At 33.5% G+C, this 72,089-nt stretch overlaps 1 protein-coding gene and 1 non-coding gene across 2 annotated transcripts; both read right to left on the bottom strand.

Moving 5' to 3' along the window:
• Positions 1 to 42,069: 42,069 nt before the first annotated feature.
• TRNAG-UCC (transfer RNA glycine (anticodon UCC)) lies at positions 42,070 to 42,141 on the bottom strand. The gene has a single exon. It is a non-coding gene; the product is annotated as a tRNA-Gly (tRNA).
• Positions 42,142 to 45,117: 2,976 nt separating this feature from the next.
• On the bottom strand, positions 45,118 to 48,792 carry LOC149551796 (peroxidase 29-like). Its single transcript, XM_089789742.1, has 4 exons — positions 48,568 to 48,792; positions 48,259 to 48,447; positions 47,869 to 48,034; positions 45,118 to 45,515 (listed from the first exon to the last, which is right to left on the bottom strand). The coding sequence occupies exons 1-4, from the start codon at positions 48,790 to 48,792 to the stop codon at positions 45,118 to 45,120; spliced, it is 978 nt and encodes a 325-aa protein (XP_089645868.1).
• Positions 48,793 to 72,089: the final 23,297 nt, after the last annotated feature.

Below are 72,089 nucleotides of genomic sequence, written 5' to 3' on the forward strand. Positions count from 1 at the left end.
TTTATCTGGACTTTTGATCCTTCTTGTTTTGTTGTCTTTTGTTGGTTTCTAGTCCCTGTAAAACTAGATTGACTTGCTTTTTGGTCCCTGTAAAACTAGCCTCTAAATTTTACTGTGATATTCTAGGTTGTTGGTCCCTATAAAACCAACTCTTGATTTTGATTCTTTTTTTTTTGGGGTTTCGGGTCCCCTTCAAACCTGCTTTTACCTAATCAAAACACCAAATAAATTACTGTCACTTGGTTAGCAAAGAGATAATTAGATTTTAAGATATTAATGTGATTAGCCTTTATTAACTTAGTTGCACACACATAAAGGAAATAACATGAACACAAGAGACACCAAGCTTTAATGTGGAAACCTAATTTGGGAAAACCACCAATTGCAACTAGTTATTGTTTTTCACTCTTTTGAAGTGAGGCCTATTAGGAAGAAACCCTGTTAAGTGTTACAAAACACACTGTTAGGTGTGACCTTGTTAGAGGATTTAATTCACCCTAGTAGGAGTGGCCTTGTTAGAGGTTTTTAGACACTTCAATCTAGAAATGCCACCTTATTAGATGATTTTCTGAATAACTATTAGGCCAACTCTATTAGGAGATGCGATTCACTACTGTAATTGTTAAAGAGTAATAATGACTTGACCTGATTGCTGATGCAACTAACTTTTCTGATTTAGATCTCATTTCTAGCTTGATTACTTGATCCTCCTTGATCAGAATGTTCTTTGTAGCTTGGTCCACTCGAATGTTCTGCCCTTTATAGATATCCTTCAAATTCGCTTCCTTGGTTCATCTTCTTCAATTCCACATTTCAATCCTCAACTTGACCTTTTATATATATGATTGACCTTGTCAAGTTGGCTTGAATACTCTTTTAATCAAGCAATTTTCATCCCTTAAGTCGGCTTGTATTAAGCAATAAATTTATCAAACTTAATATGTTGACAGTCGACTAATACATAATTGAGTACTTAGTGAACATAGAGGATCCCTTCTTTAATAGACCCAACTTAGTTTGAATAGGAGTTCTAATGTTAACCGCTCCAACTTGGTCAATACTAACTTTTCTTCATTAAATAATTGAGCTCAGTCAATACTATCTCTAAACTTGGTTATAACTAAATGCTTGACATATACATGAAACTTCCTTCAAACCCTGAGTGAGCTCAGCTATCAATGAATTCTTGGTAAAGGCTTGACATTTTGTGTAACATCAAAGATAATGTACAATTGAATAATTATTTTCAACAATATGTGTGTGTGTGTGTGTGTGTGTGTGTGTGTGTGTGTGTGTGTGTGTGTGTGTGTGTGTGTGTGTGTAAATAGTTCAATGAAACCCAACTATCCAAAAAGAAAAACATTACCAATTTACTCATAAGGGAAACTAAGGTACCATATGAATAGATATAAGGCATCTAAAATGTCTTTCTCGATCAAAGGAATACATCATAGTGCAAGGACACTTGTTGTCAAATATAATTTTTTAAGTAATCATTTGAAATAAAATAGTTTTACCATATCACACCAAACATCGGTTCAAAGTGATTAAATTCCTCAATTTACAATTCTTAGCAGTAAAAGTACATCCACTCTTATATACATAAAACTCATGCTTATAAAAAAAACCTCCCAAGGAGTCTTGTTACTATAACTCCTTTCATGAGACATAGTTAAACAAGTGCATAACCTAGGACATCAACATTATTACTTTTCCTTTGATACTACATCATGAAGTCAAATTCTTCCCCCACATCCCAATTCATGTATCTATTGATACTTGCATTGATGAAATATCACAATCAAAGCCACACTTGATTCTTAGTTAGTTAGTGGCAATAAAGTATCTTACAAATTCAATAATTATTTTTGAAGACACGGTTTTCCACATAGAAACAATAAAAAATACATCAATAACATGGATTTAGTTTTGATTACCATTGTCATTTTAACATCAAAATTTCTCATGATATCAACTAAGCATTTCTACCTGTAGTGCCTACCCTCGTTCACATCTTTTCTAGACATTGTTGTTATTATCAGACTTTAATAGACTAGTTTTATGTTGATGGATTAGTGGTATTGTTTTGACACTATCAAACATTATGTTATGGATTCAGTGGTTATATGATGAGATCAATTAGATTTTACATTTCATGCATACATGATGATCATTATACTATTTTCAGTTATTATTGATGATTAGATGGTTGGTTTATTATCTTATGTGTTTTATTATGGATACTTACCCCATACTTGCATGTGTATGGTGTGCATATTTTCTTATTGTATGGCGTCTCTGATGTGGTTAAGGAAGGGAGTCGTAGTCACCTGCTTAGTCGGGATCTACACGATGCACCACTTCCTGTCATTGTTTGTTTAGCTTAGCATTATATATATTGTATGTACATGCATGATTTTTCTGCAGGTTGCAGGTACTGGGTATCGACTTCCCTGAATTGCCAGGATGAGTGTACCCTATTATACTATCTCAATGATAAGAGGAGGGAGATAAATTCTCAAGTCCAAATCTCAAACCTTTAAACCAATTGTCCTAGTGAGGTAGGACAAGTATCTAGATATTTTACCCACCGAATGTGTCGGATGACATGATTCGTGATTTTTAACCCTTTAGACTGATTTTGAGTGCTCTATGATGGGTTTTCATATTTTATCTTGGAGGTCTATGGTGAATTGTCTATTAATTAAGTCTTAATAAATAGATTTAATTAATAAATTAATTATTTGAGAAAATTAATATAAAATATCATGTTATTTGATATTTTGATTGTAATTAATTAAATGTGAATTAATTGAGAAAAATGAATTAAATAAAAGAAAATTAGAAAATTAAAATTAATAATAATAATATAATAATAAAGTAATAAATAAATAATAATAATAAAAGTTACAAAAATTAAAACGAAAGTTATAAATATTTAAATGGAAATTATATAAAAAGTGAATTGGAGTTATAAGCTTGCATGGGAATTAATGCATTTTTCTATTTCTCATGTGTCAACAACACGGAGGTTAGTGCATCAATTAAGCACATGGTGTCTACAACCCTATGGCTCATCAAAGAGGTTGGAAAAGACCCATGCTTAGTTGGTGACACCTTCTAGCTGTTTCTAGAAGCATTCTAGATGTTTCCTAAAAGCTCTTTATATTCAGGCATTCCTAGAAGCTTAGTGATAGCGTTTGGAGTGCAATTGGAGCATTGGAGGATTCGAGAATTCTGAAGAAGGGAGCTTTCTCTCCGAGTTTTCTGAGGAAGAGCAATTTAGCATCAGAATCCAGGTAGATTCTTGTGTTTTTACTTATGCTATTTCTGCATCATGCATTTCCTGTCTTTTTCGTGTCTTCCATATGTCTTCTGAAGAATTTCATAATTTACTGTGCAATCTCAATATGGGTAGATTAATTTATTTGACAGTTTTTATATGCATGGATCTAAAAAAAAAAAAAAAACATGGGGCTAGGGTTGAAATTTATAGTCAAACCCATTAGATTAATTATTGGAAATTTTTGGAGATTAAAGGTCTATGGAGGAATTTTGAAAATTGAAGTTTGTATTCATATATTGTCAATTTGTTTATACATACATACATACATACATACATACATACATACATACATACATACATACATACATACATACATACATATATATATATATATATATATATATATATATATATATATGCAATTATATATATATGTATATACGCTCATATGCTGTGATATTTTAATTCTGTATATATTTATATATATATACATATATATATACATATACCTTTATATATATATATACATACATATGTATATAATATATATATATATATATATATATATATATATATATATGTTTGTTAAAAAAAACCAGATAACATACCCGTGGGCAGAAATGTTTTAATAAACTTTTTTCACAAATGAAAATCGCATAGTGATTGTTAAAAGAATAAACATTTTTAAGCATTGAGTCGGGGGGGGGGGACGAGACCCGCACCCCACTGCGGACGCAGCGTACCCCATTGCAGGTACTGCGACGGTAGTGGTACGCAATATCACTGACGCCGCAGGCCCTACAATCGCAGGGTCCTGTGTACTGGTGGTTATATTAATAATGTGTGTGTTGTTTTTTTAAAAACGTTTACCATATTCAATTTGGCATTAATTGAATTTGATTAAATCAATTTTGTTAAATGATAAATAATTTATATATTCATATATGTATTTATATGTATATATTTTAATCTATATATATATATATATATATATAATATGTAAATATAATTATATGTTTTATAATTATGAATTTGTTAATTGGTATATATCAAGGGCTCATGATTAAAATTAATTTTTTTATTAAAATGGATTCGGAAGAGGAACGTTTGGATTGAAATTATAATTAAAGAATGGATTTGTATTCATATATAAATGTTCCTTCAAATTCTTTCTCTTAACTTGGAAACATAAATTGAGATCTCTACATTTAAATTCAAGTTGTAAACTTAGCAAAACCAAAACGTGTGTTTACATTGTGTATTCTTAATGCTACTATTTTGGGTTTTGGGTTGACTAGTGTTGACCAGTATATGACATCTACCAGAGGGTTGGGGGTTATGTGATTGTGGTGACATGATGATGTTTTTAATCTCGATCTTTATAAACCCAACCATGGTTATGTGATGGAATGCTCTATGTATTGGTTGTGATTACTGATTGTTATAGTTGAGATTCTTATGTATGAGACACTTGACTTAACCATTATTTTGGTCATCGATCAGTTATCCTTGGTTATTTTACTAGTCGCCATGATGGGACTGTAATGTAGATTTACTTTGATGATGTCATGATGTGACATGTTTGACTCAACCATTTTTGGAGTCTTCGATCAGTATGATTGAGATATATATATATATATATATATATATATATATATATATATATATATATATATATATATATATATATATATATATATTTTGGTTATTGAGAACCATTGGATACTTTGATTATCAATGATACTTCAGTTGCCAATAGAGAGTTGTTGTGTTCATGATTTTCTATGGATGTTAGCTCATGGAGATTTGATGCTTGTATGCATATTTGATGATTTTATAGATTATCTTTTGTGATTTTGAGATTTATGAGTCCATGAGCATTAGGGTAGGATATTTGCATGTAGTGACAGGAAGTGGCTTGCAATGGGGGCTGGGGCTCTAAGAGGCTGCCAGGGTAACTCATTGTAAGTTGGATTAATAATTGATAACATTCACACCTAATACTAACTGAATGAACTTAAAAAGATAAGTGTTTTTTTCTCACCCATGCCTTGAGTGCTTGTACAGGCTAGGATGGGATTAGTGAGATGCATGGTTGCGACCTTGCATTCTGTAGTATGCCTCGTCAGTATGAGAGGATACTAGTGGCCGCATGAAATCAGTATGGACCCGTGGAGTTTAGCTAACTGCTAGGATAACTTGTACGTGATAATTGCGATGACACTTTCCCACTTGCATAGTAGGTTCCTACATGTCATTGTGTGCCTCTAGGATTAGATGTCAGATTTTGTGTTTGGAACCTTTGAGTTAGTATACTTTTAGGATTCCTGGACTTATAGAGATATGTGCTATGTGATTTTGATAGCTTGTTTGGGACTTGAGATTATCTCCTCAACACGGTGGGAGTGGACCACTTAGGTACCACGCGGTCGGGTGGTAGTGTATTTTCCACTCTTATCATTTTGAGATTCATTGAGACATCATGACTGATGCATCCTTCATGATGGTGGATATGTATCCTTTTTCATTGATGATTAGCATATGTTAGATGATGTTATCTTATGCTTTTATTTGCATGTTAGATTACTTTCTACATATGATGTTGTATTTATTAGGAGTGACATTACTACTATGTAATACCGATGATCTCTTCGGTGATTTGGAATGTTACGCACGGAGGGATGGCTAGGATCCACGATGGTCTAATGATGCTATTGACGGTTGGGAGGAACCGTACACTTAGTTTATTATGTTTGATTTTTATGATGGATGTATATGTTCTCTATGATGTTGTATCATGTGATTATCTCTACTTTGATGTATCATGGATTAGAATGGGATGATGTACCTTATTCTATGTATGTATATTCTTATTAGCTTGTCATACCTTGTGACATGTACAGTGGATGAATGAGCATTTGAAACTGTAATGTATAAACATTGGACTTATCATTATTATTTCATTAGGATGTTGAACTAGATGGATTCATGTATGTAATTCAACGTTAAGGGATCTGTAAAGAATGTAATTTGTTATGTATGTTATGTTTACTTTCAGATGGACATTGTTATTGCTTCCGTTATTGTGCATAAGTTATATGTGATGTTTACTATCATGAAAAAAAAATGCTACTAAACTTAGTGAAATTCTAGGTTAATTCTTTGGATCCCTTGGCGGGGCTAGGATCCACGATGGTCTAATGATGCTATTGACGGTTGGGAGGAACCGTGCACTTAGTTTATTATGTTTGATCTTTATGATGGATGTATATATTCTCTATGATGTTGTATCATGTGATTATCTCTACTTTGATGTATCATGGATTAGAATGGGATGTTGTACCTTATTCTATGTATGTATATTCTTTTGAGCTTGTCATACCCTGTGACATGTACAGTGGATGAATGAGCATTTGAAATATAATGTATAAACATTGGACTTATCATTATTATTTCATGAGGATGTTGTACTAGATGGATTCATGTATGTAATTCAATGTTAAGGGATCTGTAAAGAATGTAATCTGTTATGTATGTTATGTTTACTATCAGATGGACATTACTATTGCTTCTGTTATTGTGCATAAGTTATATGTGATGTTTACTATCATGAAAAAAAAATGCTACTAAACTTAGTGAAATTCTAGGTTAATTCTTTGGATCCCTTGGCAGGGCATTAGATTAAAATAAATATTGTCACATTCCAAATTTAAACTTTTAACTTTTATTTTCAAATTTAATTATTTTATTTAATTAATTTTCCAATTAATAAAATAAAATAAATATTAAAATATCATATTAAATTTTCATTTAATTAAACCATTAATTAAATCTTTTTAATTAGGCTTAATTAATATAAAATATACTAAAGACTCACAAGAATAAAATATGAAAATCCATCATAGCCAAAATACATACAAAATCAAACCAAGGGTTTATATCACGAATTATGTCATTTGACACATTCGGAGGGTACTCAACTCAGATACTTGTCCTAATTTTCCAATTAGAACAAATGGCTTAAAGGGTTGGGATTTGGACTTGAGAATTTATATTTTAGTCACATGAAATCTAGAATCTTTTAATAATTTTAAAATATTTTCCACTTTTAAATTTCATTTTCCAAAACTTAATTGCTAAAATATTTGTTATTTTAATAATAATATATTTGGAGTTCATTTAGTAATCCAATGGTTTTTATGCATTCACTTGTCTGATGTTGGAGGAGCATAATGAATTCAAATAAGAAGAGGTATTTGTGTTAGTAAATAACCAATAGGGTAAATTTTCTCCCATCATGATATAAGACTATGATTTGTGCAACCATTGTTTTTGAAATACTAATTGAAATATGACCCAACATTAATTAACTCCTATTATAATGGATTCAAGGAGAATGTAGAAAGTAGTAAGATATTTCTAGATAAATCACATGCCTACATATAACGTCATAACCAACACTATTCAGACCTTCATAGATTTTAGAATTCTAGAATGTAAAAAGATTTTCTAAATTGACTATAGAGCATTAACAATAAGAGTACTAAAAAATTATCCATGATATTTTCATGTATTGGTACCATACACGAGATCACAAGAATTAAATTGAATTACTTCCAGGGAATTAACATTCATAAACTTCTTGATTATATATTAAATCAACTAACACAAAAACCAAATCCTATCACTGAAACCGCAAGTTGGACATTTCACTGAGGGAAGTCTAGAAGGATTTCCTTTCAAAGATCCTACTTTGATAGCCATGTTAAAGTCTTCCTTAGCTATCACTAGATAAGCAGGGAAATTTATACAATAGGAGATGAAGTCGACTGCAATGTGAAAAGTTATGGTCTTTTATGGTATGTGTGCTTGAAGTGTTGTTGCATGTGTGGTTTTGGCCCATGGGAAGGCTATGGTACCAACTGAATTGCCCATTATTATACTAAAAGGAACCTATGCTCAAGTTTCTCCCTTGTCTAGGTTAGCTTGGAAGCATTCAATAAATGCTAGTGTCAAGGTTAGTAATGCAGATTAATGTGCGCCAATTGCTATGATTCTCTTCAATCATTCTAATCAGGACATTCAAGTTAATACCGGTGATAGGATTTCTCAGTTAATTATTGAGGAGATTCTAACCCTAGAGGTTGTAGGGGTGGAAAATAGTTCTTAGAGTGCTTACACACAAACATGTAGCCTAAATTAGGTGCACTAATGCTCATTATTGACCAAGCTGTCAAACATAACGTAGGCTATGCATTTAGCTAAAATTTATGGATACATCCAATTGAAAGAAAGATAAGTCTATCAATAATTAGTCAGATTTTGATTCACATTGCAAAGTGCTCTATGGTGAAGACATAAAAATAAGTAATTGTGCAAAACAAGAAGGGAACCTGATGTTTAGCAATGGTTGCCAGTGCTTAACTTTCCCCCAATCTTCCTGTAGTTTCATAGCTCTACTTCTTATTTTTCCCCCTTTGCTAGTTGTGCGTTAGATTCCTATTTTTAAAAAATAATCCGTAGAATGTGTAACAGACACAATTTTTTTTAATTTACAAAAAGGTAAAAACAAATTTAATTAAAGTCCAAGTGGCATTCCACTACTGAATTATTCGGTAACTGATGGAGTGGGTTGTGACATCCTCCTCTCCTTAGAAAATGCATTTCCCTCGATGCATGGTTAACATTTGTGAACATAAACATAGAGAAAATAAGAAATTCATTTGAAATTAATGATATTTCAACTTCATTGCTCAAGATAATTCATGTACAATTCAATAAGATTTTTTTTCATCTACTTTAATCAGGTACACAACCACAACTTGAAGGGATGTAGTTAAAATAAGTAAACACACCCTAACATACACAATGCATCAATTAATCAATTCAAGGATATTTTCTATATGAGTGTGTGAATGTCATTACCATTCTATAGTTTTACAAGGTTAGACTACCTTTCTCTAAAAGTATTCCCCCTTTCTTGTGATGTGTCATTCCCTCTATTCATTCATAGGAACAATACCAAATATCAATCCATCATTCCATCATAAATCAAATCATTTATCCAATGAAATAGAAAATCAAATACTTCTTTATTTCAATGATTCTCAAAATTAAGTAACATATTACCTTAAAATCACATGATATCACACACATACTGATGTAATAGGATTGTTTCCACTGGCCCCTACCTTAACTAAGGGCCTCCTAGGATTCTCTCCTAGCTTATTAGGGTTCTCTCTTGTCACCCTATCCTTAGAGGATTTCTTATTTATAACCTACACCTTCCTATCCAATTACACCAATCAATTTTGTACTTGCATTCTCCCTTAAGTCACTTCAACAAGCCTTCTAATCTCCAATTTTCACCAAAATTGACCTTCCCATCTTCTACCAGGAGTGAGGGATTCATAATAAAGGTTTTGGACCTCACCTATACACTTGGTCACAAGATCCATGATCTTCTTCATCAATTTCACCAAACTAGACCAAACTAGACTAGAAAAGTCCTAATAGAATTAGGTCTCCAAATTTCGTTGTAGGGCTACCATTCGATATTTTTTTGAACAAGGTGGAAAACTAATCTTAGTTATGGATACCCTTTTGGAAGTACTAAGATATTTTGTGGGTTTTAGACTCCCAACTTGTTCGTACAACCCCTTGTTGTTTTTTATGCCTAAAAACAAGGGTTTCTAATCTTATCAAACAACATTCACTAGGGCCTATTGAAAACCTTAGTAAAATTGGTCATGGAAACTTGTTCTTCCACATCCTCACACATCCCTCCTCCTTTCCTAACTATCAGATTGAACTAATTGATGCATTCAACTTGCTCACACTCACTTGTTAGCTCTGTGATAACCTAGGCATGCACCAAAGGCTTGCCTAGGGCATCACATTAAAAATAGCTGCCATGATTTTCTAGGATTCACCACTGATATGCACATTATAAAGGGCTCCTCTTTCATGTCCCTAAAAACCATGATGATTCCATCGTGAGGATTCATGGAGGATCCATTGTCCCAAAAACTACCAATGCAAGAACAATAAACAAATTATGTACAAATGATTTCCTAACTACACACAAATGAAATCTAAAAAAATTGACATCTAAAATGAAAAGAAATGTCATAACATGAGAGCCAATAGTGGCACATTGTGATGGTTAAGTTGTTGTGTTTTTATCCTTGCCATCAAGGTTCAAATCTAATGGGGATGAGGTCCCCCGTTTGTGGCCTCACTGGTTCATAGCTCCAAGCCAAAGCGTTTACCCCTCTTTAAAATAAAAATGTCATAACATGAGAAATAATAATCCAATAAAAATGTGACTCTATCAATCCATTAGTCTATGAAAGTGACCAAGAAACTCAAAACTGTCAAAATTTGGATTGTATTTCATGGATTCACTTGTAAAATTCAGCTTTTTTACAACTCCCAACCCTTGGAATGGTTTCATTTCATGGTTTTATAAGTTCCTAAAGAGGTTTTAGATAGTTAGAATAACCATCAACCTCTTTCTTCCATTATGCACTTTTCCTGTCAAAAAGTTGTCAAGCAACTTTTCAAAATTGCTGACAACCATTACAACTTTTCCCAATTTTGAGCAACTTTGATTTACTTCATTTGGGAACTTCCAAACCTATCCATTATGATCTATTAATGATTTATAGGCATTATTTATCCTTCAATTCATCAATTTGCATGATTTTAGCCATTTTGAACTATTTGACAACTTTTTCACAATTTACATCTTTTTGACATCTTCTCCCAACTTTTGCCAAATGACTTAGGCATAGCCTCTAACCTATGCACAAGGATGAAAAACCATCATAGAGGAAAAGATACCTTAAAACTCTCTCTCTCTCTCTCTCTCTCTCTCTCTCTCTCTCTCTCTCTCTCTCTCTCTCTCTCAGGTTTATAGGGTATAAGATCCACAACCCTGGGTTAGCTCCCTAACATCAAAACACAAGCAACCTAAAACAAGAAAACTCAAACCACCTAGAGTGGATTGAACCTAGTCAAGTCCACCTAGGAACAAACCCAAACATGACCTTATAAGGTCAAAATCTACCTAATGAATTGGCTAGGGTCAATACAAGCCAAAAAGAGTTAGGACTTGGAGTTAGCCTAGGTGCTCCTACACCACATACTTGTGCTTACTTACCATACCTTGGAATCACACGAATTTGACCCCACTAGTAGGTACTTCATATCCACTTCCGATCAAACTCATACATATATACTCACGGTACCTTTAGCTTATTCACAATATCATTAGCTCAAGAAGGTAGGTTTTCAATTATAAACATCAAGAGTCAATATTTTCCTTTAAACTCATATTTAATCACACCTTGATCATGAGTAACCAAAAATAATCAACCATACCTACCATCTAACATATGGTGCTTGCTAAATGAGTGAGTGTCCACAAAAATAGGTTAGTGTTCACAAAACATAATCAAGTAATGCAATCACATTACATCTAATTCATCATTATTTCATTCAACATGAAATATATATAACAAAATTTGCATATAATATCATCAATTTACTCATTAATGTTTAATCATCATTATGCATACACTGCTTTTAGAAGTTGAAATTTAAATGAATTTACATTATTAAGCACCATTTAGCTCAAAATTATTGGCATAGATCTTACCACTATAATAAGAAGATGAATGATAGAAAGCCATATAGTCAAATGTATAAAGCAACATTGACTGAACATTCTACATAAATAAAATCAAAGTCTAAATGCACATGTCAACCAAAGGTCTATGGTGAATACCTAATGACCAAGTCTATGTCGAACAACATATCAACTAGGAATCCTAACATAAAATATTTAGATAGGCAAATTATCAATCAATATTCATTGACTAGGTTGACTGAGTCAAATGTGTCGACGACTTTCTATAAAGTAGGATTTTTACAAGGTGAATAATGACATATACATAACACCAACACAAACTATTCTTGCAATTAGGTAAAAGAAGGATCTATACATGCCCCTTTTTCATCCTCACCAGAAGACTGTATTTTCATACACTTGCTAGATAGGCCAATATTTAAGTTAAGTCTAAGTCAAAATTTGACTACACATAATCAAATCAACAAGTAAATCAAATATCTTTCAATTAATTATGCCACTTCCTTATCATTTTTCAACCTACATGTCAAAATCATAGAAGCATAATAATTACATTTCATAAGCCAATTATTGACCAAAATGTCAAACACAACATGTCATCACATCACTATACAATAAAGCAATATACTCAAAAAGTTGACCTACACGTCAAACTTCATTCCATCATATGTTTACATCAAGTATAATCTAGAGTTTCATACCTCAATGAGTATTATATAAAATGTCAACCTCAATATTCGACATGGATCAATAAGTACAATATTATCTCTCATACGATCTGTACAATTTAAGGATTCATCTAGGTATGCACACCTATAAGGATTAGTATATCCACACTTTTCTCATTTATGTGATGTAGGCCCTCAAGTCCATCTCATCACCACAATATTTCAAGGAAATAGAAAATGTTATATCTTAACATTAATATGCACTCATAGTTTCCTTTATGAAAGTGTACTTAACTAACATATAAGCACAAATGGTGATGTATGACCTTCTCGCCATTCAATCATCATATAAAATATGGTTGAGGTTCTTTTCTACCCAACCATGAAGCCTTATACTTCCTTGGGATCCCACCTAAAATGTAGAATTTCCAGCCCTGAAACATATTACTTTTCACATATGTCTAAGTAGCCTAATCATAGGATGTGGCAGGGAAACATAATACACTAGCATATCTACACATATGTCATGAGATAAGTAACAACATATCTAATCATATGCAGTAAAATCTAGTGGCCTCAAGATCAGAGAAATCTTGAAATCAAGATTCACAATTCTCAAAATCAAAGTCCAAAAAAGGAGGCACAAAAATCAATAAAGTTAAAAGTGAACAAGATTCCACCGAGAAAAATAGGTGGTTAGGTGGTCACAAGGAATACGTAAATTTCTAAAGCTATCCCTTCATCACTTTAAAGTTCATAAAAACTAAAGGACCACATAATCAAATGAAAACCAATTCACATAAAACATGGTGTCTCTCCCTGGTCACCAAGATGGAGTAGATTTTACACAACACCTTGTGTCCAAAGAGTGTTAAGAACATGACCAAACTTCAAGATATATGCATCAATTGAATTAAATCTTGTTAATTATGTCTTTTCTTTTGAAATTTCATGCATTCCTAAATGAAAAATGCACAAGTAATACCTCTACCAAAAAAATTTCTTACTCTTCCTTCATATCTTGCTAGATTATTCCAAGAATCTCATGAATCTAGCAACAAAATGCGTGCATCATATGTCATTTATACTATAAAAGACATTTTCATTGCTATCAAAAGCCATGTCTTGAATTTTTGGAAACTCATAACCTAGTGCAAAAGTCAACCATTATTTGACCATCTCAACGAATAATAAAAATTAACATCCTTCTTGCATCACACATGTAATAAATAAGTACAAAGTATAATCCAATAGTGTGAATATTATATAACCACATAATTTTAGTCAAAATATAATCATAATTGTTAGAGTAATAATTTTTTCTTATTAATTAAATCATATTGATTTAATTATTAAGTCACTTATTATCTCTAGTTTACTTAAGCTAAACTTTGGGCATATAATAATTAATTCTTTTAAATTAATTATTATCATGTAACCTAGGGTTGTTACCTGTTAGGGTTTTGATCTCCTTTTATGAGGATTGATCTCTTTGTAATCTATTAATCCATTTTTTATAATAGCAATTTCTCTTTTTCCACATCAAGAATGTCTCATCTATGGATCTAGCAATTCTAGCCTCCATTGCTTTTTGATAATCTCTTATGTGATAGGTATTTGCATGTAGGTGATTCTTAGGAGCTATGGGGTTGACCTTTCATCAACTTCAACATGTGGTATCAGAGCTCCAGATCTTCATGCCCCTGTTCTATTTGTGAGAGATTTGGCATAGGTTTTCATTTCTTATATGATTTCAAGGCCCCTCCTGTGTGCTTTGTTCATAAATGATTTAATGGAGATTTTCCATGATTTGTATGTCATTTCTTAAGGAGGCCCAACACGTTCCCCTATCACCACATGGCTCCTCCTTGCCTCATTTTAACTAGTGGTGAACATGGATTTATGACACATGCATGGGTGTTTGGCCAATTTTTTCTGGCAAATGAGGAGAGTTTGGCCACCAGATTGTATTTCTAGCAGCGACCCCTCCATTTTTCCAATAAGGTGATTTTTTGCCCATTTATTTCTAGGCTACTAATTTTTGTTTTCCAATAAGATGATTTTTTTTGGCAATAGGATCAATTTTCTTGCATTTTTTTTTGCCTCAATGGCCATTTAACTGTCAAATTTATGCTTGCCACTTGCTAACATTAGCACCATGTTAGCTTGCATCAACATTCTTGTCACCCTTCATGCTTTGTTTGGATCTACCTTCAGTTTGTGGCTTATATCTCAGGCATATAGACTTCATTGTTTGCAAACAAGATATCACCGAAAAGTTGGTTCTGAGCCTGCCACAGTGGTACAAGTAATTTTTAGTTTTGATATTTTTTTTTGGCTTTTTCTACTTTCAAAGTCAGGGGTACAATTTTGTACTTTTGGAGACATATCTTGAGCATTTGATCTTCAATTTGGGAATTCTTTATATCATTGGAAAGCTCTTTTAGAGCTCTTTCTAGTAATGTTGATTGTTTTTTCCAGATTTCGCTCCAAAAACATTCTATTCAATCTTTTTCATTTTTACATTCTAGTGGATATCTTGTTTGTTTTAGGTTTGAGGATTAATTTTGTTGCTATAGATGATTTTTCCTGGGTTGAACTATCTTTCGTGTCAACCTTATGTCTCTTTTGGTCTATTTAGACATTATTTGTATGCATACTTGCAAACACATTGAGATAAAGTATCATAATGCATATGTATTTTTGTTTCAATTGTTTTTTCTTGTTTTGCCTTCTAATTTAAGTAGTGTCATCTGAGGACACTAGTACAAATTATTGTATTCTTAGGATTCACCATATATTGTACCTTATTGTACATATAGTACTCTAATTAAAGTGTCATGGGGGGTTGATGTTTTTCTTTTGTTTTCCATCTTCCTTTGTCCAGCGAGTTTCTCTTCTATGATATTAGCCTCATTGCATGTCTGAGATTGATCACCTTAGTACACATATATGTATTCTTTTGTACATCTTGATCATGGTTCCTTTACATGCAGTTCTTTTGGTTCACTTTTCTAGTTTCTTGTCACCTCACCCTTGTTTGCATTTTGGGGGGGGGGGGGGGGTGGGGGGTTTCACACTTTTTTGGTTTGATGGAGTGAACTATGTATTCAATATTTGTTCCTATGTACTAGTTAGATTTAGTGGCTAGGTATCTATGCATTTTAGTGAGATGGATCATTTACCATATTGACACTCTTATTTTCATTCTTACTTTGGCCGCAACCTTCCATGTTCAATTGATCAACTCTTCAAGCTTTGGTATTTCATGTCATTTGTATCTTCGAGTTCAATTGTTTTCCTTTGTGTGCCTCCTAATTCGATCCAAATTAGAGTCTTCTCTACCTGGTTAGGTTCTATTTCAGTGGAGGTTCTTAAGATCAACAGTTACTTTTGACAGAGCTTTGCAACTTCAACATACTTCAGTGGTGTTCTTCATGATCATCTTTTGTTCATATCTTAAAGGATATTCCCTAGTTTAGAGGCTTCTTCAATCCTTAACTAGTTATTTTCAACATTATTTCCATCTCTTTTTAGAGAAGAGTTTTTCCCATGTGGTTTTCTCTATTTTCTCCTCTATGTAGAGATTTGGTTGTGCTTGGGTACCTCATTAGGCTTTTTTGCCAAGATCCAAATTTACTTCTAGTAGTAGTTTCTAAGTTTTTAGCTACTCCCTAAGTTCATTTTAGGGGGGGGGGGGGGGGGGGGGATGTTAGAGTAATATTTTTTTTTCTTATTAATTAAATCATATTGATTTAATTATTAAGTCATTTATTATCTATAGTTTAATTCTTTTATTAATTATTATCATGCAACCTAGGGTTGTTTCTTGTTAGGATTTTGATATCCTTTTATAAGGATTGATCTCTTTTTAATTCATACATTCACTTTTGATAATAATAATTTCTCTTTTTGCCAATCAAGAATGTCTCATCTGTGGATCTGGAAATTTCAACCTTAATAGCTTTTTGTTTCTCTCTTTAGTGACAATGCAAAATTACCTATCATTCTAAAAAATTTACATTTTGACAATCTTTAAAAAAATGCAATGTTGACAATGCAAAATCATGACATACATAAGAAGCATCATATCCTTCTCTGTCATACGTAATCATAACTAGGAGACATAACATGGAACCCATATCATCAACTCATGCAACATAAATTAAGTTAGTAGACTTAAAATTATGTGCCTAGCATAATGAACTCAAGGCCTGGTGTGGAACCAAGAGCTCTGATACCATATATAACAACCACCCCTGCAAAACCAATGCCACATCAACAATCTCCATAAAATGCAAAAAGTGTACAACAGTCAAAGTCATTTGAATTTTGACCAGACAATATTAAGTTTTAATTATCATTAAAATTAAATAAATACATACACCAGATACTAGATACCAGATACAGGATACTAGATACTAGAATATCGAGATGGTTGAACAGGGCGACCAAGCTAATATGAGCTCCAAAACCTGCTCAAGAAACATAAGGGAAATAATATTGTAGGAGCATTTTACCACCCTACCATGAAGCTATTAAGATTTCCTAGAATCCTTCCTGATATGAAAGATAGCTAGCCTAACAATGAGATAGTGTAAACATGAAAAACTACAAGTAGTAATGGAATGTGTGGTAAAATTAATTATGTTTTGAAACCATTCACTAATATCATGGGTAGCTAAATCAATGTATGAGAGAGAATCATAAACATCCCTTGATCAGCATGTACAGATCTTATTTTTTCCACATTCAAATTTCCTCTATGCACTACCAACATATAGGCATACAATTAAACATGCTTGCTAAAAAATGTAACTCTTAATGCATGCTTTTAGTCTATACCATTAAGTATACTATCATTTCTAACATATCATTTAAAATATAATTTCTTTTTAAATCAAGCAATAGCAAAATTGAATAAAGAAGTTAAGCAACATCTTAACTATATATATATATATATATATATATATATATATATGAAACTCAACTATCCAAAAAGAAAAACACTACCAATTTACTCATAGGTGGAATTAAGGTACCATATCAATAGATGTAAGGCATCTGAAATGTCTTTCTCGATCAAGGGAATACATCACAGTGCAAGGACACATGATGTCAAATATCATTTTGTAAGTAATCATTTGAAATAAAATAGTTTTATCATATTACAATAAACATCGGTTCAAAGAGATTAAATTCCTCAATTTACAATTCTCAGTAGTAAAAGTACATTCATTCTTTTATATAAATAAAACTCGTGCTTATTAACAAAACCTCCCAAATAGTCTATCGTTACTAGAACTCCTTTCATGAGACATAGTTAAACAAGTGCATAACCTAAGACATCAACATTATTGTACTTTTTCTTTGATGCCAATTCATATATCTACTCGTACTTGCATCGATGAAATATCACAACCAAACCAACACTAGATTCTAAGTTAGTCAGTAGTGATAAAGTATTTTACAACTTCAATAATTATTTTTGAAGACACAGTTTGCCACATAAAAACAATAAAAAATGCATGTATATAAAAATACATCAACCACATAGATTTAGTTCTGATTAGCATTATCATTTTAACATCAGAATTTCTCATGATATCAAGTGAGCATTTCTACCACCGGATAGTAATAATATTGTCATAAGGTGATTATCAGTCTTTTCATTTTCATGGTACTGTTCTGTAGAAGAATAATCATGTTGACAATAATTTGGCAGTAGTAATCCAATGGTTTTTATGCATTCACCTATTTGATGTTGGTGGAGCAAAATGAATTCAAATAAGGAGAGGTATTTGCATTACTAAATAACCAATAGGATAAATTTTCTCCCATTATGATCTAAGACTACAATTTGTGGAACTGTTGGTTTTAAAATACTAATTGAAATATGATCCAACATTAATGAAATCCTATTATAATGGATTCAAAGAGGATGTAGAAAGTAGTAATACATTTCTGGATAAATCTCATGCCTACATATAACTTCATTAACATTCAGAAATATCTTGATTATATATTAAGTCAAATAACACAAAAACCAAAGCCTATCATTGAAACCGCAGGTTGGACATTTCACTGAGTGAAGTCTAGAAGGAGTTCCTTTCAAAGATCCTAATTCGATAGCCATGTTAAAGTCTTCCATAGTTATCACTAGATAAGTATTGGAATTCAGACAATAGGAGATAAAGTCGATTGCAATGTGAAAAGTTATGGTCTTTTATGGTATGTAATATTGATTTCCAACATGTAGATCATACCAGTCTGCAATGTTACTCCTTCCAGAATTATACCTTACTTCCTCCATCATGCCTGAGTACTATGATTGGATGTCCTATTTTTGTTATGAATGTTTCCCTCTTTGCAATCTTTTCTCCTCCTGTTTTTGAACTTGAGCGTGTCAATGGCTTTTGAAATGTCAAGAGTTGCATTCAGTATGTGGCCTAACGCCTGGAAGGCACTCAATGCTTTGGGTGTATCAAATTCTCTTTGCCCATTTCACGCTCAATTCGATGGGCCTCGTTGCAGCCTGTATGGCTCTAGATGATGTTGTATCTGAGAACATGTATCGTTATAATGAGAACATGTCATTTGTTAGCACTATGAAAGCAATGCATAGAACAAAGATATCATTTGTATACAAAATGAAGAAAACCAAAGTGAAGTTATTTAAGAAAAGATGGCAGAAAGATATATACATCTTTAGCTTGTATATGAATTTTCTAATTAGAAATATTGGAAGATGAGAAAGACTTATTGTCATTATAGCCAACAATACATAGATTTTCATGGCAGGTGTACAGATAGAGGTTATTAGAGAATGTCTATTTTCACAATGCTTGTCATCAATATTTTTTTTTATCTACGAATTGCAATTTATAGTTTTGTTCCAAAAAATTCGACTCTCTATGTTGTAATTTATTTTGGTTATATTTTTCCAAAATTTTATCCACTTTTCTTGTGATCTATTGATATTATGCAAAAAATTGCTCTTTCCTATTGGTGTTTCTTCTAGATTCCACTAAAAATAATTAGCAAGTAGTAAATAAAATAGTTCAAAAGCATTTTATTTTGAAACTCTTTTGTTACATTTTTATGTTCACAACAACTTCTAATTAGATTTGGCTAGACCCTTGCACTGATTGGTACAAGTGCTAGTATATATATTGTAAGAAGATGGATGGGAAGGGCATTTCCTCTTTTTGGAGTCACTTGACTACAAAAGTGGGGGAAATGATATTTTTTGCATATTAATTGTAGTAGAGGAGTCTTAAAGGGGGATTTCTTTTCAGTTAGCCTCTTTATTTAGAGGCATGGGGTAGATTAGTTTGAATATATATAGATATAAGTTTTGTTACTTGGGAATGATCTATAGATCATCTTATTTTAATGTCAGACTTCATTCTCTTCTTCTTGTTATGGGCATTTAGTGGTCATTTGTGAAGGTGTTGTTGAAAGGAAAAACCTATTTATTAACAACAACAACAGTGATGCCTAATGAAAAGGGCGCCATTTTCAGCAATCCTCTCACACATGTGGTTCAACACATGGAGAGAGAGAGAGTCCAGAGTATATATGTGCAGTCAAAGCATGTTCACACACATTTACAATGAGCTTAGGAAGTTTGTTAGATATCAAAGACACAATTTGAGTATGTGTACACTTATTGATGTGGGCCTTTGAGAACCTTACATGTACGAGGCTCATCATATGCCTTGTAGACATGCAAGATTAGTCACTAAGAGTATTTGCATATCTACTAGGTTATTTTTGGCAGTCTAGTGATGTTTTATACTAGGGGATCAGACTAGACCAACTACCAGATGCAAAGGTTGTTTGGAGGCCTTACTATCCAATGGTAGCGTGGCTAGAGTGAACAATACAATTGATATGGATGCAAAGATGAAGGCTACTAGAGGGTAAGCACGACTACATAGTGATGCCATACTATTATGGTAGAGTGATGTGATACTTTGGTCTTTAACAATGTCCTCCAACACAAATACCTCAATATTTACATGGGAAGAGATACATGGAGAGGTTTGGGACCATACCTTGACTAACTCTTGATTATATAGAACTGATAGATACAAAGAGTCCTAATGATGTAGAGGTCCCTCCTATATTTGAAGATGTAAGAGTGTTGGAGGAATACTTGCAATACACAACTGTATAGGGCCTAAGACCTTTGTTCCTAGATGACTACCCTATTGGAGATCTAGGTCCTTATTCAAGAACTTAGCATAAAGATGAGGAGGAGGAGAAGGAGGAGGAGTTGGAGGAGGATGAGGAGGAGGAACTACTAGCTGGCGGAGATGTTATGGAGATGGGTTGGGGAAGACATGTTGACGGTGGGTGGGATAATGGATGAGGGTCCACCATCACCAGTAGTATCTAGGTCTCTATGATCCCAAGAAACATGGGCTTATGTAGAGATGCCCCCACCTTGGACAAGGAAGACACAATGAGGAGAGTCTAGCTGACTAGCATCCACAACATCTCTTCAAGACATAGACCTTGGGTTCCATGAAGGAGATCCAGACATGAGAAAAATTCAAATAGATTTAATATATGAAAGATTGACAAAATGTTGATCTGCAACTAGCATCAAGGAACATAGATTCTTTGTGAGAGATGACTAGAGAGACATGATCATAGAATCAAGGATTCCTTCCACATCATAAGTTATCTATGAGGAGATGCAATATTTTGGGAGACAAAGATATCTTCATAGCTATAGAAATGGAGCCAACCAAGGATAGAGAGGGAGGAGAAACTAGAGTGTGAACTACAAGAGTTGATCAGAGAGGAGCTCCTCTAGGAGTCATACCCACATTATGAATTCACATCGAGAAATAAAACCATCTCACCATAGATCAAAGAGATCCAACTCTCACCATCCAATGGATGACACATTATGTACTATTTTGATATCATGCAATTTTTTCTTAGTGCTCTCCATGTATGCCAAAATAGTTTTATGATGATCACACACACACACACACACACATATGTGTGTGTGATGGACTTACATGCTTACCATCTCCTTTTTCTATTTCTATGATCAATATCATAAAAAATTAAATGAAGAAGCATGAATTGATGAAAAAAGACATGCACTTACATTATAAAGTATAACTCTGCAATATTTATATTAGCAATTATGTATGCACCAAAGACATACTTCTGTGACAATGTAAGGACATAGCCAATGAGGACAAAATTTTCCTTTTTAACCTTGTGGGGAATTCACAATTGTTTAATTCTCATAAAGAATTAAATCACCAATTGTAAAAGAGTGTTCGATCACTTTATCATTGTACGTTTTGTTAATATATTTGTGATAAACTAGGATATGTTCCAAAGTATTAATACTTTGCTCATCTAATATTTCAAGTTCTTGTAATCATCGCTCTCTGAAAGTATCTTTATTGGTAATACTCTTAAATGAAACTCTTAAAGAACCAATTTCTAGATCTGAAGGCATAACCACATATTTTCCATAGACTAGATTATAAGATGATGTTCCAGTCATAATACAGACACTTGTTCTATAAGCCCATAAAACGTAGGTTAATTGAATATACCAATCCTTAGCATGTTTGTCAACAATCTTTTGGAGGATTTTCCTGATAACCTTATTAGAAGTTTCAACTTGACCATTATATCAAGGAAGATAAGGAGTAGAGAAATGATAATAGATGTGGTATTTCTCTAAGAAAGCTTTCACTTCTTTATTTTTAAATTGGGTTCCATTATTAGAAATGATTACAAGGAAATGAAAAATCAAATGATTATATTTTGAAGAATGAAATCATAAATGACTTCTATAGTAGTCGGTAGTTATAAGGATATAGACATGTCCTTGAGAAGAAAGGGGATAAATCTTTCCAATGAGATTTAAGACCCAAAACCCTGAAGGACCAGGGAGGGACTTGTGAATGCAACACATAAGAAGGAACATGAATCAAATTTTTATGATATTGGAACTATGGACACATTTTGACAAAAGGAAATGGATCTTACTCCATTGTTTTCCAATAGTGTCCATATGAAGGAGTTTGTTGGCTAACAAATTTCCACCAAAATGTGCCCCCCACAAGATCCATCACATGAGCTTCTTGTAAAGCCACGGGGATATCTCTTTAACCAAGGTATTTAAGAAAAAGGCCAACATAAGAAGTTTTATAAAAAACATCCACAAGAATAATATAATGAGATCCGAGTTTTTGGATTGTATTTCTATAGTTCCTAGTTGTTGACTCATAAAATGAACCATCTTTTAAATAATGATAGATATGTGAATGACATTCATCGAGATGTATTTTAAGACAAAAATTGTCTAATTGAGTATCCCCAAAGCTAAAAGAATTAGAAAGAGTTTGAATAGTAAAATAAAAATTCACTACTCCATCATCTAGGGAGATGAGATATCCCACACTAGCCATACCATATGTGTGCCTATATTAGCTTTCTGAGGTAATGTCTGAATGAAAGAAGAACAAGTTTTTTCAAGAAGGCCTATAGAAAGGTCATGATACTTGGTTAATTTATCTTTCTTCACTTGATAAGGTTCGTTAATTTGTTTCACAACTAATTGAAAATCACCAAAGATTTTTATATGTTTAATTTGTAGAGATAAAACCACCCTCAATTTGCAATTGGGGTCTCATATTCAAGTATGTTATTAGTACAATAAAAATTAAGTTTATAGGATAAAGGGATAGGTTTCTTCGATAGGGGTATTAAGATAACACCTGTACCAGACCCAGTCTGACCTCTAAATCCATCAAAGTATAATTCCCAAGTATCATCTACTTCAATAGGTAAGAAAAATTTGTTGGGGAATTCAATTGATTTTGATATAGAAAGAGATGAAGGAGAATCAACTAGATGATCTATTAAGGCTTTCCCTTTAATAGAATTTTGAGAAATAAATTTTAAATTGGATTTTGTAAAGAGCATGACCCATTTAGCAAGGCATTATCTTAAATTGGTTTTTGAAAAGCTATGTTTCAAAGGATCAAATTTCACATAAATGTTAACCTCTGCATTAAGGAGATAATGTTTGAGTTTTTGATAGACAAAAACTAAAGTGAGACATTATTTTTCAATTATAGTATAATGTGTCTCATAATCAATCGCTGTATGACTTATATAATACATAACACATTCCTTTGCATTATTATCATGTTGAACCAAGACAACACTCAATGCCTTTGAAGAAGTGGAGGTGTAAAGGAAAAATGGTTTATTTGGTCGCAAGTTTTAAAATAGGAGGATTAGCGAGATAAGTCTTGGATTGCTTGAATGTGATATTACAGTCTTCATTACAAGAGAAAGTGGTATCCTTCTTAAGCAAGGAAGTAAAAGGGATAGTATGATCTGCTATAAGAGAAACAAATCTATGGATAGCCTTCATCTTCCCTTGTAAACTATGAAGTTGTAAAATGTTTTGAGGAAGAGGCATGTCAACAATAGCGTTAATCTTTTTAGTATCAACCTCGATGCCTCTACTAGAGGTAATGAATTTGAGAAGTTTTCCACTATCAACCCCAAAGGCACATTTTTCATGGGTTCAAATGCATTTGTATTTACGTATTCTTTCAAAGGTTTTTCTAATTGTATGAACATGTTCATCTATTTGCAAACATTTAGCTATAATATCATTCACATAATCCTAAAGAACCTTATGGATGTAATCATAAAAAATCAATGTCATAGCTCATTGATATGTAGTACATGCATTCCTTTAATGCAAAAGGCATAACCACTTATCAAAAGGTTCCCCAAGGGGTAATAAAGGAAATCTTCTATTAATCATAGGGAGGGATAAAAATCTAACTGTATCCTAAAAATTCATTTGTGAAAGGTAATAATGCATCACCCACCATAGAACCCACGATCATATCAATGATAGGAAGGGGGAAATCATCCTTTAGAAAAGCTTTTCTTACATCACAAAATTTTTCGCATATCCTTATCTTATTTTTACCCTTTAAGACAACTATAATATTAGAAATCTATGGGGAATAGTCTATAGGACATTTGAAGTTGGCATGCAACAGTTTCTCTATTCCAGCCTTAATAAGAAGAGTAATTCTAGGGTTTAGTTTAGGAATCTTTTGACTGCCTTAGTGCTAGGTGCAAGAGAAATGTTATGACTGACAATCTTAGGGTCAATGCTAGGTATATCTAAATACACCCAAGCAAATATATACAAGAACTTATGAAGAAGGTTAGTGGTTTGTTTATGTTCATTCTCATTTAGATATTTTCTAATCTTGATAACCTTTTTGGGGTCGCTTGAATCAACTTGCACATCTATTGTATTAGTGATTAAGATATTTCTTTTCTTAGTGTCTTGAATAGGTGGCAGAGGATCAAGATATGGTTCATATTCATTATCTTCCCTCAAATATCCATTAGTGTCCAAACAATATGGTTTCATCTAATTATTAGAAAAAGATGGAAAATCCTCATATACCCCTAAGAGTTCTGCTATAGCATCATCAGAAGAAAAGATGTCTAAAGATATATTTTGATCAAATTTGAGAAGATGAGGGTTAGTTTCATAGGACTAATATAAATGTGATCAATGTTTGAAAAAAAGAAGACTGTTTGTAAGGACTAAATCCTAGACCACAGATATGTTCACAACTATCATTAGTTAATTGTTCAATTATTTTGCAACCTTGACCACTAAAATCATATTTAGTGAGAAAATGACAACCAAGATCATAAGGAAAAATTATATTAGAAGGTGTTAATGAATATTAATAGGTCGCTATGTCATAGCAATCAGGTTTGGTAGTTTTAATGACCTTGTTAGTTGAAGTAGCAAAAAAGTTATTACTCAACTCCTGCAAAAGAGGAGTGGAAAAAAAACCTTTTTAGTTTTAGGTTCTTTTTGTGCTTTCATGAGAGAAATATCAAAAACATGATATTAATAATTGAAGGTAGGAGTAGAATCTAAAGTACCCCAGTCATCCTCAGATATATAGAAAGATGAAGGTTCTTCATGTGGTTCACTTTCATTTCCAGTTTATGTTTTCTCCTCACTAGGCTATGAGACCTTAGCTCACTTACTATTTAAACAATAGAAAGTTTTGTTGTCCACATTAAGAGTTTACACTTAATTATTGAAGATAAATTTAACTTTATGATGAAGAGTAGAGGGGATAACGTGCACATATGCAACTATGGTCTTGCTAAGAGGAGATTATAACTGAGACGTCTAGGCATCAAATTAATTTGAGAATCTAGGAAAACCAGCCCTACTTTAATAAGTAGAGTTATGATTCCCAAATTCATATTAGAAATGTTATGAAAGTTGTGAATATGACCATTATCAGGTTTAAGAGTGGACATATCCGCCTTAATAACTTTTAGTATGTCTAAACTACACACATTAAAATCCGATCCATTATCAATTAAAGTCCTACAAATGAGATTTTCATTAATGAGAACAATAACCTTAAGAGCATCATACAAGTTTTGAACTTCCCTACGAGGAAAATATTGTTGAGTGAAAAAAATTTGAGTAGATACAACATGCATACACTCCAAAAAGGAATTGATGTTATCTTGATTAGGTTGTAGGACAGGAAGGTAGATAAAGCCTTTTGAAAAGCTTTATGATAGGTTGGAGAAATTTGAAGAAGTTCCCACAAAGAGATCTTAGTTGGAGTTGAACATAACTACTCAACAAGATCATATTGTTGTTCCATACTAGTACTACAAGGGGAGTGAAACAATACAAACTTTCAAACTAGTCAGTTGAGCTATTTTATCTAATACTTTTTCAACCACGTGCTTAAGAAGTTAAATAATAATGAATGCAACACAATAAAACCATGTCAACTCACACAAGAATGTATAAACAATGATTCATGTATTTCATATGTAGAAACCCTAAGTGCGAGGATGAAAAACACAATGGGAGTAATATAACCACTAGCATTTTAATGCTTATTAAAGGTTGTCTTGTTAAAGGCTACATCTATTCTTTCTAAGGAACACATATAGTTAAAAATGTTAATAATATGTAAGGATTAAAAAATATTTCAAAGATACCTTGTAAGAGAATTTACAATGCTCCTTTTAGGAGGTACCTTGTTAGAGAATTTACAAATGCTTTCTAATGAAGTGTGCCCAGTTAGGAGCCTACAAATAGATGAAATGGTAAGAAAGAAAAATAAAAGTGGGCGGGGGGGTGGGCAGGGATCTAGTAACTGACACAACATGCCTTATAGATATGTAGTGTAAACCTTTTCAAACCCTTGATTCTTCCCTCTTTTCCTTGGCTTTCCATGTGAACACCTTGTATACTTGCTAGTTTATTCCTATCTCTAACTAGCATGTTTGTTGTTGGATCTTTGTTATGCAACTCAAAAAATTTTTGGTAATAATGAAAAACTTCAAAATTAAGTGTACACGTAATTGAGACTTCCCAACATTTAGGTGCCAAAAAACTCTACAACGGAATATTCATCCCATTGGAAACTTCATATCATAGCTGGTAGATAAGGCTCAACCTTTCACAAAAAATAATAATAAGGGTGTGAATTACATGTGGGATGAAAATTGTGACAATATTTCATACAAATCAAGGAGTATCTAGCAATTCCAATTGTATTCAAGTTTCCAATCCTGAGAAAACCACTAATATTTTACATTTCAGTGACAACCCCTTATTTGGAGCTCTTTGAGCACAAAAAAGATACAGTGAAGAAATAAATAAAGACCTATCTATTATATCAGGAGAACACTACTATTTTGTATGTGAATATCCTTGATGATAGGATGAAAACCATGGTGGGGATTATATACCCACTGGCCTTTTACTATAGATACAAGGTTTCCCTATTAGAAGCTACAACATTTTGCTTCTAAGAACTCATTTTGTTAAGAACGTCACTAACATGTTAGGATTACCATTAGCTTGTTAAGACTACCTAGTTATAGGATTTAGTACTCCTTTTGGGAGGCACCTCATTAAAGGATTTAACAAATGCCTACCACTAAAGCATGCTTGGTAATGAGCTTACAAAGTGATTACAGCTATTAGAAAGAAATCAAAATGTGATCTAAGATGTATATCACTCTCTTTCATGAAATATCTTCATTGTCTACCTTGTGAGATGCAGTGATCTCTTTGTTGCTCATAGTCACCAAGTGATGTCCTACTCTATCACCATTGACTCATGCTTATGTTCTTACCCCTATTTGTAGTGCATTCTATTGCTTTTGGTTTGTTATATCTTTGTGTGTCTGTCCTCTTCCTAATTGTCTTTTACTTTTATTTTGGTTCACTTTCTTACTGGTTTTGTGTTGTATTCTTGCTCTTCCTTCTCATTTTTTTTCTTCAACCAAACTTTTTGAATGTGTAAAATTCCCTTTATCTAAGGGTGTCAAAACCCTAGATCATTGTCCTGCTCAAAGTTAGTGAATTCAAGATTTGATTTCAAACTGCTAAGTGGTTCATGAGTGACCCATGACACCTTCGATTCAGGGTCTAGATTGTTGTCCCAATCCATCACTTTGGGTTTCATCTTAATCCAGTTGTCCTTTCTTGTGCTCCACCATTTTTGTTAGAGTAAAAGGAAAATTTGAATTCTACAATTCTTGACCTACTATGTCATGTTGATGACTCCTTATGTTGACTGTATTGGCTTCTCCCTTGTCTTAATATTTTGTGTGGACTGCTGAAGATTTATTCTAGTGCATATGATGAATTATCTCTTCAACTAGTTGCCAATCGATGATAACACACTTGTGCCAATTGCACTTCATTATTCTAGTGTAACTAGTTGGGTCAACAATCTCCCCCATTGACATTGATGGAAAATATTATGCCTATGCTTGGCTAGGTACCAGTAGAATCTTTGTTGTTGACTAAACTTAACCATCTTCCTTTTATTTTCTTTATCTTTTTTGTTTCTCTCCCCATGTGATGTTTTTTTCCAACTATTAGCCTCTCCTTTTTCTCACCTCTTTTGTTCTCCTCTTGTCTTTATCACTCTTTATCATTGTATATCTTCATTTTATCTTCTTGTTCTTTTATTTTTACTTCTCCCTATTTGTATCAATTCATTTTATTTTTCATCCCCCCTTCATCTTAATTCATCTCCCCCTTTTGTCATCAATGAAAAAGGGTATTTTTCTTCTACAATCTCTAGCAATGTGTGTTAGGTCACTGGTAGTTTATGGATTGCTATGGTTAGACTGGTAATGTTCGTGATTCATTGTGACATTTATTCAATGGTGTCTTCGATGCTTGTGGATAGAATCACATATGCTTCACTAACATAGACTTGGATGGTTCTTCTGAGTGAAATAGCTAACATTGCAACTCAAAGAGGGTGGGGTTCCTCTTGCATTTTTCTACTATGACCTATTTGATCAGGTGAATCTTTTCTTGGATTTGGCTGGTGTATCCACTTATTGAATTGGTTGATACATTAAAAGATGTTTGAGTACCTTGTACTCACTCATGTGTTGTGTTCAAAATGGCTTTGAGATCGATTATAAAGTTTTTTTGATATGATATTCTATGGAGTGTTTGAGAAATGTTCTTCAACAACTCTACTACAGTGCTTCTTTCTTCTTCAAGCTTTTGCAAATGATATTCAATCTATTGCTTTAGCTTTTCCTTGTCCCTTCTTTTGTTGAGTGAGCTTGTTGCTTCATAAATGTTTACATTTCACAGGATGTGTTGTAGTTGATTGATAAGATCAGTGTTAGTATCATATTGCACATCACCAAGTATCCCTTTGATCAACGTTTTAGCTTTGATCAAGGTATGTCCACATTCTTTTCTTAGATTAACTTTCTTAACTATTGTGAGTCTCTTTAGGTGTAGATGGTTGTGGTGATCCAACTCTTTACTATTTAGTTTCTTCCTGTTGCCACCATATTTGTCTAACTCAGTTTGGATTATTTTATGAGCTTGATGATGAACATGAGGATGGTGATCTTCTTTGCTTGGTTCTTTTCTCATTAGATTGTTCTAACTTAATGATGTCTAGGTGCAACTTCCTCTTTATAGATATGGGCTTATTGAAGTTTATAGCCTCCTTAGATGTAGAATGGGTGACTGGTTGGTCATCTTCCTTCTATGTATACCTTTGATCTCGCATATCATTCTCAGTAGTGTCCATTTTTGGACTTCACTTCTCTTTGTCTCCTTCCTTTGTAACCTCTTATGTTAAGATCTCCAAGTATGGAGTATCTACCAACTTGCACGGTTTATTGTTGCCTTCTTCCCTTTTGTCTTCATGCAAAATTGTACATGATGATTATGTTTTAGTTATTGGTCAGATTGTTTCTATTTTAGGATGATCAACTAATCCTTCTATTGTTGGAGTGTCCTAGGGTTTTATCAGTCTTGGTGCCTTGACACTTGTTGTAGCCATTTCTCCTCTGGTTGTTTCATATTTCACTTCCCTTAATGAAGTTAGAGGTTTGAAGGTGACTAGTTCTTCATCAAGTTCCTCAATATATCCCTCATATTCTACTGATATGTTGATGCCAATGGATGAGATCCTCTTCACTTCCATTCATATCAGCTCTAGTTAAGTATTTTATTTTCCTTGGGAAATTTAGATCATGCATGAGCTCCATTTGATTTTCTATTCTTTTCTAGACTTTTATTGATTTTTTGAATAGTTCTCTTTCTCAACCATTTATTATTAGTCCAACATTTTCTTGAGTTGAAAAATCTGAGACATATGCTTCTACATATGTTTCCTTGTCTGATTGTGTGTAGTCTAGCTTGACCTTAGATAATGTATCACTAAGAATTATTTTGATTTGTGTTGCTCCACCTTTCCATTTCTTGCTAATAGCTTTTGCCAGGTCATTTGGCAGTACTCTCTTTACCATACTAGCTTTTCTGTAGAAGGTTCTTATGTTAACCAATATTGCACTTATGACACTATTTTTATCCTTTACACTCATTAATGAGTATTTGTATCTTATTGTATTGTAATTCCCATATTGGACAATGTCGTTGAGTATAACTTGGATGGTAAGTGTAGGAGTTGGATTTACACTTTCTCTTATAGGTTTTGGTATTCTTGATGATGATGTATCCATGGATGGGATTGCTCTTTTTTGTACTGGTGTGGCTTTCTTCTTGGCCACTACTTCAAATTTTTTCATTTTTCTTCTAGCTTCCTCACTGGACTCTAGTTCTAGTGAGGTAGTTTTCTTTCCCGAGTCAACATTCCTTTCTCTTATCGCTTGAGGCCTTGGTACCATTTTTATTATTCTTATTTGCTTTCTTGGCTTCATTCTTATTTTTCTCCTTATTCTTTTCTATTCATTTTTTCGTCCTCCTTCTCATTGAGCTTGTACCAAAAACATGTAGCATGTTATCTACATGTATTGAAAATATCAGTTCAATCGTCATCCTTGCCTCTTCTTTTATTATCTCATATTGAAAATTAGTGAGCCAATGTGTTCTAGGCTTCACAGCTTGGATCAAGCATGTGCTTATCCATGCTATAAGATTTACATCATTTTTTTATTCTACTAGGGTAAAATTTGTCCTCTCCCTTTTCCTCATTATGTCCTTGAAATTGTCAACATATATTTTGAATAGATTAACCCTATTGTCTCCTAACTTCATATATGATTTACATACTTGTTCATAGATAGGCTCATCCTTTAGCTAGTTGATGAAGCCTAGTCCACATAATTGTCATGTAAAGTAGAAAAATATACATACCAAGAGAGATACAAACTTGAATAGGTGTACCATGAGGTTTTTTGTAATCTTAGCCAAGTTTGGTATCAATTGCTCATACAACCACCCATCTAGGTCAAGTGGTGCACTTTCACAAACAATTTGATAATCTATGTATGCCACTCCATAGGGTACACTATTGACCTTACTTGAGAAATGGAATATGTATGCAATTTCTATTGTGACAAGTTTCATTTTAGGTTTTGAATTTCATCAATGGCTAGGGCTCATCCTACTCTCTTAGATCCAGATAACCTTACAACTACTTCAAGTGTGATTTTCCCTATGTTCAACTATGCTCCTATTTTGTTGAGTCATGTTATCCTAAGGATAACTTGCTTGGTGATTGCATAGAGCTTATCAAGCCACAAGAATTTCCCATGCACTCTTCTTAGTATCAATCTTACCCATTCCTCATGTATGAAATCATGATTTTCTACTATACGGTGCAATGTTGTTTTTAACAAATGTGTTCATTCTTCCTTCAAAACATCACATTCTAAAAATGTGGAAAATGCTTCATATACCTTTTCTACACCTATTTCCAAGACATTTTTTTTAGATATGCACTTACTTCTTCCACAAGTAAGACATCTTCAGGCTATGAGGATAATGTAGCTACCTAATTTCTTGCATCTTCCTCTAGGGAGGTAATCATGCATTCTAGTTCTAAAAACTCTTCGTTGCCAATAAAGTTGACTTTGGGCATTCCTTTTGCCATGATGCTCTTTGAATTATCTGAAACAATTATTCTCTGCTAGATAGGGTCTAGCACACTTGTAAGTTCAAGAATTTTGTTTGAGACAGAAATGACGCATAATTTTTCAATTGGGCTTTTCTTTAGTTTTCTTACGTTGAGAGTTTTTTTGAAGTTCACAAGGGATGAATCAAATCCTTCAGCTTATTTATGCCTTTTGGCATGCTAATATTAGGTTTATGTTGGTGACCAATGGTAAACGAAATGATCATCTACCTATCTTTTCACATTAAATTCAAGAGATCCATACACCAATGATCATTTTCTCAATGTTCTCTCTCCTCAATGCAGGCTTCTTATGCTTGCTTTGTAATTTTTCTACCAATTTTGATTAAGGGACCAATATGTGTCATGTGATTTGTAGCATTACCCCTTCTAAGCTTGAATTAACTTAGTTTCCCATAGAGGTCTCACCAACAACCGATGAGTTTTCTACCTCTTCAAAATTGACTTCTTTGTTCTCACCTAACTTTCTTGTCCATATCTTATTGAAGTCCTTTCTGACCTCCTCCTTTTCCAATATCTTTATCTTTCCTTTGTGGTCCAAGTTGTGCACTTGGGATGATTTTCTCAATCCAAAGTCTTTAGCAAGATGTCCTATCTTGATGCAATAGTAATAGATCATGCTCGTACCTCTCCATGGTCCTAAGTGATTCCAACAATTGATTCTGCTTTGACATTATTTGGCATTATATTGTCCTATATTCTCATAGTTTGATCATACACGTGTGTTGAGCATGTTCTTCCAACCCAAGTTGCAAGTTCTCTAAGGCTGTTGAGTTGCCCATTGTCTAGATCTGCATACCTCAACTTTGTGTTTGTACTTGTTATAGTAGTAATAGTACTCATCAAATATTTTCTCATGGGTATGAGACTTTCATTCCCAAGAGGGTTGGTCATACTAGTGGCATGTGTTATAGTACTCGTAAGCGGTGTATTGTAAATTGGATGTAGCCTTTTTGTGCGAACACATATTTGAGGTGTGACGCTTTACCACAACATTGACAAGGTGGTTTCTTACCTTTAGATGATAATTTCCCTTGCCTTTGTTTGTTTTGAGTTTTTCTCCCAGATGGTTCATTGGTCTTAGTTTTTTTTATTCCTTCATAGCTAAGATTGGTTATGTCTATGATCCTTATATGAGCTTTAGTTTCTCATCTATCTTCTTAAGTTGTCATTTAACCTTCTCAGCTTTTGGTTTCTTCATATGTTCTTTTCAATTCCTTGGTTAGCTTTTGAATCTCCTTGTCCTTTTTGTTTAGAAAGATCTTCATCTTCTCTCTTTACTTCCATGGATTCACTTAGTGCTTTCTCATTTCTCTCCAGTGCTTATGCTACATCATCTTTCTCCTTTTGTACTCTTGCCTTAGTTTATCTGATGCTTCCTCCAACTCTCTCTTCATCTTTGAGACTAATTTGTTCAACCTTTTATTGTTCTTCATGAGATCGGAGATGATTTATTCTTATCCTTCTGAGATGCTCTGTTCTTCCATTTTCTCTATGATCTCATGACTCTCACTTAGCTTCTTTACCATCGTCTTTCTTTTTACTAGTAACTCCTTCAATTTATCCTTCAAATATTCTATGGTGTCTAGAGCTTCTTCATATAATTGATTGTACTTGAAGGTTTGTTTTTGATCTTCCCTCAAGATGTGAGGCTTTCTATTTTCAAGGTCCAAGCTATGCTACTAATTTTTGGTTCCAACTGATATTGAGAGGGGGGGAGGCATGGGAGTGAATCAATATCATTTGTAAAACTGCTTACTTTCACTACTGCTCAAAATATGCCAAATAAGAAATGTTCAATAACTAAAAGAGATATGAAGGAAATAAAGTAAAACCAAATAAGCTCATACAACAAGGAATTCATCAAGCTTACATAGATTTTTTGTATGTGGAAATGCTCTATGAGATGATGAAAACCATGGTGAGGATAATATACCCACTAGCCTTTTACTGCAAATAAAAGGTTGTCGTGTTAGGAGCTACAACATGTTCCTTTTGAGAACTCTTTCTATTAAGAATGTTAGTAACCTGTTAGGATTATCATTAGCATGTTAAGGCTACCTAGTTATAGGATTTAACACTCCTTCTGGGAGGCACCTCATTAGAGGATTTAACAAATGCTTACTATTCAAGCATGCTTGATAAGTAGATTACAAAGTTACTATAGTCATTAGAAAGAAATCAAAATGTGATCTAAGATGTATATCACTCTCTTTCTGGAATATCTTTGTTGTCTACCTTGTGAGATGCAACGATCTCTTTGTTGCTCACAGTCACCAGGTGATGTCCTACTGTATCACCATTGGCTCTTGCTTCTTTTCTTACCCTTTTTTGTAGTGCACTTTATTGCTTCTGGTTACATAGATCTCTATGTGTCTATCTTCTTCTTGATGGCATTGATCTTTTATTCTAGTCCACCTTCTTAGTGGTTTTGCATTGTATTCTTGCTCTTCCTTCTCATTTTTTAATTCAGTCACTCTTTTTGAATGTGTAAGATTCCTTTTACCTAAGGGTGTCAAAACCCTAGATCATTGTCCCACTCAAAGTTAGTGAATACAAAATTTGAATTTGAATTGGTGAGTGGTTTACAAGCCACCCATGACACCTATGATGTATGTTGGCATAGTCCATCACTCTAGGTCTCGTCTTGATCCAATTTTTCTTTCCTATGCTCCACCATTCTTGTCAGAGTAACATGAAAATTTGAATTTTTTCATACTTGATCTACGATGTCATATTGATGACTCCTCATGCTGATTGTGTTGGACTCTCCCTTGTCTTAATCTTTTGTGCAGACCAGTGAAGATTTACACCAATGCATGTGGTGAAGTATCTCTTCAACTAGTTGCCAATCAATGACAACACACTTGTGCCAACTACACTTCATTATGATGATATGACTGGTTGGGTCAGCAGAGAAAGCTTTCCTAGGTGGTGGTTTTCTCCTCCTAGAAGCCAAGACATTATATGATGACAATTTCAATTCAGCTTGTGGCCAAAATAGACTCATTAAAATATCTTCTCAACAAAGTCATGTTTATAGGAAGACTCACCAAATGGATGATGATACTCAACAAGTTCAACATAGAGTATGTAGAGATGAAGATAATAAAAGGACAAGTGACAATATTTTGATCCATAGTGCTTTGCATTATAATATTTTTCTATGTGGATTTGGTTAGCATGTGTAGGACATCAACGTGTGTCCTCAACTTAACTAGTTCATGATTTAGAGGCTTGAAATCTATTTTTCTTGATTGATAGTTTCTATTGTTAATGTTCTCGAGGTTTGATGAATGATTCCAATGATTCCAATGATTTGAATGGATGTAGATGTTGTGGTAATTCATGGTTTTTGTGGATGTTTCTAGATTGTGCTCCTATTGTGTTGTTGGTTTAGATTCATTATGGTGATTACAATTGAAGATTTTTGTTGGAGAGTTTGTGTTATTGATGTTCTTATCCAACATTATGACTATAGTGTGTTGCAAATGATTGAGGCATAATTCTTGACAATGTTTCATATTCAAGACATGTGATTTTGGTATGTGATATGTGTTAGCATAAATTGATTAGTTCACATTAACTATTGTATCATGTATGGCTATATTTTGGTATTTAGGTGATGAGGGTCATGACAACCTTGTTGATTTTTCACTAGTTGATAAATTGGATAAACTAATTTAATACTAATGTGTGTATTTTCAAGAAGTTTGGATGAGTGGCTATGAGAGAGATGTGCAAATAAAGGTATATATTTGGTGTTGAAAAGAAAGTTGTAATTGTACTTCAATGAATTAGATCCAACCATATTCATGACTTTTGGATTGTCATCCATATTTTTTGTAAGACAATGAACCTTCCCAAGGTAGTAGGCCTTTATTTTGTCTTTAGTATATCTAGCTAGTATTCCTGAATGCATAAGAATTCCATTGAAATACTCCTAATAGGGTATAAATAGTTTTAGTAAAGTATATCTCATGGGTTCATCCCCATCGAGGTCTTTTCCTTAACAAGATTTCCACACAAAAAAAAAATTGTGTTATGTGTGCTTAATGTGTTATGGATTTTTTATTTCATTTTAATTTATCAGATCTAAAGATTAAGGTTAAGTTTGGTATATGTTGTAGAATTTTGGGATAATTGGTTCACCCTCACCTCTCAATTGTTCGCTACCATTTTCTATTAATTGATATCAGAGATTAGTTCCTCTAAGGGAAGATTAACTTCTTAAGACGATCTAGGATGTCAACTTACAAGAATGACAATCCAATAGTTGATGACACTAATTACTCTCTTTGAAATAGTCACATGGAACCTCATTTGAGATTTATTGATAAATATTATTGAGAGATTACTGAGAAGCCATGTTCTCCTCCTACAAATATTACTACTTCTACTCTCAATGAGAAGAGGTAAGTTGAATACAATGTTAGAGATAAGGAAACATTGTTGAATTCCTTAACTGACATTGAGATGACATATGTTATAGAGTTAAATATTGCATCAAAAACTTTATATGAAGGTGATGCCAATGTCAAGCTTGATATGTTAAAAATCCTAAAAGGAAAATAAAAGACATTAAGGATGAGTGAAGACAAAAATATTGCTTCCTACATGAGGAATGTGAATGAGATTGTATATAGTATAAGATGTGTTGGTGGTGAGTTGGATGAATCATAGATTGTCACTAAATTGATTAGACCCTTACCTCCTTCCTATAAAAAAAAAAGTTGCTTCTATTGAGGAAATAAGAACTGTGACATATGTGACAAAAGATATGTTGATTGGTAAGATTTTATTTTTTGAGATGATTGGATTTAGTGATGTCCATCCTAAAGTTTAACCTACATTCAAGGATACTAATTCTATAGACAAGCAGATATATGATCTACGAGATATTTCTACAAGAGTATCACAATATGCAAAGGAGAGACAAGAGATTAAACATCAAGAGTGTGAGGGAAATTAACACCAATTAATTGGCATGCCCCACTATGAATTAATTTTGCATGGGTTTACAAGTTTGAAGACAAAGAGTGTGAGAGCATTTTGCATGGGTTTTTGAAGAATGATAAAGAGAAGTAAGAATAAAGCTGACCTTAGGAATGTTTGCACACCAAACCATTTTAGAAAGCTCCATGTTGATAAAAAAAAAACTAAATCTCCAAAATTTGATGCTCCAAGAGGATCAAATAAAAAAGGTGAAAATACACAATGATGCAAAGAAGATGTTACACTAATATCAAAAAGCTATTTAGTGTGAAAGTGGCGGGTTCACTAAAATGTAATGGTGAAAATGAGATCTACCATTATAAAGGTAAGAAGAATAAAATTTTCCCTCCACACAAGAAACCTCATTGATGCGAAGCAGAAGTACCAATATGTGATCACTCCAAATGTGAGGATGCTTTGGGTTTTGTTCTTCATTTCTCTAAGAGAAGGAATCATAATGTTATGATAAAAATGAGGGCTATGAAAATGACCATGTAATATGATTTTGTGAGAGAAAGAAGTATCAAAATGACAAAGGGAAACAAATACTTACCAAGATAGAAACATGAGAAACAACTGCCAAATTGAAGTGGAAACTGAAACTATCTGAGATTTGCACTAAGCTGGTCTAGATCTGTGAACCCAAAAATTTGGAGGTCTCAAGACAGGGATAAATTTCAATCTTAATGATGACTTAAGTTCAGGTATGACTTGGGTCAAGGTTGAGATCGACCTTGACCTATTCTACAAAAGAAATATAAAAGTCAATTTTTGCTTATCAAAAGCTAAGACTCTAGATCTACACATCTGATCTGCACACCTATAAGTTTGCACTTGTACACAATAGAGAGAGATAACAATAGAAAGAGATGACTTTTGTTGGTGGGGATGGGCTTGCATTGCTCAAGCCTTGATTGAGGAATCAACCCCAAATTGAGATAAATATTGATAAAAGAATGGTAGCATGCAGTAGAACTAAAAAATAAATGAAGAATACCATAGAAATTTTGATGTAATAGACTTGAATTGACACAAAAACAAAAGGAAATCATGTAAGACAAAATCTCATGTATGCATGTGATTGCAATATGCCCCAGTGAAGAATTGAAAAACTTAAATCAATGATGATGGACTCCTCTTTGATGGAAAAACTCCATTGTCTCCAATGAATCAAGAAGCTAGACCTAGGAGAAGAAATGCGTGATGGATGAAGATCTTGAAAACTTGGTCAATAAAGATAAATACCTTGCTTGTTTTCTTGGTTGAGAACTCCTTGAATGCATCTTGAGAGTTTGAGCATAGATTGAAGAGAATAATAAAAAATTAGGAAATGAAGTGAGAAGGCCTCCTTTTATAGAGATTTTAGAACTAAAATTAAAAAAATTGACTAAACAAAGCGAGTAACAACAATATTTGACATCGGGCCTGAGATTTTGTGAAGTAAAACACCTAGGTAAGTGATGAATTTGTCCCTTACCCAATGTTAAGGGATGATCTCATCCCTTACCCCAATAGGGGATGATCTTCTCTCTAATATGAATGTGGAAGGTCCCCAAAATGGATTTTAGATTCGAGAAATTTTGTGGGGTCAAGGCAAAAAGATGACGTATACATGAAAACCAATCAAGAGTACATTTAAATCATAATTTATGTGGTTGGGAGAGTAAATGAAAATCGATGCATAAAAATTGATGCTAACTATTTGATGCAAAATCAACGTGCTACTTATAAAGAGCTTCTAGGTTCAATGCCACCTCTCTATCTTCCTCAATTATCGCAATTTTTCCATTCCCAATGACTCACATGGATTCTCACCACTGCCATTATATTTGGCAACCTCAACAAAAACATAGGTATGTCCCTTGGTCCAATTCTCTTGGTAGATTTACCTTCAATTCTAACTGCCCCATCTTATATGGAATCTTTAGTTTCACATTTTTTCTCATCAATTCCTAACTTAGTAATTATATGGAGCTCAACCAATTCCATCTTTAGCTCTTAGTTTCTTCAATTCTTCAAAAAACTCCCACTCTTTCATGGCTTTTTCCTTTTCTTTCCTCATCTAGGAAATTAGTTGTCTAAGCATCAAAACCTCCTTTTTTAGGGTCACAAATTCTTTGTTAAGGTAATCATCCCTATTCTTGGCCTCTTTGTTCTCTTCCTTGTTTCTACCAATTACAACCATAACTACATCAAGAGTGAAGAAGGAAAAAAACCTAGCTTCTTCCTCTAAATTCTTCTATTTTGTCCAACCATCCCACCAATGAACATGACGTCTTGGCACCATCCCCACACAATTCTTCACCATGACTATAATACTACTTGTAAATTTAAAATGAGAAAAAAACTGCAAAAAGTAGAAAAAGAATAAAATTAAATAAGAGGTACAATTTATAGTGGTTTGACAATTACCTACATCCACTCTCAAGTAGGGAATCAATTTATTAATCCAATCTACAATATAATACAATACATGACTACACACATCCAATTATACATTCACATACAATCTTAAAACAAATGGCCATGAGAGGTTGAACAATTATGTGACTATTAGACTTCACATACCCATCTTCTTCACTTCGAAAATCATTTAAATTCTAGGGTTTGTAATGGGGAGGGAAAAGTTGAATGTTATCATTTATTTTTATTTCCTTTTATATATGTCTCTTTCAAATACTTGATATTTTTAAGTGATAATGAAACACAAATGAATGATATGTTTTCAAATCATATCAACCAAAAAAATTATGTTACTCATTGCACGCCATTACAAAAAATAATTTCAAGAGAAACTTTACACACTAAATTTTTAGGGTATCCATTAAAAAAGGATACTAATAAGAGGATGAAACAAATAGAAAGGATAGTTATTTGTAGAGGATAATCTCCTATGTTGATTCAATTGCAACAATCTTAACAAGGATCAAAACAGAGAATGAACAAGGTAATTCAAGCATAATCTTTTCCAACATTCTTAGAAACAATTTTTTTCAAAATGTTAGGATATAGAGAAACAAGACTTGCCATAACATATCTAAGCTTCTCTGTGAAAAGAAATCAAATGTATGTTTACAACAACATAGATCATAGAATTGTAGCCCCCTCTCGAAAGAGTAGTAATCTACCTCTGCATGCATGCACAAACAAATTATTGAGGGTCCATAGAGGCAACTACTATTCCCAACCCAACTGGCCAGTAGGGCAGCCCCCAAGGGCCTCTTAATGGCATCGAAGTAGGGTCTCCCTCAATGCCCCCGATATAGTTATAGTTTAATAGTTGCAACGACAAAATACACAATACAACTTAAAAATTACACTACTAAATGCTTCCATTAATAGGAACACTCTAACCATCCTTGAACATCACACACTAGGAGAGAGGACCCAATCTCTGAGCACGTTCGAATAGTTGTGAAAGGAGTTGTTACCTTAACATCCACACTTTGTTAATTTAATATCTAACATTTTTTACAAGATTGTACCAATAGTTGTGACTTTAAAGTTGTTTTTGCTAATGATGACTACCCACAATTAAATGAAATGTGTCCCCTTTCCTAAAAAAACAACCAATAGTGTGATGCCACATCAACTGGACAAATATGGGAGTCTCTAATGCACTATGATTGATCTCACTTTTTTGGGGGGTTGTTTTGGACACATTGACGAAAAAGCATGCTGATGTGACATCATATTTGATGATGTGGCTTTGAAAACTTATTTATAAGTAGGGGACTTTCCAAGTAAACTACCGTCAAAAAATAGGAGTGATTTGAATTTTTCATATAAGATTTTGAGAAGCGCATCAACTATTGAGTCATGACCCTTAATAAAAAATTAAATCTGAAAAAATAAATCAAATCTTATTACATACTTAAACGATCCTAAATATTTAGATGCTAACGAGTCTATCCATGACATGCTTGAACATCGGTTTGTAGCAGTCATGCTGAGCCAAAAAGTGTTCTGTTGGCGGGACTCGAACTTGGGTCTCTTTATAGGAGGGGAATAGAACGCAGTGCAAGGTTGAGAATTTTTTAAATAAAAAATGTAATAGCATAGAGAAATCCGTTGAGAAGACTTAAATCCGTTCTAGTAGATCTAGTTGGTTAGAATACTCGGGTTCGAGTCCCTGCAACAGAAGCTGAGCACGTTCGAATAGTTGTGAAAGGAGTTGTTACCTTAACATCCACACTTTGTTAATTTAATATCTAACATTTTTTACAAGATTGTACCAATAGTTGTGACTTTAAAGTTGTTTTTGCTAATGATGACTACCCACAATTAAATGAAATGTGTCCCCTTTCCTAAAAAAACAACCAATAGTGTGATGCCACATCAACTGGACAAATATGGGAGTCTCTAATGCACTATGATTGATCTCACTTTTTTGGGGGGTTGTTTTGGACACATTGACGAAAAAGCATGCTGATGTGACATCATATTTGATGATGTGGCTTTGAAAACTTATTTATAAGTAGGGGACTTTCCAAGTAAACTACCGTCAAAAAATAGGAGTGATTTGAATTTTTCATATAAGATTTTGAGAAGCGCATCAACTATTGAGTCATGACCCTTAATAAAAAATAAATCAAATCTTATTACATACTTAAACGATCCTAAATATTTAGATGCTAACGAGTCTATCCATGACATGCTTGAACATCGGTTTGTAGCAGTCATGCTGAGCCAAAAAGTGTTCTGTTGGCGGGACTCGAACTTGGGTCTCTTTATAGGAGGGGAATAGAACGCAGCGCAAGGTTGAGAATTTTTTAAATAAAAAATGTAATAGCATAGAGAAATCCGTTGAGAAGACTTAAATCCGTTCTAGTAGATCTAGTTGGTTAGAATACTCGGGTTCGAGTCCCTGCAACAGAAGGATTTTTTGGAGCTTAATTCTGCTGCTACTAAACGGTGTTCGTTCACAAGCATAAAATGCAGACTCCTTGCGTCTGCCGGGAGTCGAACCCGGGTCTATTGCTTGGAAGGCAATTATCCTAACCGTTGGACTACAGACGCTGGAATATTTGCTTTCAGCTTTAAACAGTAATCATCTTCTTACCAAAACGTATCTTACTTTTACTTTTTCGCTGAACAAATCATTGATCTGTTTGGTCAGTTGGTAATATACGTTGCAATTTTTCAACCCATCAGAGTGGCGCAGCGGAAGCGTGGTGGGCCCATAACCCACAGGTCCCAGGATCGAAACCTGGCTCTGATAAGAAATCAGTTGAAGCTTCCGTTCATTGTTGTCCTTTTTCAAAGGAGATTGCAAAGTTTTGGAGTTTCGACAGTTCGTTTAGTGGGCTCATCTTGTAATTTTGCTATTACCAGTCCATCGCATTCAACTTACTTACTGAATTCAAAACACAAAGTTCTAAAAAATTCAAGAGTACTAGATGCTAAATACACTTTAGCTCACCAATGTTGTTTTGACACCTTGACTGAACCCAGTTGAACAAAAACCAAGAGTGGCTCTTCTTATGTCACACCATTGTGGAACGCTTTTGTTTCCTAAATGCTCAAATTTTGAATCACACTTATGCAGGTTTAGAATCCGTTCCAGTACAAATTCAAGTTTAGAATACCAAGGATCAGATTTAATGTGGTAATGTTTTTGGACATAAAGTCTCTTTGAAAATCACAATGCGGCCAAAAGACAAATACTTATCTTCAAATTTTAAAGAGTCTGCAAAGGACTTCATACAATAGATGACAAGAAGCCTTCCCTTCATTTTCTATAGGAAGATCTACGTGGATGCACATAACAACAAGATGCTAACAATCATGCTTGTTAAGACTATTGCATTGAAAATTATAGATGAATATTAGGAGAATTACAATATCATACGACTTTATATCTAGATAACAAATCTTCCTCCCGAAAATACAAGTCAAGTCAATGGGCCTTTGGTCTACTGATGAAGTTGAATGGCTCACAAAGAGCCCACCAGAGATCAAGTCTTGCTGAGTGCAAAGCTTGAAGACATTATATGGGATGAGGCTAGTATTGTGCCTCGGGCAAATTTGGCAGTGTGGATGCTCCTTAGTCCTTGGCTCTTAGTCGAAGAGGTTTCGAGCACGCGTGGCCCTGTATTGGGTACCTAAAACTTGTTTGTGGATGACCTCAATAAAAAAAAATGTGTTTGTAAAAATCATAATTACAATACACAAGATGGTATAGTCAATGGCTCCAATGAGCTCTTAAGACTTCGACATGGTGTGTATCAAATTCAATGATCAAAATATTGATCAACAAAAGAAAATATATATGTTGTACTATGTAGAGTTTATCAAAAAAGACTAGGTACCTATATGCACATTGCTAGAAAAATTCAAAAGATTTCTTCTACCAAAAATTAACTATCATAAAACAATTCCCTATATAACTAGCATGTGCACGAACAATCCATCGATCACAAGGATTGAGTATGGAAGCCCTCACTTTTGATCCTACAAGCATCAAACAAAATGGTATTACGTACACAATACTCTTGCATACAAAAACTATAGAAAATTATATTTGATCAAACCTCTTACACTAAAGAATATTAAAGAAAGTGGAAAATTAGTTTAGAAATGGAATGAATACTGAGTCAAATGCACTTTGGCGACTGGACAACCAAAATACCTACTCACACGCTGCATTAGACTTGGTCCTATGTGCACTAAATACTCAAAGTCTACGCATGCACATAGATGACCTATTAAATGACAATGAAATCATGTCCTCATACATTTTATTCTTGCAAGAACTCCATACAAATCCTCAATGACAAATATTTTATACCAATAATTAAATGTCACCTCAATTCGTGGTATAATGACTCTAACTAGAACACACATAAATGTTGAATGAACAAATCACCACATCTCAAAAAATGCGGAGACAACATCCTCAACAATAATAATGTCCAACAATGTACTTAATATTTGCAATATTTATGCAAGGCCAAATGCTCCACTACCATAAATAACAACAACTATAGACAATGTAGCCAAGAATATATACTCCAACAACACCTTGTATATTCTAGGTGATTTGAACATTGTCATGACAACAAAAAAACATTAATATGGACATTGATGCTACCATCTTGATTTAATAGATATTACATTGTCTAGCAATTTGTTTTATAAGACTTCATGAAACAAAATCTAGAGAAAAAAAAAAAGGTTAAGATACAAATTGAGTTTGTAGAAAAAAATCAGTTCCATAATGGTGAAGTTGACTCCATATAGAACAAAGAAGAAATTTTGATGTTGATCCACTTACACATGGTCATAGGACAATGCTTGATTTCAAAGTAAACAAATCTCTCTTAGTCTATTACTATACATGACGTGATCAAAACAAATCTATCTTAGTCTATTACTATATATGCCATGATCATACATTTTATTCTAGATGTTCCATACATTTCACCATTCTTACAACTACCATTTAATCCAAATCAATTTGTACATTGATACTTATATTTATTTCATTGGCATCATTGAGATATATTTCCTTTTTCAAATATAAATGTTAAAATAATCATAAACTGAAATAATTGAAAAACATCTAGCTCCCAATATTCAATTATGAATACTCTATACATATTTCTCCCATACTCTATGGAGAATTCATACATTTACATAGACAGCAACTGCAATTTGAACGAAATTAATTTATATGTTAACCATTACATATATTCAATTAACCATAAAAATCCTATGTATATATTTATATATTTTTGTCATAAATTTTAAAATAACCATCACTTCATTACCAAGGTCAAATTCTGAGAGTTCAACATACTTTCCCCACACTACATTGTGAATTCATGTCCATGTCTTTACACATACAAGCTCATGTGATATGCAATTACAACAGAAAGCGTACCCATTGAATCCCTAAATTCAATTATGAAATTTAATCTTAATTAAAGATTAAGAATTGACAAAGTTTGCAAGACCATACAATCATAGTCAATATAAAAGCACCTGTGCTGATCAAGAATTGACAAACTTGCAGTCCTTTCTAATCTGCCCTTGATCACCCGTCAAAACATTATATCGACTGAGTTGAAGAAATGCAGCAGAAAATCTGTCAAAAAAGTACTGCTGGTTTTGGGAGAAAATGGAGACATAGAGAGAGGTTCTTGGATCCAAAGCTACTTCAGAATCAATGGTGAGAAGGCCACGTCCATTCATAATGTCTTTAAAATACTGATTGTCAAATGCAAAATTAGTCAAATCATTTGGAGCAAAAGTGACATTGGAGAAAGGGGGAGGGACTCTGCAGATCATCCTCAATGCTGCTGAGAGAATTGGTGACATGTTTGGATCTCCCTGAGAACTCAACCTGTTCTCAAAGTTTATGCAGTGTCCCACTCCCAGTGTGTGTGCACCTGCAATAACATGAAATGGGGACAATCATAATGTAAAACTTTCTCTTTGATCTTTTATATCTAATATAAAAGTACTATATAAAATTTACTTCTAGTGTTACATCTAATGAAAGTTTATGAGTCATCTTGATGATTGATCACTGAGCATGATCTGAAATGCTGATGGCTAAAAAACGTACACAATCTCATCCAGAAGCATAAATTTAAAAAAGTTTACGAATGTTCTACAACTCATTTGGACAGCTGGTGGGAAATGTTAGAGAATGTAGTGTAACTAAAAGGATTTGTGAGTGAGTTAGATTTCAGATTTATTGTTCTGGTGTTGTTGGAGCCACTAAGGTTCAAATTCTTATGGACGGTTGTAATCAGGGACTTCTGTATTTTCTAATTGATTGTACTCATAGATTTGAATCTCAGCTTCATACCAGAAGATTTGCAGACATTCATACCTGTGCTCAGACATTTGCTGAGGTGGTATGCTTGCGGGCCTTGGCTGAGTTACTGTGCTTGCAGATTTGGATCGTTGGACATTCATGTCAAAGAAAGTCACACATCCAGACATTGGTTGAGACTAAATCTGCTGACTTAAACATCACACACTAAGGAATGACTCCTAGATTAAAAGTGTTAAATAGTCAAAGTTGCCTATTTTTTTTCAAACTTAAATTGTTCATTTATACGTGATGTTTAAGGATTGCCAGACTAAATAGTTCATGGAAAAAAAAAACCTACATGAACATTTTTCTTCACATCAACCTATTTGAATGACTCAGTTGAACTGATTTTTGTACATATCTTTGGGTTGAAGATCATATGCATGTTTTCCCTCATGTGAGTTTCTTTGAATGCCAATTGAATTAGAGGGACTGTGAATAAAGTGACATGTGGATGTTTCTCTTTATGTTATTTTTTCCATTAATAGAGATGGATTTTTATAAATGCATATGATTTGAGTATCTATGAATAAAGATGATGTATAGTCTGGAGAGAAGAATCAGAAGTTGAGCATTTTCATTTTCTGTGTTGTAATTTTAATCATTTTATTTGACAATATTTGTGCTTGTAATTAAGGTGTTAGATTTACATCATCGAATATGATATCAAATTATCATATTTGTATTGAGGTATCTAAAAAGACTAAAAGAAGGGTGGACAGATGTGTATTAGATTATAAATTTATAATTATTTTTTATTAAACCATGTTTTATTTGTATATTCATGAAACATCACATGATTTGTTGATTTTAGATATACTGAATATATTTCTTTAAAGGTGCAATTACTTATGCTATACTATTGAAATTGTTGGACATTACATTAACAAATACTATGACTACTATTGAAGCATGCTTACCTACTGAATCTTTTCATTTTCTTTGACTGATTGAGTTGACTATGAAAGTTGGAGTTGAATATCTGTATAAATATAGTAAAATAAAAAGAAAGATTTACCATAATTGAAATGAACTGAGTTTACTTAAATATTAGAGTTGATTTGTATAGGTGAAATAAAGTGAAAAGAGAGATTTAGTGGTCCTTTTATCTAAATTAGATATAAAAGCGAATGACACAAAACAAATAGATTTTGGTTTTTCCTTTCTTTGTGGGTGAAGTATTATCTCTGAAGGAATATTACAGACGTTTCACCATAGCTGACAACTATAGAGTTCAAGATCCAGGTTTTAGTACGGTTCTTGGCAGCCTAAGTTGAAAATTGTAATGCATTATATTCAAATTAAGCTAGACAAAGCAGTAAATTGGGATCAGCTTTTGCTTGGAATGAAACAAATCATAAACGAAAACTAAAAGCATGTGTTCCAGTCAAATGTTAGAAACAGAAGTAATAAAGGATGATAAACAGCCAATTACCTATCCCTTTGTAAGTTCTTATCCTTAAAAACCTGCAAAATTTTTATTAACTTTTCCATAAATAGAAAAAAGTTCCATGTTGTGAACAGAGCGGGCGTTGGGTAAACATTGCCATTAATAAGCCTGTGGACCCATAAATGTTTCGCTTTGAAAGACTAATAAATTACCCTAGCCAGACATTTTAGGTGCTCAACAAGTGTTGGGACTTCAATGTACTTTTTCTTACTAAATTTAGGAAGTTATTCTTTATGAAATTCATCAATTTAGGGCATATGGTCTGTTCATTAGCCTCACTCACAATCTACTTAGAAATTCATCAACTTTAGACATCTAAAGATATTAGTTTTCTATAATTTATTAAAATTGTTTGTTATGTTTTATAGGTAGAATGTGGTTCTAATTTTGCATCAACGTTTAGAATCACTCTGTAATCTATCATAAAAATGAGAGAGCTAAAGGAAAAGAAACCTATAACAAAACCTACCTAATAGTGCAACTCCATCTTCAGCGCTTATGTTTTTCTCACTGAACATCTGCAACATGCTTCCCACTGAAACCGTAGCCGGAGGAAGCTGATCATCTGCTCTGATATTGCTTGCATTAATCCCATCTCGCCTCCCAGTCAAAATAGGTATAAATGGCCCTCCAGACTGCAAAACAAACCCATATCACCCATCAATCAAAACAGTCATTTTGTAATATGCGAGAGTCTACAACACAACAATAAATTGTGAGCCTCTCATCTCAAAGATCTTGAATTCAAATCTACTCAAACCTAATACATATAATAATAATAAAATAATAAATAATCTAAACTCAAAGATTAACATCCTACACACACTAAAACTCAGCATTACTAAAACTCTAGCATTACCAGAACTACAGCATCTCTAGCGGCCATTTGGATGATATCAGCGCAAGAAACAGCTTGCGGGCATTCTCTTTCCAGTGCCGTTTTGATATCATCAATCAGATCCTGACGCCTCAGACCAAAATTCCTCTCTGAAACGGTCTCAGCAACAATTACAGGAGAAGATTGTAACAAAACTGATGCGTCACAGCCCTATAAAAAGAAGAGCAACACAATGGTTTTTACATCAATGTTTTCAAATCATACTACATGATCCTCCATCATCATCATAATAAGAGAGCTGAAAGAACAAAATGATATATATCAACTTACATCTACTTGGCAGTCATGAAAGGACAAACGGAGAAGGGCGGCAGGAGCAGTAGGATCTCTGTTAATGCCCTGCTGCATGATCTGTCTCGCAATGTTCTCTGCATTGGGGCAGCTGCCATTGTAATACTGATACCTCAGCTCATTATCATTCCCAAGAGCTGGTAAAGCACCAATTATAATGAAAACAGTAACATATGTTAAAACATAAGTTGCAGAAATGCCCATTTTTTCCTTTTTCTTCCCTCTTCTTTCCTTCCAAGTTGAGATTTTTTTGGTTTCACTGCTATAATGTCTACTGCAGAAGAAGATATATATCAGCCCAGCCGTATTAAAAGTATAAGAACTGAGCGAGCAAGTATGTTTTTAGCATCAATCGATGTGAAAAGGCTCTGTGGGTCGTTGGCAATTACGATTATCAAAGTAAAGTGATTAAATGCACCTCCCTGGAGAAAATGCATGCATTCAGCCAACGCACATTTGTCCAATTTGAACATTGCAGCTTCATTTGCTGTACAATTGAAATTGGGAGTTCATTATGACAGAAATTTATTATGTCAGAAATCGCTTGTTATTGGAGCTGGGTAAGGTAGATTCACGGAATCCAAGTTTACAAGAGCATTCCACTGCTGACAACGTTTGTAAAAACTCCAATCTGTTTAATGCTTTGAACAATACTAAATCAAAAATTAAATGGCTTTAGGTGTTTCCATTATGAGTAGTCTATTTTGGAACGAACGGGGCTAAACTAGTCTCCTTGGAGCTAGCGTAGTTCTCTTTGACAGTCATCATAGCAATAATAACAACTAAAAGTGTTGTTTTCCAATGTGTCTTAAATATCCTCAGAAAGATGAGATTGTTATTGAAAAAAATACTTATAATTGATTACTTTTACAATTAAAGGTACATTTGATTCAATTATATGTAGTCATCATAGCAATAAAAAGTGACAATTAGTGATGCAATGTTGTCAAACATAAATTGGACATTAGGAATATTAAATCAACAAATGTAGGTATTAAGTCCAAATCTATGTGAAAATCATTGACACTTATTGAATTATTTCTCTTAAAAGAAGGGGCTAATAGTCCATTAATTTTGAAGAAATAGAAAAAAATTATTTCAGATTCAAAATTGCTTAATGCATAATTTTTTTAATAATTTAAATATTATTATAAAAGTGTTATATAAACAAGACATTGAGATGGTAACTTAATTTAAATCTTGTTATAATATAACCAACAAAAAAATATGAATGTAACTAATATAATGTAATATTATAAATATTAATAAATAAAATAAAAAATAATATAATATATAGTTTAGTGATAATTGGAAGATTGGGAGGAGATTTTCGAGTTGAGGAAAATTTGCAACAATAAGGAGCGATGGATGCATGTTGGGCTAGGGTTCAATCCCTAGCCCTGTGTTTGCTATTTTGTCTTTTCGCTGATTTTCTTTCCTGTTCTTTCCTCTTTTTTTGGATTGACGGCTGTTGGAAAAAATTAGTGTGGGTTTCGAATTTTGGAGAGCATTTGTAGACATTTTTGGATTGGGGTTTTATTGTTTGCATGGCAGGGCCTGTGATTTCTTCTGTGTCGGTGAGTTGGGCATTCAATGAGATTTGAATCGTTTTATTTGAGGGAGAGTTCCAAGATTTAAAAAAAAATTAATGGTTGTTTTTTGCGTAGCAATGATTGTCATGTTCTGGTTATTCCTCCAGTGGCAATAATGGAGGACATTGAATATTGGACTAAGCATGGTTTGATATGAAAATTTCTTGGAATCTGGATTTCCTTATCTTCTCTTAAGGCATGGATCCATCACTCATGGCAGGTGGAAGGAGATCTGAAGATAATGTTGGTTGGGAGTAGCTATTTTTTTGTTGTATTCTCATGCATGTCTGATCGTGATCATGTTTTTGAAGTAGGGACCTATTTCTACAACCATGAGGGGTTATTTGTCAAACCTTGGCATTCAAGATTTAATTCTATTGAGGATCTCCCTTCAATAGTGTTAGTTTGGGTTCGCTTGTCTCGCCTTCCCCTGGAATTTTGGTGAGAAGACATCCTCCAAAAAATTGCGGCTTTGCTAAGAAAGCCAACTACAATTGCGCATCAATCCCTCTATAAAAAGGTTATTTCTTTTGCTAGAATTTGTGTTGAAATTGATTTGAATAACCCATTACTAGATTCTTTGGAAATTTGTCTTGGGGCTTCTTCTTGGGTGCAACAGTTAGATTATGAATCCCTCCCTTTTCAATGTCGGATATGTCATGAGTATGGTCATTTACAGTGCCAATGTCCTCACAACTTGACTTCCAAAGGAGAGAATGGTTCTACAACGGGCAATGGTGGTGGTCTGATAAGTGTTGTAGGGAAAGGACAATCTTATATGGATAATACAACTAAGGGGAAGAGTCAACCAAATATTGCAGGAAAGGGAAAGGCTCAAATGCAGGATAAGGATGAATTTATTACTCACCCACGAGCTAAGGGGCATGATCAAAAGAGGCCTTTGAAAGATTGACAATCTAATTTGGGTTTTAATCGCTTTGAGGTGCTAGGTAGTGTGGTTTTAGAGGAGGGTATTCCTCCTAGTATCTCTTCTGACCTAGTTTGCCTAGATGAGGGACTTTCACCTCATGATGCTTGTGGATTATCCCAGGTTGTGGTACACCAAAACTATGAGGTCCCTATAGTTCCTGAGTTAGATGCTCTGGTGGCACCTGTGGTGCTAGAGGATAATGACATTGTTCTGGCAGACTTGGTTAAGGATGTGCTAACATTTGGTAAGGGTAAGGGGTCTCCTCTCCCCTTGGGGTTGATGCATAGACCCTTTAAGAGGGTTTCCTTTACTCCTCCTCTAAGGAGTGGATGAAAAACAGACCAAGAGAAGATTAAATTCATAGGAGATATATTGATAGAGTCTAGGTTAGTGAAACCATTAAATGCTCATTTTCCCCATTCTACTCAATGATAATTATTCTCTCATGGAATGTTAGGGGGTTGAATAGCATCCCTAGACAAAAGGTTATTCAGAATTTGGTTGTTGATCATTCTCCTGATGTTTTTTGTATCCAAGAGACTAATCTCTCTATGGAATCTGTTGGCTTGGTTTTTCACTACCCTTGTTTTGTTATATTTAGCAGTGAAAAACCCTAAATGTGTGCTCTAAAATTTTGGGAATTAGGTCAAAACCCTAGGCAAGAAATTCACCATAGGAACCCTTATGCCTTGTCTTGTTTTTCCCTAGCCTTTGAAAACCTTATAAAGTAATATTTCAAATACATTTTGGCAGGACATTCTTATGCTAAGGTTTATCCGCGCAAAGATGCCTTTATTCATCTTTTTAATAAACCTTATAAAGTTTGCCTTAATTGCTTTATTTTATTTGAAAAAAGTCCAAGTTGCAATTTCTTTCAAGCATCATAGATCCTTTTGAGATTGAGGGTTGAGGCTTGCCCGCAATATGGAATTGCAAGGTCTTTAAATATTACGGGCAAGCGCCTTTTCGACATGTAGCCCCTATTGACATTCAAACCTCAGTGCACTGCAAAAGTTCTTAAGTTGTAAGAAGCAGTTAGACCTTTTGCAGAGTTGTCAGTGTTCCCTGTGCACATTTTGAATTTCCTACGATGTCATTGGTTGGTCTTTTAATGATATTAATACTTTGCACTTCAGATTTTGTGATCCTTGATTTAGCAAGCATTAAGGGCTGGTGCTTTCCCACAATATGGAAATGCACGAGTTTTAAGCATGCGGGCAAGCCCCTTCGTGATGTGTGGCATAGAGTGACATCATGGGGCTACCTTTCTTAGAGGGTAATAACACCTTGTCATCCATGACAAATTGTCAGGTGAGCTGGAATACAAAGGAAGCGCCTCATTGATTTGTCCAGCTGACTAAGTATACAATCACAGAAGATTTTTGATTGTCATAGATTTGAATAAGATCCAGGGTTAGCGCTTACCAGCAATATGGACTTGCTTGACATTTAAATAATGTGGGCAAGTGGGCATAGTGGGACCAAGACTTAAAAGGAATGCTGAGTCATGCCATATTGGAAAGGTTAGATGAAGTAAAGCATGCTCATTGGTGGTAGGTGACAAGTATGCCAAGTTGGAAGCGGTGATGTCATGGGCGCTGAAACTTTAAATGCTACAATCGAATTAGTCAGAGTATGTTGATTAAAAGATAATATTCTATTAGTCACGCTAGCTGAGTGGGCTGTCAAATAAAAGGTTTTAGACTCATCGTCGATCTGAGTAAGATCGATGGAGAGCACTTGCACACAATAAGAAGATGCAAGGTTTTTAAATAATGCGGGCAAGCACCCTTTTAACGCATGGCTAGGGGCTCTAAAAAATTTAAAGGCATTTTACTTTTTGAAATAAAACCGTACGATCTTTGAGAGATCGACGGGTCAAATTCAAATTTGAAATATAACACGAAACTAACGGTTACAGGAATTAATATGACTCAAAGTTTCCTTCGTGCGACCTTAATGCACTGGTATAACATGAAAAATTGCCATTATTGAAGTACACAATCACAGATTTTCTCAAAGTGAAGAGATTTCCAGAGCTAGGGTGCATAATTTCTCAAGGGTTTCAGCGAATTTGCAGAGAAAATTGCAGAGAAAGAAGGACAAATTTAGCGGGTAAGTAACCTGTAACCATAAGATATCTAGAATTTGTTGTTGTAAGAGTGTGAAATTTTAAAAATGCCTCCACGGAAGGAATTTTCTAAGAAAATTGATTATTTAAAGAGGGTTGTGCATGACGATTTCCTGGAACAATTTCCCTTATCAGTAAATGAAATAACTAAAGGTAGGGAGCTCATTCCTAAGAACTAGGCTAGGGTAGTTTTCGATGAGGGTTTCTAAGATAGGGAAAACTGGGTAAGAGATGCCCAAGTATAAGAATTGAGCGAGCAAGGATGTTTTTAGCATCAATCGATGTGAAAAGGCTTTGTGGGTCATTGGCAATTACGATTATCAAAGTAAAGTGATTAAATGCACCTCCCTGGAGAAAATGCATGCTTTCAGCCAACACACATTTGTTCGATTTGAACATTGCAGCTTCATGTGCTATACAATTGAAATTGGGAGTTCATTATGACAGAAATTTATTATGTCAGAAATCGCTTGTTATTGGAGCTAGGTAAGGTAGATTCACGCAATCCAAGTTTACAAGAGCATTCCACTGCTGACAATGTTTGTAACAAGAGACGCAAAGCGTCAAAGTTCCTCCCAAATTGGTAAAGGGGAGATGGATGGAAATTAGAACCAAAGTTGAGTATAAATGTAGAGAGAAATTTTGAAACAGGAAGAAGTAAATATATTATTAAGTTATTTTTAGATTTCAATGATTTCAAATAATTGTCATCAAAAGCTAATGTTATTTTAATTCTATTAATATACATTTTTTTAAATATTATTATTATGATCAATTAGTTCTAGTCTCATTGATGTGTTGAGGTTCAATTATTTGTGTTAAATGGGGTTTGGCCAATGTTTGTTTATAAAAAATGTATTTTAATATTGTTAACTAGTACTATAAAGAGGAAAAATATAATTTTTGGCTTTAATCTAATAACATTTAAGATTAAAATTTAATAATTTTATGATTATATTTAACTTTTAAATTTTAATAGAAATATTCAACATAGAAGGTAAAAACAAAAGTTAACTACTAGTTTTCCTTCATATTTAATGACTAAATGTGATTTCTTTCTTGCTTGTCCTAAGAGTGCTACAAAAGAGCTATTAATTAATCTTCTTTGATATATATGCAATCTCATTATGGTAACAAATCTCATTGTCCAATCTTGGGAACTCAAATAGCATTTCATCTTATAGATGGTTATTTATAGTAATGTGAATGATTTTAATAAATATATTTTATGAAAAATATCTATAAATGTATATGTTAATGTCAACTATATATTTTCTTTTATTTCTAAAATAGATCATGAATGCTATTTTACTTAGACCTTAGACCGGTATTTAATGACTAGGAGGTGGTTTGTTTTTTCCTTACTCTAAGAGTGCTACACCAGGTATTAATTAATCTTTTTTGATATCTATACAATCTAATTATAGTAACCATTTCAATTTATAGGTTGTTTATAATACCATAATATGAATGAATGATTTTAATACATATATTATGTGAAAATAACCTGTAAATTTATGTGTTAATGTCAATGATATATATTTTTATTTCTAAAAAAGATCATAAATACTATTTTCTAAACATTAACAATATTATCTATCTATCTATATTTTAAAATAGTTTAATAATATTATTCCTAAAATATTTATATAATATATATTTTTTTCTAAATAATGTATTATATTAATTAATTTATCTATATATAATTAAAAATTAAATTTTAATAATCTATTATTTTAAAAAAAATTTAAAACAATATATGTTTAAAATTTAAAAGAACTTTTTCATATCACATTCGAAAGTAAAAGTTAAAAAAGTAAGAGTTAAAATGTACGGGGACTTGGGACTCCCTACTTCTTCTCTATTATCACTTTGCACCGGTCCAATCAGACATCGCAATGGTGAGTGATAGGAATTTAACAACATAACACATGCCATTGTACTTTATTTTTAATATTTTTAAGTGTCCGAAAATTTTGACAGGGTTGCACGATAGGTACAAATTGACAAGGTTGTGAAAATTTGCATTTTTGGTGATGAAAAATAATTTTCTCTCCTACCTAAATTAACATTGTCCAAATATTAGAAAATTGAGATTTATATAATCATGTAAAAAAAACATATACATAAATATTAAAATTTTGTTTAATTCTAAAATATGATTGGTCAATTTAATTAGAAATTTTTAAATTATATATATATATATATATATATATATAAAATAAAAAATTAAATTCTAATAATCTATTTATTACTAAAAATAAAAAATAATATAGCTTTAAAATAAAACAAGAATATCTTTCTAATCACATTAGACAGTAAGGGCACAGACTACGTAGTTGAATGTCACACCGTTTGTTTGCTAGAATTAACCTAGAATAGGGAAACGGGAATAGGAAAATTGGAATAAATCTATTCCAATTTTGGCCCAAAATGAGAATAAATCGAATTCCAAGTATTTTTTGGAATTAGATTTATTCTTGCATTGGACCTAAATTGGAATAGATTTATTCCAATTTTCCTATTCCCGTTTCCCTATTCCAGGTTAATTCCAGCAAACAAATGGGCCCTAAAATTTAGTGTATGTATTAGCAAAAGTGTGTAATGCCCTTTGAATAGGGTAGCATAAATAATACCAATGGTTTTCAACGGGCCTATCTACCTTTTTTGTAGCGGTCGTATCTGTCACGATACGTTGGTATGGCATTTACGGTGTGACATTCAACTACGTAGTCTGTGCCTCTGTACTTCATTTTTAAAATATTTTTTAAGCGTCGACGAATTCTAACAAATAGGGTACAAATAGATAATGCTTTGGAAAATCTGTATTTTTTGGTGACAAAAATTAATTTTCTCCCCTGCCTAAATTAGCATTGTCCAATAAGATACTAGAAAATTGAGATTTATTAAACTTTGTAAAACAAAAAATAAACACAAACATTAGAAATTTGTTTAATCTTATTATGTGATTGGTTAATTTAATTAGATAAATGAATTCAATGATTCCATTAGTATCCTTTGGCAGGAACTAAAAGCTCCAATCTATTTAATGCTTTGCACCATACTAAATCAAAAATTAAATGGCTTTACGTGTTTCCATTATGAGTAGTCTATTTTGGAACAAACGGGGCTAAACTAGTCTCCTTGGAACTAGCCTAGTAATCTTTGGGACAAATTTTTTTTATAAAAAAAAACTCTATTTTTTAAATTGGTTAAAAAAAATCATTATAACAATTATTAATTGATCAGAATTAAAAATATTAATTAAATATTAAAAATAATAAATATAATTTATTTAATTAATAATAAATGAGTAATTTTGGTGTTAACATATGGTGTAGTTGAATATCTTTATTTCAAGTTTTTCAAAATTTTAAGTGGAAATTTTAAATCACTTTCTACTTTCTACTTTCTACAACTATTTCATAAGTTCCTTATTATAATTAAGGTTTTAGTGTCACTTCATCTAATATGATGTCACATTAATATGTTTTTTTTTCCAATGTGTCTTAAATATCCTCCAAAAAGATGAGATTGTTATTGAAAAAGGATACCAGTAATTGATTACTTTTTACAATTAAGGGTACATTTGATTCAATTATATGTAGTCATCATAGCAATAACAATAATAACAACTAAAAGTGACAATTAGTGGTGCAATCTTGTCAAACATAAATTGGACATTACGAATATTAAATCAACAAATGTAGGTATTAAGTCGAAAACTATATGAAAATCATTGAACACTTATTGAATTATTTCTCCTAAAAGAAGGGGCTAGTAGTCCACTATCCACTTATTAATTTTGAAGAAATAGAAAAAAAATATTTTAGATTCAAAATTGCTTAATGCATAATTTTTTAATAATTTAAATATTATTATAAAAGTGTTATATAAACAAGAAATTGAGATGGTAACTTAATTTAAATCTTGTTATAATATAACCAACAAAAAAATATGAATGTAACTAATATAATGTAATATTATAAATAAAATAAAAAGTAATATAATATATAGTTTAGTGATAATTGGAAGATTGGGAGGAGATTTTCGAGTTGAGGAAAATTTGCAGCGATGAGGAGCGATGGATGCGTGTTGGGCTAGGGTTCAACCCCTAGCCTCATGTTTGCTATTTTGTCTTTTCGCTGATTCTCTTTCCTGTTCTTTGCTCTCTTTTTGGATTGATGGTTGTTAGACAAAATTAGTGTGGGTTCCAAATTTTGGAGAGTATTTGCAGACATTTTTGGATTGGGGTTTTATTGTTTGCATGGCAAGGCCTGTATCTTCTGTGTCGGTGAGTTGGGCATGCAATGAGATCTAAATCATTTTATTCAGGGGAGAGTTCCAAGAAGAAAAAAAAGTTAACGGTTGTTTTTTGCGTAGCAATGATTGTCCTATTCTGGTTATCCCTCCAGCGATAGTAATGGAGGACATCAAATATTGGACTAAGCATGGTTTGATATGCAAATTTCTTGGAATCCAGATTTCCTTATTTGCTCTTGAGGCATGGATCCATCGCTCATGGTAGGTGGAAGGAGATATGAAGATAATGTTGGCTAGGAGTAGTTATTTTTTGTTGTATTCTCATGCATGTATGATCATGATCGTGTTTTTGAAGGAGGGACCCATTTCTACAACCATGTGGGGTTATTTGTCAAACCCTAACATTCATGATTTAATTCAACTGAGGATCTCCCTTCAATAGTGCTAGTTTGGGTTCCCTTGTCTTGCCTTCCCCTAGAATTTTGGCAAGAAGACATCCTCCATCAAATTGTGGCTTTACTAAGAAAGCCAACTACAATTGTGCATCAATCCCTCAATAAAAAGTTATTTATTTTGCTAGAATTTGTGTTGAAATTGATTTGAATAACCCATTACTAGATTCTTTGGAAATTCGTCTTGGGGCTTCTTCTTGGGTGCAGCAGTTAGATTATGAATCCCTCCCTTTTCAATGTCTGATATGTCATGAGTATGGTCATTTGCAGCATCAATGTCCTCGCAACTTGACTTCCAAAGGAGAGAATGGTTCTATGGTCGGCAATGGTGGTGGTCTGACAGGTGCTATAGGGAAAGGACAAGCTCATATGGATAATGCAACTAAGGGGAAGAATCAACCAGATACTACAGGAAAGGGAAAGGCTCAAATGCAGGATAAGGATGGATTTACTACTTGCCCATGAGCTAAGGGGCATGGTCAGAAGAGGCCTTTGAAAGATCGACAATTTGATTTGGGTTTTAATCGCTTTGAGGTGTTGGATAGTACAGTTTTAGAGGAGGGTATTCCTCCTAGTATCTCTTTTGACCTACTTTGGCCTAGATGAGGGACTTTCACCTCATGACACTTGTGGAGCATCCTAGGTTGTGGTACACCAGAACTATGAGGTCCCTATAGTTCCTAAGTTAGATGCTCTAGTGGCAGGTGTGGTGCCAGAGGATAATGACATTGTTCTAGCAGACTTGTTTAAGGATGTGCTAACATCTAGTAAGGGTAAGGGGTCTCCTCTCCCCTTGGGGTTGAGGCATAGACCCTTTAAGAGGGTTTCCTTTACTCCTCCTCTAAGGAGTGGGTGCAAAACAAACCAAGAGAAGATTAAACTCACAAGAGATATATTGATAGAGTCTGGGTTAGTGAAACCATTAGATGCTCATTTTCCCCATTCTACTCAATGATAATTATTCTCTCATGGAATGTTAAGGGGTTGAATAGCATCCCTAGACAAAAGGCTATTTAGAATTTGGTTGTTAATCATTCTCTTGATGTTTTTTTGTATCCAAGAGACTAATCTCGCTATGGAGTTTATGGTCCAATATGCCTCTAGTATTTAGCCTTGTGGGCGATGCCAGTGTGTTGGGGCTATGGGAAATGCTGTTGGTTTGGTTGTCTTTTGGGATTCGCAAAAAATTTGTCCCCTTGGCTGGGTATATTCTTGCTTAACTCTCTCTATGGTGGCTTCTGCTTTGGACTCAGGAGAGGTAATCATGATTACCAATGTGTATGCACCTATTGAATTTGTGGGAAAGGAGGAACTTTGGAAGGCATAATCAGTATGTTAGAAATTGTCACCCTTTTCATCCTTGGGTGCTAGTAGGAAACTTCAATTTAGTTTTAAGTTTGGAGGAGAAGCAAGGTGGTTTGGATAGATTAGGGCCTTTTGTTTCTCTTCTTCGTTAGCACATAGTGCTTTTGCAACTCTCTGATGTTAAACCTTCTAATGGTCTCTACACTTGGAATAATCGAAGGATTGGGGTTGATGCTATCTCAGAATGTCTGGACAGATTTCTTATTTCTTATTTTTGGGTTAGTGGTACCCTTACTCTCTCTTTGGAAATTCTAGACTAGAGGGGTTTTGATCATTGGCTAATCAAATTTTTTGCTATTGGGGCTTTTATTCTGAAGTGTCCACCTTTTAAGTTCCAGTTGATGTGGCTTCATGACTCCTCTCTTTGTGATCTTGTATTATGTTGGTGGAGAGATGGCACTCTTGCATATGGTACTACTATGTTTTCATTTTCTAAAAGGCTTCAATATGTTAAAAGGTAGCTCGGGATATGGAATAGACAATGTTTTGGGAACCTCCACTCTATGAAGAGGCTTGCTCATGAAGATCTTGATGTCATAATTAGGTAGATTAGAGATCAACGTTTCTTAGAGGATCTTGGAAGGGTTGAATCCCTAGCTTCTAGAGTTCTTGAAGAATGGGAACTTCGAGAGGAAATTTTTTGGAAGCAAAAGGTTAGAGTTGATTGCTCCAGCAAGGTGAAAGGAACACTACTTTTTTCCATAAAACTGTGCAATCTCGTTAGAATTATAGCAATATCTCTTCGTTGGTTAATTCTCAAGGTATCCAACTAACTTCCTTTCCAACTTTGTTTTAGGAGGCTACTTGGTACTTTTCTACCCTCTTCTTTGAGGAATCTCCTCTTGCTAATAATGAAGAAAATTTTATTTTGTCTTGTATTCCTTCCCTTATTACCCAGGAAATGAATGATTATCTCATGTGATCAATCTCTTTAGAAGAGCTAGAGGAGGTGGTCTTTGGCATGCCTAAGGGAAAGGCTCTTGGTCCTGATGGTTATCCAGTTGAATTCTTTTAGGAATTTTGGGACATCAGTAATCATGATTTCTTGGAGCTGGTTAAGGAATCATATTCTAGCAAGTAGATGCTTTGGGCATTAAATTCTACTTTCTTGACTCTTATTCCAAAAAGCGAGGGGGCTAATCAACTACAGTTTTTTAGACTGATTGCCTTATGTAATGTGGTTTACAAAGTCATTACTAATTTGATTGCTGAGAGAATTAAAAAGTGGCTCCCCATTATTATGTCAGAGGAATAAGGTGGTTTTGTTGTTGGAAGACAAATTTTGGATGGGGTGGTTATTGCTATTGAGGTTATTCACTTTATGGCTAGTTCACGGGAGCGATCTATGCTTGTTAAGTTGGATATGGCTAAGGCCTACGATAGAGTTAAATGGAGTTTCCTAAGGAATATTCTTCTTACCTTTGGCTTGGAGAAGTACCTTGTCTAGTAAATATCTGTTGGGTATCAAGAGATAACTATACAATTATTCAGGGATACTGAGGTCCCTTGGTGGAAGCAAGTTTGGAGTAAATTTTCTTGGTCCAAGTGCAATTTTTTTTCATGTGGCTAGTAGCTCACAACTAATGTCTTATGTGGGATAATCTTTCTAAATGTGGATTTCAGGGCCCCTTTTATTGCATTTTGTGTAGTAATGTGGAGGAGTCTGTCTCTCATTTGTTCTTCCATTGCTCCTTTTCTACTTAGTTATGGCACCTTTGGTGGAGTGCTTGGGGTTGTTCTTATAGGCATGCTTCCTCTTTGCTTGAGTTCTGGGCCCGCTTGGGCAGTGCTCCCTCCAAGTCTTCTCCTCTACATGATACTTGGATTGTTGGCCCATCTCTTATTCTTTGGCATATATGGCTGGAGAGGAATCATTGAATATTCCAAGATGTTCAGATTGGTGTTATGCATCTTTGTTGGAAGATCTCAAATTCTCTTTGGGAAACTATTCAAGTCAAGTGTCCGCTAGATGGGGGTATGGATCTGGTTGATCTTGCTATACACAATCGCCTCAATTTTCATCTTCAGGATGGGGTTGAAGCTCAAAGGTATCAAAGAGTGCCCAAACATCCTTGGCAACAAGCTAGGAAAGGATGAGTGAATCAGGAGGGGTATTGGACTCCTCCTCCTCATGGACTTATGAAAATTAACACCAATGGTTCTTCCCGAGGGAATCTAGGCTTTGTTGGTATTGGGGGAGTGGCTCCTTGTAGTTCTAGTGAAGTTAAATTATTTTTCTTAGTGCATAAGGGTGACCATACTAACAATCTCATGGAGGCTCGGGCCATTTTATATGCTGTGGAATAGTGTTGTTTACAGGGATTATTTGTGATTTTGACTCCCAAGTGGTGGTGAACTTGCTTTCCTTGTAGGAGCTTGAGGATGTTAGTTGGCAATTGGCCACTATTGTTAATCAAACTCTTCTCTTTTGTACCTCTCTTGATTTCATTAGGTTTACTTACATTCCTCGTGAATGAAACATAGCTACTAATCGTTTGGCCAAATGGGCTTTTGGTCATGCTCTAGGCTAGAATATTATGGATAGGGGGTAGCTTCCCCTTGACCTATTACAAGAATTTGATGAACTTGTTGCTCAGAATAGAGCTCCTTGTTGTAATCCTTTTTGTTTTAATAAATTTTGACCCCTCTTTTTCTCATAATATATAGTTTAGTTAAGGTTAAATTGTAATATTTTTTTAAATAATTGTAATTTAATTATATTAGTTTTTAAATAGATAAACGACTTGATTCTTGATACATATATACATCCAAATAATCAAATTTTAGTCTTTTTTTTTATATTGACAATGCGAGGTTTGAACTTTTGGTCTTAAGTTACATTTTGTTTGCCTTCCTTCTAGGTTGTTCTTCATCTTTCCCTCCTTCTTTTGCCTCTGATCAAGATTTGTATATAATCTAAGCACTACATCTTGCACTTATATTAAGGATAAAGCACTGAAAGTCATAAAACATGAATACAGAATGGGCATAGAAATAAAATGTAAAGTGATAAACCCATTTTCTTTTAAAAAAAATACATCTAAATCATTAGAAAATACATCTAATAGAGAGTAGTTGTTTCTCAGCTAAGAAAACATATCTTAAGCATCGTGATTATCATTTTGTTATACCAAAGGGTGTTTTGTCGATTTAGTTAGATACAAATATAATAGTAATAAACCTATGTTACTCTACTAGCATAAAATGGGGGAAACGAGGCTCCCCATCATTTTGAATGTCTATCGAGTCCAAACTTGATGATTCCAGAACCTTCAAATTCACCTCAAACTCATTTTCCCTAGGCTCCAACACCATTTCCACAATGTGTTGGGAGCTTGAGTTGAAGTGAGCTGGGGAGTTGTTGTTGGGCAATTCTGACTGGATTGAGAGCTACATAGGGCCATGAATGCTTTATTTCCTCTACACACCCTTGCATTCAACATTTTTAGATGCATCTAGGAGTAGGAGTAGTGTTAGTTGTTAAACCTAAACCTGCCTGGGTTGCTTATGGATAAGAGTGACCTAGTTAAATCCTCTTCCGGCCTCAAATTAAGAGCATAACCCCATTCTCTGATCTACTAAAGACACAATTTATTGCATATCTTGCACATATGGGAGATATACCCTTCAATTCAAGGGTTAGTGACATTAGATTGCACCAATAGAATCTATTGGTATCTACTTGTTCCTCACAAATTTGGGTGTTTAGAGTCAAGATAAAGCCAATCTAGAGAGAGGGACAAACTGTTTGTGCTAACCAACACAGATTGAGGTAGGGTTTGAGAACTCCTTTGTAGAAATTATTTTGGAATATCTGTGTGCCTCATGTCTACCATGTTGCTAAAATTTATTTGTTGAAATTTATGGAATGAATTATGTAGAATAATTTTGATTCACAATTAGGAAGTAGAATGTGATTCATGCATTATTTGGAAACGACTGTCAAACATTGATTGTAGGATTATGCTTCTAGAAATTGATTTAGAAAACCTAGATTTGAGAAACCAATGAAAATTTAAGATTAAATTTTAGAGGAAAATGGTTATTATCAGCTAGGGTTAGAAAGCCTCAACAAAAACCCTTGTAAAGATACTTCAAGAAAAACTTATAGTTGTCTCAGATTATTATGCTTGCATGTTTTTGAGGATCATAGACATGTAAAAATTATAATTGCGTTCTTTTTTCTATAGGTAATTGGCCAAAGCCTAGATTATCGATTATTCATTTTATTATTATTATGTGTTAATCTCAAGTAGATATGAACCCAAAATCTACATGATGAGAGGCTCACAATTTACCGATGCGTTGTAGGCTCTTGCCTATAATTGCATGCTTATTAGTATTTTGAAAATATATTTTATTTAATTTTTAGATTTATTTAATTTTTTTAATTATTATTATTTATTAATTTTGAATTTTAAAAAATTATTATTTTTTGGAAATAAATATTATTTATTAATTTTGACTTTTTTTTTTTTACTAATTTATTTGTAAAGTAGATGTTAGTGTTCATATTTTCTTAAGCCTAGTTAAACTCTTAGTTGCATATACACGATTATAAATTTATTAATGCAAGTGGGAAGTTAATAAATATGTATATTTGTGATTATGTTATATTTTAAGAGAAGTTATGGTGGAGTTACCAATGTAATCACCTAGTTATAATTATTTGATTTTTATAAGATAAATTATAATTAATTTAATTATAGGCAAGAGCCTACAACACAATGGTAACTTGTGAGTCTCTTGTGTGGGAGGTCTTGGGTTCAAATTTGCTTAACACAAAAATACTTAATTACAATAAATAACAATAATTAATCTAGAATTTGGCCATTCACCAATAGAAAATAAAATTTAATTTAATTATAATTATAATTTCAAGTTTGAGTTAATTGTGGTTGCATTATGAATTAAAAGAAAGTAATTATTAATATTGGACTTAAATACAAGTCAAAATAATATTTTAAAAATGAAATTGATATCAATATTTAATCTAACAATATACACCATTTATAATTTAAGATTATTTAAATTAATAAGATGACAATATTGCATGACATTTTTATATGCACAAAGGGATTTGACATTTAAATATTTATTCATTTAATTAAGTAGATTAGCTTAACAATTTATATAAATATGTATATTCTTACTTTATTGCTAAACTCATATTTATGGACCAGACTAAACAATAGAAAATGATGGAATTAAACCATATGGCTGATAACTATGTTGCTTATGTTTTGTTTTTAAGTCTCATGATATTTATTTCGTGATGGTATTATTTGACTTGTATAGTTGGCTAAACTGGGATGTGCACTTGAGACTTTTGAGATTTTTTTTTTGATTATTTGATTGGATATCATGATGTATTTTATGATTTGAATTGAGATTCATGTTTATGGGTTTTATCTTTAATGAGCATTTACGTTAACTTGGGTTTTGAGAACCAACTAATATTTTTCAAATTTCCTGTTGTGGAACCAAATTCAATCATTATGGCTTTTGTGGTATGGGACAAAATTATGGTTTGTGAGTTTTGGGAAGGTTTTCTAGGTGCATTTCTATGGGAGTGGCTTGCAATGGGGGTCAGGGCCCAAAGTGGCTGCTAGAGTAACTCATTATAAGTCATGTAATAAGTGATAACATAGTAATTTAAAATATTTAGAGACACATTAAAAAAGATAAGTTAGAGATTTTGCCTCATCCATGACTTGCGCCCGTGTACAGGCTAAGGATGGGAATGGGATGATACCTAATGAGAGGTATGACTAGTTTTTCTCATCTTCATGAGAGGGTATTCTAGTTCCACATGTGTAACATTGAGGGTTCGAGATCTAGAGTGACCAATTTAGAGTAACTCAATACTTGAAAGTCCCGGGTCTAATTAGAGACCCTGGTCCAAGGTAATCCAAGTAGTTTGAACATGTGATGGCACTCCCTAATATGTAGCCTAAGTATCCTTATAGTTTTTATATTTTCCTCTAGTGGTGTACTTTTGGATGTTACTTTTGGTGGTGTATTTATTGTGAGTTGTTCATATTGTTGGAGTTATTGTTGGTAATTTACTCTCATTTATGACAGTTGTTTATTTGTTGGTTATTGTGCTTTTAAACATTTGGCATTGATGCAAAAGTTAGTATTCTTTCAATGATTGTATCACTATGGTTTTGATACTTTATTGTATTTAATATTTGGATGTTGACTTGGGATGTGATGAGTATTCTTTAAACTAGTTGTGTTACCCTTGAGGTAGAGTGGTCTAGTAGGATTCTTTGCCTAGGATTGATTTTATGATTTGATATATGTGTGTGCATTGTACATTATCTCCCCTACACAGTGGGAGTGAGAGCCTGATTAGGTGACCACACAATTAGGAGGTAGTGACTTCTTACCATTTGGATCCCCCACAGATTGACACCGATGTTGGATGTTTGTTGATGTGGTTGTACCTTTATCATTCTTGTTCTTATCCTGGAGATTTCTACTTAGATGTTGTATTTTTGTATCTTGTATTTTGAAATGCTATAGGTTGATGTATTGTATTTGATGCACTCATATTTATTATTACATATCCTATGACATGTGTGGTGGATGTTATTATCTTAATTTTCTTTATCATATCAGTTGTATTTATGTATTTTCTTATGATAATATGTATTTGTTATTCATTTATGATTTTGACATTCTACTTAAGATTAAAACTAATTAATAAAACTTTCTTAAACATGACTCAACGTGAAGTGTTAGAGATGCTTTAGAATAACTGAGAGGGGGGGTGAATTAGTTATTTAAGGTCCAAATGCCCTATTCAAACTTTCTCACTAAGTGTAGTGAGCCCATTCAACCATTCATTCATCCAAGCATTAACTTTTCTAATTAGCAAGTTATTGTAAATCAACATGCAAGCATAACACATAAGAAATCAACACATAACACAATGATTTACGTGGAAACCCAATTTGGGAAAACCACTAGTAACATGCTACTCAATTCTCACTCTTCTGAAGTGATGCCTTGTGAAAGGCCTGCCTTATTAAACACTTACAACACATTGTTAAATGTGACCTTATTAGAGGATTTATCCACCCTATTAGAAGTAGGCCTTGTTAGAGGACTTAAGAATATTCACTTGGAATGCCACCCTGTGAAAGGATTTACAAATAGCTTTTAGGCCAACCTAAGTCCATAAAATTTTCCCTCTATCCTAACTAATACAATTGCTAGAGAGTAACAATTAGGGATTTTGACCTGATTGCATAATACAACTTAACTTGCAGATCTCATATCACTTCTCAACTCATACCATTGCCTGGCTTTTAGTCTCTGCAACTCTGACAACTTTCCCTCCTTTCAAGATTAGCCTCCTTGAGTCTCCATGCTTAATGTACCAGTGCAATCATCTCTTCATGACCAAGTGTAGAAGTAGAGCCTTTGTGCTCTTCCTTCTCCTAGATGTCTTCTCCTTGACACCCTTCTAACCACTTCACAATTTGGCTCCTTACCAGTATCAACATCAACAACCTTTGCTTCTTGGTCTATGACTCCTTAAATAGAAGTCTTGGAGTTCCTTTCCTACTTGATTCTTCCATTCTTTAATTTCAATTCATATGGATTAGGTAGGATTCATTATATCTAACCCATATTTTGTTTCCTCTAAATTTTTTTTGAATGATCCTTTTGAATTTGCTCAAAAATGGTTTGCATAGAATTCTGTGCCACTAGCTCATCATCTTTATCCTACATCTAGTTCACAAAATTCAAGGTAACCACTAAGTCGGCTCAGATTTGGTGAATCTTCGTAATTGAAAATAATGCAGTAGCTGGACACTATTGAGATACTGGTGCTCGACACATATTGTGTTACTCGACATCAACTATGTTTTTCTTAATGCTCAGCACTTGAAGATCACTCGGCACCAACTAAGATTTTTTGATACTCGGCACCTGAACTTCACTTGACACCTAAAGATCACTTGACACACACTAGAATTTCTTTTTACTCAGCTCCAATTGAGAATTTGCTTGGCTTCAACTAACTTGCTTGGCACCCACTAATGAACTTAGTTTAAGTATTGCAATCAACCTTGTTACAACTTATTCCTCCAATGTTTCTAAGTGTGACCAACCTCTGTATCTTTGAATATGTTATCAATGCATCATTTAACCATTGTCTTAACTGAGCCTTGCACTTCATTACAACATCATAACTCAACCTTTCCCTTAGGTGCTCTTGTTACATCTTGTTGATCAAATCCTCTTCATCAATCAACTAAGTGATGGTACTTGGATCTTATAAGAAAATGTCATTCCTACAAATAGTAGGTTTGACATCAATGAAAAAATAATGATTGAAAACAATTTGTTAACAACAAACTTTCTTCTTTGCAACAATCTCCCTCTTTGATCTTCAACAATGAGCTTTTCAATCAAATTTCCAACATGAAGGAATCCTTGAGGAACAAAATTTGTATTTGTAATTTCTTACGTGTGCTTGATGTGTATGTGTATATTGATTTTGCATTGTTATCTTACATTGTATTAACTTTAAGGAAAAAAATGTTTGGTAAAACTTTATAGCATAGTAGTTTAATTTCTTTTGGTTTCAGTATGAATCATTAAAAAGTCCCACCATTTTTGAAAGAAACATGTCAAAAACCCATCCAACCATGGAGATTTATCCAAATTCAGTTTCTTAAGGGCCACACTACATCCTCAAAGGTAAATTTCCCAACAATATTTCATTTTGTTCTTTGTATATAAGATTTGGGATGTTTGTAATGATGCTTTTTTGTACCCCTAGGTTCTAGCTACCATTATTGAAGATATTTTCAAAGTACTTTATTGCATTTTTTGCAATATCATCTAGGTCCTCTAGTTTTTCACCATCCTTATTTTGAATGGAAGTGATTCTATTAGCTATTCTACATTTTTTGTACTATTGTCTAAGAATTTTGTTTTTCTATCCCCTGCATCTAGCCAAGTTTCTCTTGATTTTTATCTCCAAAATAATTCCTCTTTGGTTAAGATGTCTTCATAATTCTTCATCAGGAACTTCTCTCTTTCATATAAGGCTAAGTTCATCCCTTTCTCTATAACCTCCTTGTTTAGATTCTCCATTTCTTCTTCCATACCTTAAGCCTTTTCTTAATAATTTTTAGTTTGTTAACCACTTGGTGAAGTCTAGACATGGATAACACAATTTTGTTCCACCATTTTTTTATTATGTTTAAAAAGCCCTCGTCCTTAAGCCACTTTTGATCAAATTTGAAAGGATAATTGAGTGGATTTTTTATGATGCATAATTCAACTGGGTAGTGTTGTGAACCCAATATGGGTTTCACTTTTGATTCCATAGTAAAGGGTAGTTCTACAATATCCCTGTTTAAAAAAAATTTGTCCAATTTCTCTAAAATGAATATGAATCCTTTTATCCTATTATTCCAAGTGTATCTATCTCTACTTCTAGAAGAGGCAATATCTATTAGTCCATTTCAGTTAATCCATTCATTAAAATCTATGGCTACTCTAGGGAGTTTCTAAGTTCCACCACATTTTTTTAGGCCTTAGTTATAGTATTGAAATCCCCTCCTATGATTGAAACCTATAATTTATAAATAATTATTCTTTTTTAAATCTCTTTTCAAACTTTGATTTTCTTGATATTTTGAATAGGGCCATACACATTAAAAATCTTGAAGCTCAACTTCATTTGGGAGCTAGAACTTACTAAGACACAACTTTAATTTCCATGATATTGTAAAGATATTATAGTCTAAAACATTGGGTCTCATATGAAAGCTAAACCTCCTGAGGCTCCCCTTGCTAGAGATCCCATATCTCCCTAATATCCCTATGGTTTTAGCATGGCCAACTAGGCCCTTAAGCAAGTCACACACATACAACCTAATTAGGAGGACACCACATATCTTATTTTAAACCCCTTAGTAGCCACCCATTTTTCCTTGGCACTATTCATAGTACAAGAGGATATAAGGTTCTTCTCAAGTTACTCACCATTTATGTTTCTCCTAGTTGTAGGCATATGTATACTTAAGCTTCATTCTTGTTGGGTGAATATTTTGTAACTAACAGTTTTGGGTAAAATCCAGTCACAAAATAGGATGACCAACCATAGCGTGTGAGACAAAGTCTCTCCTACCTTAAAGGGAAGGTTCCCCCTTCTTACCGTTCCTTGGATCAACTCAAGGTAAGCAAGAAGTTGAGAGATTTTGTGAGGGGTGTTACCAATATTATTTCCTCTTAACTTTCAAGAAAGAATCCACTTACCTATGGAGCAAGTGATGGACAAGATAAAATATATAACTACACTTATATCTAATACTAGAAATGGTGATATTGATTAACTAACACTAACTCAAAGGCTAGTTGAAAGCATACCAGTTTGGCTCTAGGTCTTGTTTTAATCTAATTTATAAGAAAAATCACTACCATTAGGACACAAAGATTTCCAAAAGTAGGGAAATTCTAACTATTTTTTGTGAATTTGAGATGGCAACACAAGCTACAGTCAAAGCTTCTAGTCTATGTGTTACCACATCTATTTCCAGTCAAAGCTTCAACTTTAATTGCTTCTTAACTCACTACACTCTATTATTGAACACACAATAATAATATGAATCAAAGACAATGGGCACAAATTACAGTCAAAGCTTCTAATTTGTTCAATCACAATTGCTTCCAATTAAAGCTCCGAATCCAATTGCTTCTTTTATTCACTTTTCTCCCAAATTTGTACTATACAATCAAATTTATGCTTGCACAAGTGTGACAGAGTTTTCTTGCATACAAAAAAAGATGATTTTTACAATGAGAGATCACTCCTTTATATAGGCAAAGGAGTTGAGAAAAAGGAGAAGGAAAATGTGGGAGCAACTCAACCAACTTTGACTTGGTCCAACTAACAAGAGAAATTATTGGATTACATGTCATTACACATGTAAGTTGTATTACATGTAATTACACATTTTCATGTAATAAATTCTCTTCAATTACAAACATGAAAGAAGAATAAGAAAATGTTGAGGCTATTGATTTTGAATGAATGAATCCTATGGATTTTCGACAAAGGCCTTGTACTTGAAGATGATCACAAGATTTGGGATTCTTGTATTTTACACCACTGCATTCACCATGATGAGTTTCCAATTGTGATTTGAAAACTTGACGTGATCAAGATTTTCCTCATTTCAAGTTGTGAATTATCTTGCCAGACTTGCACATTCTAGATTTTCCAACACTCTGAAGACCTTCTCAATGATGTCCAGAGGTAAACATGGAACAACTTTCTAACAAGCATGTGCAACTTTTGTTTTTGAAACAAAGTGCTTGGTGCATTCCCAAATGAACTCGGGTTCTTAGACAACCATTGAAAAAATAAAGACCAAATAAATTACTGTTTCTTTGATTTGAAACATGCCATTTGTACTTGATGTCTTCATTCTTTATAGAAATCCTAGCATATCTTGACTTGCTACAACATGAAAGTTTCAATGGGATTGAATTCATCATTGGAAGATACAAATTCTAACTCCATGACAATATTGGCAAAATGGATCTGTAAGGAACACTATATTCAAAGTATTGATTAGATACTCGTTGAACATATGTAATGAACTAGATGTGATATGGAAATTACATGCACAGGGCTAAAATGGGACTTAGGAAGATGGATGACATGTGAGCAATGATGGGTTTTTGTGGGTATGGCCAAGAATGCAAGTTAGGATGCATATGGAGGTGTGCAAATGATGACTTTTGTGTTTAAAAGAGTTACCTTTACTAAAATCAGGTTCTCAAGATGCAATCACATGTAAAGTGATTTATATGCAATCATGACTTGATACAAAAATACAATGAGGTTTGAAGAAAGAGATTATGTGTAAACGCATATGAAGGATGAGATTACATGTAATCTCATGTAGAAGTGTAATTGCATATGAAAGGAATGAATGCAATGTGTCTTGGCATGTAATGGAAAATATGGAATAAAATGATGCACTTGCACAAAGAGGTGGAAGGTAGAGTGAAGTGAAATGTGCTCAAATTCTTGGGAAAGAACTTGTAATTTCTTCCAAATGAAGAAAAATGAAAAAAGCAAGCAAACAACAATGAAAAAAAAGCACAAAAGAAACAAATGCCTTTGATTTTAGACTCAAAGATGTCAAGAAGCAAGTCGCTTTGGTGTGCAAATTTGAATGGAGTTCGGGGAAAATCCAAAAGTATGAAAATGAGAGGTTCCATCATATTTAAAGGAAAAATGCACTTTTCATGGCATATCTTTGGAAAGATGTACAATAACAAACCATGATATGCATGAAAATAACAAGATAAGCATGAATTGATGAGCAAGTTTGAAAATATCCACTTACTTGGAGATCAAAGGGCCAAAATAGCAAGAATTATAGACTTGAAGACTGATTCTCCTCCAAATCCAGATTTACAAACAAATATTTGATCTCTTCCATAATTTCATGTAATGGACATTCAATGGTCAAATTTGACACAAGAATGCCAAAAATGACTTCCCCAAATGCTAATACATGGACCCAAATGCAAAAATGTAACTTCAAAATGCAAAAAAGTGGATAAACACCCCATTTTTCTCAGCATTTTTAGCAAAAACATGATTCGTAAAAGGCATGTAATGATGCTTTTTTGACATCTAAAGGAAAAAACATGATCTTTAATAGCATATATATGGATTAAAACCTCAAAATGACTTATTTAAGCCAAAAACCCCAAAA

The sequence above is a fragment of the Cupressus sempervirens genome, chromosome 6 (genome assembly GCF_028749045.1).
Source record: "Cupressus sempervirens isolate cs-2001-9-10 chromosome 6, ASM2874904v1, whole genome shotgun sequence".
In the NCBI taxonomy this organism is placed as follows: Eukaryota; Viridiplantae; Streptophyta; class Pinopsida; order Cupressales; family Cupressaceae; genus Cupressus; species Cupressus sempervirens.

Bases quoted from the DNA above. Each gene is read 5' to 3' on its own strand.
- LOC149551796 (XM_089789742.1), bottom strand. From the start codon at position 48,792: ATGGGCATTTCTGCAACTTATGTTTTAACATATGTTACTGTTTTCATT. The intron at 48,035-48,258 runs GTAATGCTAGAG...TTTGTTTTGCAG, and splicing joins CTAGAGATGCTGTAGTTCTG to TCTGGAGGGCCATTTATACC. The intron at 45,516-47,868 runs GTAGGTTTTGTT...ATGTTATTGCAG, and splicing joins AGATGGAGTTGCACTATTAG to GTGCACACACACTGGGAGTG.